The 72,089-nt window shown below is 36.1% G+C and overlaps 2 protein-coding genes across 3 annotated transcripts in view; one reads left to right on the plus strand and one right to left on the minus strand.

Annotated features, from left to right (window-relative positions):
• Positions 1–3,577: 3,577 nt before the first annotated feature.
• LOC140145261 (glycogen phosphorylase, brain form-like) lies at positions 3,578–58,011 on the plus strand. Its single transcript, XM_072167054.1, has 20 exons — positions 3,578–3,931; positions 17,507–17,608; positions 19,230–19,308; positions 35,909–36,012; positions 36,936–37,067; positions 37,814–37,925; positions 39,013–39,095; positions 40,081–40,224; positions 42,604–42,696; positions 44,101–44,247; positions 45,010–45,173; positions 47,137–47,251; positions 48,573–48,674; positions 50,039–50,186; positions 50,864–51,064; positions 51,857–51,936; positions 53,391–53,518; positions 54,069–54,203; positions 55,643–55,709; positions 56,365–58,011. Exons 1-20 carry the CDS (start codon positions 3,686–3,688, stop codon positions 56,545–56,547), a joined length of 2,565 nt encoding a protein of 854 aa, XP_072023155.1. The 5' UTR covers positions 3,578–3,685; the 3' UTR covers positions 56,548–58,011.
• Positions 58,012–64,638: 6,627 nt separating this feature from the next.
• LOC140145361 (hypoxia-inducible factor 1-alpha-like) overlaps positions 64,639–72,089 on the minus strand; it is a 78,613-nt gene continuing 71,162 nt past the window's right edge. For both annotated transcript variants that reach the window (XM_072167181.1, XM_072167129.1), the window contains one exon: positions 64,639–72,084. In XM_072167181.1, the coding sequence (XP_072023282.1) occupies positions 71,788–72,084 (297 nt within the window). In that variant the 3' untranslated portion in view covers positions 64,639–71,787. The remainder of the gene's footprint in view (positions 72,085–72,089) is intronic.

The raw sequence follows: 72,089 nt of genomic DNA on the forward strand, positions 1-72,089 counted from the left end.
TGTGTTGTAATTTTGTTCTGGTATACCAGAACGAAATTAAAATTTCACGATATCTCTGCTAAACGAATTAATCTGCAAGAAATTTTTTGTACATAAACATTATGTAGCCAGACGTTTCCAGTGATATAAAAATCTCAACTTTTTTTGAGAAAAATAGGGGGACGATGCTGTGGATCACAAAATGCCCTTTTAACTCATTAGTTTGGAGTTATTACTCATTGGAGTCATAGTGTTACACCCAAATTGTAAAGTGCGCACATTTTGTTGATTTGTAGCTTGAGATTACCAGCGCGCAAACATTTTGGAAGGTACATGCCTTCTTCTTGTACATTTTACCCCGGAATTTTACCCTCCAATTTTTTTGATCCCCCCTATTAAGCAGTGGGGTAACTAGCATAGGCGTAGATCCCGGGGGGATGGGGGGGATTTATCCCCCAATATTTTGCCAGGGGCGGATGGTCCATACAATCATCCCCCCAATGTTGACGCCTGATAATGGGTTTCTGACCAAATTAACCTCATATTTGCCCATTTTAGCCCCAAAAGTGCAAATTTTCGCGCGCTTCGCGCGCATTTAATCTACTTTTACACCATATTTCATCAGTTTTGCTTCAAAATAGCAAAAATTTTCGCGCGCTTCGCGCGCATTTCAATATCATAAACTAATTCTGTCGCCAAAGGGTGCTGGATTGACTATACTTCAAGATTTTTTCCAACTTCATCCCCCCCAATGTCAAAAAGAAATCTACGCCACTGGTAACTAGACATTTTCATTGGGGGGTGGGCAAGCGGGGCAAACATAATAAATGAGGGGGCAGGAATCCAGCACCTTTTGGCGAAAAAAAAAGTTTATGGTACAAATGCGCGCGAAGCGCGCGAAAATTTTTGGCATATTGAAGCTAAACTGATGACATATGGTAAAAAAGTGGAATAAATGCGCGTGAAGTCTACTTTAACTTTTTCATTTGGGGGGGCAAACAGGGGGCAAGGGTTCAAAATGGGGGGGCTCCAGCCCCCCCTGCCCCCCCGCTGGTTACGCCACTGCTATTAAGGACTGAATTTTTTTTATTCCCCCCTTTTTAGGACCCAAAATTTTTTTGATCCACCCCCAATATTTTCCACCCCCCACCAAAGTATTTATGAACACTCCCCAATGTAACTTTTCTCATTTTGATTTATTTTTGCCACAATTTGAGACCAGATATATGGATTAAAATTGGAGCATATTTCTATTGTAAACGAATGTGGATCCCAAAATTTGACCTTTGACCTTTTTTCCTATAACTCAAGAACTGTATGTCGGAGACTGGTCAAACTATACTTTTTCTGAATTACTATGATATGATGAGAGCAAAACATGGTTTTAAACAAGATTTGACCAACTTTGAAAATTCACCCCCTGTATAGCGGCCATTTTCAGTGGCGTGCGCAGCACATTGAAAGTGGGGGGGGGGGGCAGGTTGTTCAGTTCCCCCGAATGGAGTCTGATTAGGAGCAAATTTTGACGTCAAGTTTTAACGTTTTTCCCCCGAATCCCCCGAAAGACCAACAAAATTGCCCAAATTGCAATTGCCAATACGCGGAAATGAAAGTTAGGGTATGAAATATTTGATGCAAGGAATAAAACTCCCTGTTAGGGTGTGAAAATAGGCATGTGTTATTAGGGTATCGTTTTAGCCAAGGGTTAAATCCTTGTTTAGGGTGCTTACTTAAAAGTTGATTATCGCGGATGGTGTACAGGCCACAATGGGAGTAACCCCCGGGCCTTCCGCGCGCACTTGTTTCAAGAATTGTGGACTCTGAGACCCCGGAGGGAGGGGGTTCTCCCTGGTTGAAGGTATTCGGGATGTGCCACAGATGTGGGGTACCTTTTTCAGCAATTTTGGTATATCGATGGGTGGGTTTTCAGTGGAGACCAATTTGTTTACCCAGGTTGGTCCGTGAGGGACACATGCTAATCCATGGAAAACCATGGACCGTTCCAAGTTCATACAAATGCACAAGCCTGGATAGCCAGTGTAGGCTAATAAATATGCATGATGGCCTAGATAGCTTTGATAAACAAAGCACGAAATGGAAAAAAATAGCTAGGAAAAAGAGAAAAGAGAGAAGGCCACTCCCAAACACAATTCACAATTTTACTCAGCCCTTACTTCGTGAGAAAGGAAACTCGAATTCCAATCTCAAGCCCCGATGCAAAGGCTTTTAATTGGGCATATTGGGCGTATTTGGGCAAAAGTGCCCCTAAAAGCGCCCAATTACGGAAAATTTGGGTGTTTTGGGGGTATTTTTTTTCTTGTGGAAAATTGGTATACTGATGTGTGGTAAAATCAGCAAAAAGCACGTAAAGAGAAAGTCAGCATCCGAAAGTTTGCGTCCTGGGGTTTGCGTGGCACATCCTCGTATTTTTTTCAAAGACCCCCCCACCTCCCGCATAGGCCTACTGAGAAAACTAAAGGCACATTGACTTGACTGCGGGTAGGCCTACTGATGTAGCTTGATGTACCGGTACAAACCAATAGGGATTTCGCGAGGGTGTCCCGTTTGACAGACGTGAGAAGTGGGAAAGTGCAATAGATGGAATAACTGGGCCCGGGTAACCGGGGGAATAAACCCCGATCGAGAGAATGTCACCCGGGGAATGTCACATACTGCAGTTACTGTCCGTTTTCCTATACACAATACACAGTACTCTTTCCCATAGCTTCCCATTGACGCGTGACCTCTACAAATAGCCCTACGTTAAAAGTATGGGGATATGACTAGGTCGCTGTGTGAAAAATAACCGGCCAATATTAAAAGTACTCTTCTAAAGTTCTAGAAAATATAGTTTTTAACATGTCCTAAATTTTTAGCTAATTTAGATGTTTGGAAATATTCGTACTTTGGTGTTTTAGTTAATGTTATAGGTAATAGTACATTGCCTAGTTAACGTCGCTGTGTGAAAAATAACCGGCCAATATTAAAAGTACTCTTCTAAAATTCTAGACAATATAGTTTTGTAACATGTCCTAAATTTTTAGCTAATTTAGGTGTTTGGAGAGGGTCGCACTTTTGTGTTTTAGAAAGGATAATGTAAACGACAGATAACACCAAAAATATGAAGAAATTATTTCCAAACCGTGTTAAGTCAACAATCATTATGTTGCTCATTTTCAAGAATGCTGGTTTACAAAAGCACGCCATTGTCTCATTTCGTGAACAAAGGTACACATACCATTGTTTCCTTTCGTTTCCTTTATAATCGTTACCCAACTGAAGCTATAATACCAGCTTTATTGCGATATCGCACATGAAAACAGACACTTTGCACAACCAGAGAAGATCCGATTTAATCAGTTGAGCTGTTTCAATGAGTGTTATCTTGGTTTAATAGCTTTTAATGGGGTTTAAGTCCTGCAAAGGTCGAGATGAATTCTACTGTAGACATGACTGCATCATGAGTGGAAATCGGAACTTAAAAAAAAACTCATTGCACCTTGTGATTTAGTGTAATGCGCCCTTATGATACGAATACGCTTGCGTAATGACCCAAATCAGCTGTTTACATATTTTAGGTCAGGTCATAATTGATTGACGTCTCCGGTGACCTTTTCCGTCGAGGCTCCTGTTTCATTTGCTGCAGATCGTCCAGGCTCATTCTCTGCACTTCTAGGTGATTTGCAGCGGCAAAACATCATCAAAAATGGCCAGTGTTCCGAAAACAGACACAGAAAAGCGTAAACAAATTAGTGTTCGAGGGATTGCGCAGGTTGAAGATGTAAACGATATTAAAAAGAGCTTTAATCGTCACCTTCATTACTCGCTTGTCAAGGATCGTAATGTGGCGACTCAACGTGATTATTACATTGCCCTAGCGCACGTAGTACGGGATCATCTTGTTGGAAGATGGATCAGAACACAGCAGTACTATTATGAAACCGATCCAAAGGTATGTTCTGTTCAAATTAAATCTATTTTCCCCATATTTTAAACCCGGCTCGGGATGATGAGCATGCATCAAATCATGAAATGTACATCTACATGCAGTGCAGCGTGGCGCATGCTCCTTCCTTGCTCATGTGCTCCATGTAGACTACGTATGCCAGGTGAATTCAAATTTGCCATCAAACTGCATCATTTTATTTATCAAATTAAAGCCCTTGAGTAAAGAAAGCTAACACTGAAAACCTTTTTTTCATAGCACTTTCCGTAGCAAAGACCAAAGTTACATCTAGTCAAAGATTGACTTTCATCAAAAAGATTCTGCTAGCAAAATTCCCCAAAACAGCATTACGGGGGTGTTTCTAGATCTTAGTCTCATGACGATAGCAGCTTTTTTTTAATGGAACTGCTATCAAAATCTCTCTGAAATTCCATGTGCGAGTCTCTCATCTCAACACCAAAAAAATCATATATTTGGGAAGTGAAGTATAGACAACATATTTATGAAGGTTTCCTTGAGCAAGCGGTTCTTTTCAATTTCAATGTAAATTTGTATTGCCGGTTTAGGCCATTTTGACTGACTAGCAAATGTGTTAACCGAGGTTTCCCTGTCATACCTACTCCATGCATGGCTATACGAATGTGAGACGTCTCACCCCGAAACACATTCGCCCCAAAAAGGTTCGCCCAATACACAATACATACCACGACCAGTTACCCCAATTGACTCACTGTGTAACGTTGCCGTAGTGTGCGTCGACCAATGCCATCAATACGATCAATTATAACAGTTTCATCACGGAGAGGCGGGAGAGCATTGTAGGCTCAAATAGAATACGCAATTTCTCGCTGTGAAACTCGCTTTTTTAGTGCTTTTCGTGCTAATTTTCTACCACAGAAATCTAATGCTATGCCGGGAAACAGGCGCGGAGGGCGGAGGCCACTTCGTATACCTCTTCACTTCCGTTACACGACCATTCAATATACACACACGTGCAATTAGCCTACACTCCCGTGCACTTTATACCGCGGGTATTGGGGTAATGTGTTTCCTGATCAATTGCTTGAAGCCCGCCGTGTATTATTAAAGCAAATGGTATGCTGATTGCTGACGGGCTGAAGATTGGTACTCGTAACAAATCCATAATGCATGATGACATTGATGATAGGCCTACATCCGTAATGGTCACGTGTCATATGGTGGGACCCCAAAATAGTGGGAGGCGTTACATTTTTCTCTCCTCTTTCAGATTTCACTTGTTGGTACAGAGCTATTCTTTGTCCAATTGCATTAAGTTTGGGCTCATTATACAGCTTGATTATTCTACTTTTCAAATATGTTTCACAATTTGAAATTATCATTTGTTTAATTTGTGAAAAATATTAAAATGTTATCGAGGATAAACCTGGAGGATAAGCGGTGGAGGATAAGCGGTGGAGAAGTATGCAATCTCTATGAGAAATATTGTGGAAACATAATATCTTTTTGATTTTTAAATTTTATCATTGCCAAATTCTGTGAGACATGTAAATCATATCTCAAATCAAAGCTTGTTCATTCATTATTCATATTCAACTATTAGTTTGATCTATTTCATGTTTACAAGTACTCACTGAGAACCGCAAGTCACAAGACCCACAATTTTTCCCTATTCACTACACACAAATGTCAAGATTTTCAGTCACAACACACGTTTTGGCTTTAAATTGTTTATCTTGAGAATTATACATCCTAAGATAGGAAAAGTATACATTTTTGGAAAGCATCTTTTTACCCCAGGAATCTAAATATGCAGTTAAGATAAATGTAGGATACACTCTAAAGAAAATATTTTCAAAAATGTAATCACCATTTGGTGCGCAAAGTTACGTACATTTTCACACCCTGTATCACCACTTTAGTCAATCATAACATAGCAAAAGTATACATTTTATTAAAGCTCATAGTGTTGCCTACCACAAAATTAGATTACATTAGAGGTATTCCATCAGTAGCAAATGCAATAAATTATCAATTTACTAGTAAAATTAATTTTTTTCATGATATCACCCTATATATTTTCTTACACACCCTGTATACCAACATCAATTTTGCATTGATGGATTCCTTGAAACATATGGTCGCATGTCATGAATTGGTCATCTTTTGTGTAACATCTTGTTTTATGATAAAAATATCACCAATCTTGATTCACTTCAACACAACTTTTAATGAATACATTTTAGACCATTAAAAGTATACATTTCTGGAAAGCTTATATTACAAGGATGCCAAATCAACAAAGTATAATATCATAATACAGGGTGGGTAAGAAATATACAGGGTGGAACATCAACAAAATTAGCATCTTTAGTGTCATGGTAAACCCCATAGTTTCTTTTTCTGAAAGCTATGTAGCTCAAAATAAATATGGATTCAGAAAGACATTGCATGGGCCCTTCCAACAAATTAGGAAGAACGAGCTTGGTATCACTTGCGTTAAACATACAGGGTGGTCAAAAATTGAAAAAATAATTTTACAATTTGTATGGCATTATCAATCAAAACTTTTTTCCTCCATGTCTGGCACTAAAACTAATAGCATAATTGAATTCCTTTAAAATATGTGTACTTTTGAATAAGCAGAGTGACTCGGGCAAGAGATAGGCCATTTAGAAATGTCGGAGCATTACGTGCACACTTTGTACAGTAACATATAGGGAAAACTGTCTTAATTAGTATTTAATTAGGCAATTAATTAGTTACATCTTTTGTTACAGTTGATCTACTATGAGGTAGATTAACAATCCAGGATGATATATGTGCAATTTGGTGTCCATGCTAGTTGTACTTTTTAAGATACAAAGGTTTGAAGTTTGCCATATTTTCACAATTTTGTGTACAACCCTATGGGGCTCACCCGTCCCGGCTCACCCGCCCCAGCTCCTCCATTGACACAGTATCTTACATATTGAAGTATAAATCTCAAAGTAGTTGTCTAATTGACTTGGGGTTTTTTGCATTTGACAAAGAACATAATTATCTACAAAATGACACCAAACTTTCTAAAATAGGTATCATACTTTTAGAATAAACTAAACTTGAAGTGGGAAGAAAGCATTTTCATGTTACGGCTCCTCCATTTTTGGGTGACCTATTTGTGACATGCGACCATATGCTTTCCAAAAATGTATAGTTTTGTTGGTGTGAGATGTATAGTTTTAGACATGTATCAATTTAAGGGGGTAGGCCTACTACACCCATTGCATTTGTTTTGCATTTATTTGCATTTTGTGAAGAAATGAGAAAAAGAAATTGGACAAAGTGGTATGCAAAATGAAGGGGCAAATCTTCTCGTTCAATTGGTGGCATCAGTATCAATGAAGCGTACATGCTTCTAATGATATAAGCCAAAAGGTGGTACATCACTGATGTTTTAAATTCACTTCATTTTGGAAAGCTTACTATCAATGGATTTCGTTAAAATTTTGGATGTGTGTTGCTAACACATTAGGGAAATAATCAATTGATATGTAAAATGGGAATAAGCGGTCCCTGATTTCTTTTATGACTTCATGAACTTGGTGCTCCACAACTATCAAAAAAGGAACCGGTTAAAATGCTTCTATTTTCAATGTTGAGCTATATTTTGTATTTTGAACTTGCGACACTATTTCACTGAAACTTAATTAAGCCATAGGTAACAGGTTACCACAACCACACTACAGCAATGTTGAAAAAGATTGTATTTTTTGTCACCCAATCCACCATATTAGGTAGTTTTCCGTAAGCTTCATTTTTGTGATTTTGGTAACTATTTTATATTTATTTGCCCAATTCATCTCAACTAGGCAATCTAAATTGTACTCACCATTTACATCCAAATGTATTTTAGTATATCCACCTCACATATTTCCATTATATATCCAGTAACAGACAAAATATCAAAATTGATGCCTCATTATGACATGTATGATATCACAGACTACCACATGTTGATGCCTGAATTTGACCTGAACCAATTGACCTATAACCTGACCTTTGATGACCTTATAGCCTTTTTTAATCTCTTTTCCTAACACCACATTATAGAAGATAAATACATGGTGTAGTACTTATTAAATTGTCTATGAGGACGAGATTAGGCCTATTTAATTTATTCAGTGTTATAATCAGTGAGTACATTTCTATAGATGGTATAACAAAGGATTTAATGTACGGTATTCCATTCATGCCCCCTACTTGAACATGTTGAAAAGAATATATTATGGTTTGTTATGAAACACCATCTGAGTTACCAGGATACATGTAAACAAAAAATATATAGGGCTAAAATGACTTACTATACAATGGTTTAAGGGTAGACGAGGTATTGTTGGTCGAAGTAAACTAAAAATCGATTTTTATTATCTAGATCAATATATTATTGAAAATTAACACCTTGATGTTTTGCAAAAGTTCATTCTACAAATCGTATACTCTGCAAACTTGGTTAATTTATTGTTGTTAATTAGTTATGTATGTTTTACAAAAGTGTTGTTGTTTCAGCCCTCTTCACAACGTAACTCAAGAACCGCAGCACCTATAAAAGTATATCTGTGATATTTTAATTCTTCTACACGCTCGCTATGAATTGAGCAATGCAGTTTTTGCCAAAGCTCACTACCATTCGTAAGATGCTGTGAACTACTAAATCACAACAGTTTAAAATAATTAATAACCTTAAAAGCACCTTTTTTTATTATTATTTTATTTTTTTCTTTATTTCACATGATCCGTGCATATATCGCCTAGCTATAAATGAAAAAATATTTTTTTAGACCAATCAAACCAATACATGGGTGTAGTACGCCCTTAAGTGAAAATGAGGACAAATTATCAAAATCAGTGCTTGTAACGCAAATGTGCCCCACCATATGACACATGACCTATTGCAAAATAAATTTTTGATGTCACACTATATTAGCTTATATTTTCATTAACAATAATTAATTTAATACATGTGTATAGGCCTTGATTATGTATTTTTTATAAAATATTAAATCCTTTAACTTTATTTTAAATAATAGTTATGTTTTCACGAACAAAGGATTGATCTTATTTTACAACTTATGTTAACTTCATACTTTGTATATTATAATTAGTAGTGTTAAACATGTAAATTACTTATCGCCAGTATGTCTATGTAATAATTTACATAATATGGCAAAACAAAACATTATATAAAAAAAAGTAAACACAAAAAAACTCTTGCAAGTTTCGTGTATTTTTATTTTACCGACTCAAAAGTTTGAGAATTGAGATGTGCAGTGTGCACTGACTTTCGCTCCCTTGTGCTGTTGCACCGTGTGTTAGCGGCGGATATTTGCTGCCACTTCCACGAACACGCCGGGTTTGATGTGTTCAATCAACGGTACCCTGACACGCAAGCACGCAAAAACGGTGCCAGAACACACCGACAGCGTACCTTGCCTGACAATTCCCCGGGCCCGCGGCCGCGTGCCTTGCACACCGTGAAGTACGATCGATTGCTTGACAAGTCCCCGGGTCAACTTGCAGTCAAGTAGTATGCTCTCAATTCGATTAAGACCCCGAGAATTACTGGCCGTGTTTTGTGTTTGCGACCATGTTGCGACGGAGGCGTATGGGGAATTGGGGAGGCAGTACCGCGAAGAAAAATTGTTTGCAAAACTGGTTAAAGCCCTGTATTAATACGATTTCGGTCAAATTTTAATTTCGTTATTCTTTGCCAAATATTATTATAGTAACGTAACAACTGTCAGGAAAGTTTTCTGGTAATTCTAATTAAACTGTGATGTTCTAAGATAATCAAAGATATAAATCTTACAATTTTTAAATATTAGTCTCAGATATTATTCATCTTCAGCTTAAATAATATGCACGTTACAACTCTCTACAATATCTTATTATATATCTTTTTTAATTGAAATGCTATTATTTTAATTACATAATTTATATTTTATAATGTTTCAGATACATGTTTATGTATTCTTACATAATAAAAGAAAAAAAGTGCTTTTAAACAATTGTAGTAAGTCATTTTAGCCCTATATGGCTCAAAATAAGCTAAGGTGTCATAAAAGTGTAACACACAATTATTTTTCCAGCTCTTTTCTTTTGGTCTCCAACCAGGTTTAAATTATAGTATGCACATCGTTCATAATACACTAAAAGAAAGATAAGTTATAGGCCATTTACTTCACAAATTTAATTTTCTAGCCCTTATGTACGTTATATTTGACAGACACAATTTTGATGATTTTCTGCAATCAAATAAAATTTATAAAGTATTACATAAGGTATTTTGTGGTTATTTAGGTGTAGGACCTACAGCAACTGATTGTGGAAAAAAATGTGGCCAAATATTACAATAAGGAGGATAAATTGTTATAAATAAAATATGTGTGTCTGTCAAGCCATAACATACGCAAGATGTCTGTCAAATGTAACATACAGAATAATAATTTGGCAAAAACAGTAGTTCAAGATGGGAAATTGAATAAAGATCACATGCAGTTTATAAATCACATGTTTTAAAACACTTTTATAAACTCTAAACTATCATCATAATGTGAACATCAAGTGATTTTTAATTTTTTTAATCTTTTTTTTTATGTTACTTTTGACAGACACATACAAATCTAGCGTATGTTACTTAGCATACAAATGTTTGACAGACAACACTTAACAATGGATTGTGTCATCAAAAAGCTTCTCCTCACAAAGTGATAGTGCCACAAAGCTAGGTGGAGCTAAATGCTATGTCATGTAGCATAATTAGCTGTATCACCGTAGTTTAGCAGGAATTACAGCACCGTCTTGCGTATGTTACTATTTGACAGACATTTCAAGAAAAATTTTAAAATTGTTATATGTTCAAAAAAGATGGCAGCCACTTACAAATTGATTATAATATGGAGAAATGAAGTTATTTACAATAGATTTACCCTTTAGTTTATGCTTCAAGTCTTTGTTTATAAAAAAACTGAGGGACTTCAAAATCAATCAAAAGTTTGACAGACAATAGTAACATACATAAGGCAAACTTTAAAATCCTTTTTTGATCTGTTAACTTATAATTCATAATGCCTCTTTTTGTTTTTTTGATTGGTTTACTGCACCATTTTGGGAAACAGGTCACATGAATTTCTATAAGGATCCATAAAAAAATTAAAAGCTGTTGAAAAAAGGCGTCTCTTGGCATGTTACAAATAAAAGTGTAAAAATAGGCATTTTTACAGCTATTTTTTATTATTTTTATTATTTAGAGTGAAAGGATTTTACTTAAATTGTGTATGCTATGTCTTTACTACCTAAACTTGCCACTAAACTAGCAAATATTCCATTTCTATAATTATTATTTTTTTAAAAGATGTCAAAATATATGGCTATAATATGACACCTTAGCATATTTTGAGCCATATATATTTTGTTTACTGTATCCTAGTTACTCAGATGCGTGTTTCATAACAAACCATGATTTATTCTATTCAGCATGTTCAAGTAGGGTACATGAATAGAATACATTAAATCCTTTGTTATACTCTCTATAGAAAATCTAGTGGTGCATGCAAAATATATAAACACTTACACAATGGATGTATAGTCATTAGTCAATAATATTATAATGTGTTGTTAGGAGAAGAAAAGGCTATTAGGTCACCGTATGTCAGGTTATAGGTCAATTGGTTCAGGTCAAATTTAAGCATCAATTTTGAATACACATGTGAGAGTTTGTTATATCATAATGAGGAATCATTTTGATATTCTGTCTTTAACTGGATATATATCGAGAAGTGCAAGGTGGATATACTAATATACCTTGGGATGTAAATGGTGAGTACAATTTAGAATGCCTAGTTGCGATGGATTTCACAAATAAATATAAAATAGTTACCAAAATCACAAACGTTAAGCTTACGGAAAACTACCCAATATGGTGGTATAGGTGACAAGAAATACAATTTTTTCAACATTGCTGTAGTATGGTTGTGGTAACCTGTTACCTGTGGCTTAATTAAGTTTCAGTGAAATAATGTCGCAAGTTAAAAATACAAAATATAGCTCAACATTGAAAATAGAAGCATTTTAACCAGTTCCTTTTTGATAGTTGTGGAGCACCAAGTTCATGAAGTCATAAAAGAAATCAGGAACCACTTATTCCCATTTTACATATCAACTTTATTTCCCTAACGTGTTAGCAACACATATCCAAAATTTTAACGAAATCCGTTGATAGTAAGCTTTCCAAAATGAAGTTAATTTAAATCATCAGTGATGTACCACCTGTTGGCTTCTACTTTTAAAAGCATGTAAGCTACGTTGATACCGATGCCACCAATAAAACGAGAAGATTTGCCCCTTCATTTTGCATACCACTTTGTCCATTTTTTTTGTAATTTCTTCACAAAATGCAAAAAATGCAAAAAAAATCAATGGGTGTAGTACCCCTTAAAGGACCACTTCAGATGTGATTTGGAAGGCGGGTGCCAGTGTGCACTTCTTTAAGCATGTTAGGCCTATATAAACTGTAAAGGTACCCTCCGGGTGTAATAGTCATTATCAAATACATTTTAAAGTTATCATGTTTAGACTAAGTAATGTTATGCTGTATTAATGAAAATGCTATAACACACAACTAATTGGGAAATTTAACTTAATATGCACCGTAAAATGGGGTGACTTTGGACACTGGGGTGACTTTGGACACACATGGGAAAAACTATTATTTCATGTAGGCTGTTTTACCTTTTAATATTTCTAAGAATATTTTTGTATGTTCTTATGTGGTAATGTATGGACATTACAAATGACTAAAGTTTTCCAGTATAATGTGTTATCTTATATGTTTTTCAGAACTTTTTAGCGGGGTCCATAAAATACAGGATTTTTGTGGTGGTCAAACTTTCGGTACTCCATCGGAACATAAGAGTCGAAACTCAAGCCTGTTGGTTGGATAGTAAACACAGATGAATCAAGAACCTACCTGGATAGTCATGATATCTAGCCACTCTTAAGAATTTAAAAGCAGACTGTGTCCAATGTCACCCCAGGGTTTGGCTTCCTTTCGGGGGTGACTTTGGACATAACAAATGAATACAAAAAAATTTGACACTTTGTTAAAAATACACCACAGTGACCATGACCTGCCACAACAGTGTCCTCTGTGCTCCTACCCACCTCACAACTACTTCCACCCTCTCCATTGCTCTACTCTTCAGGTCGGAGTGACTTTGGACATGCACTTAATTACATGGTGTCTAAAGTCACTCCAAACCCAGGGGTGACTTTGGACAAACTTTGCCCCCCAAAAATTATCGTAAAATAAAATAAACTCGAGTTGACCGTATGGGCATGAACTGTCCTCTATTGGTACTTGCCAAACCCAACATGAAACTCAGAATTCTACTGATCATTATAAAAATATTTACGACAATACATCAAAATTGTCCAAAGCCACTCCATGTTACGGCATGTCTTTCCTAGATTTAGGCCTCCTTAACCCTAACCCAACTAGGTTTCACTAAAGCTCACTATTAAAACCACTCTGCGTGCATGCATTCCACGTGACTTGATGACGCAATCAGCCTAAGTCATAAATACCCAGGGAATTCCTGCCCGGGGCAGCCAAACCTTGGCAGCTACATGTCGGTGATCGTGTGCATGGCATGCGAGGGGTCCCGGGTTCGAATCCCGGGGTACCAATTGACTTCTTTCTTCACCTTCTCTCCTTTTTCGTTTCTTCTTTCCCTTCCGATAGCAAAAAACCACATAGGGTTAGGGTTAATATGCATGTTTTTCCTAGATTTAGGCCTCCTTAACCCTAACCCAACTAGGTCTCACTAAAGCTTACTATTAAAACCACTCTGCATGAATGCATTCCATGTGACTTGATGACGCAATCAGCCTAAGTCATAAATACCCAGGGAATTCCTGCCCGGGGCAGCCAAACCTTGGCAGCTACATGTCCCGGGTTCGAATCCCGGGGTACCAATTGACTTCTTTCTTCACCTTCTCTCCTTTTTCGTTTCTTCTTTCCCTTCCGATAGCAAAAAAACCAAGTGTAGGGTTAGGGTATGATCTTTCAGACCTAGAGAGTGAATCGTATGTAGAGAGTGATTCGACCACTCACCTATAACATCACTCTGCTTTAAAATCTAGATGGCAAGGCCTGCAATGGATGTTATTCTGAATATAAAATGTTGAAATTTGGATGAAGGTTATTCTGATGAGTCAATATTGGTTGGTATCTTTTGTAAATATTGCATATTTTGAACAGTCCAAAATTTTGGCAACCTTTTTGATGCGATCGCTTGTCACGATTGGTTGTTACTTCAGAACTTCCATTGCTTTCCACTTACAGTGTTGATGCTTCAACAAATCCAACTAGCCATTGACAGATTTTTCAAGCTTTCTGTTAACCTTTTACAGAAAAAAATCCTGACCGACCGATCCTACATGTACTTGGAAAGTCCGTCCGCCCATAGAATAGAGAATTTTTTTCATCACCTAAAATAAGTGGCTGTAAGTGTAAAACTGGTATCTGTTGCACTGAAGGCCAGTAAATATTATGAAAATGAAGAATAAAAGGTAAACCAGGATGTGTAGTTGAACTCATATCAAATGCCAACTCTAAAACAATGCAAAGTGCAACTAGATTTTGAATGCAATGGTCTCCAGCCTCGAATGTGAAGCTCATCGGTGAGCAAATTTGTGGCTCATGGGCTAGACTTCTTGAGCAAATTTTAATAGTTCATGCACGGGCCTCAATGCATGATTGTCCGTAGACTCTAAAGCCAGTGACTGTGTCCCTCGTTTTCAAAGCATTCTTCAGTCCATGTACATGTGGCCTTCTAACTTTTAGCTGATAGCAGGGGTGTAGGTATTAAAACCAAGGGTTCTGAAAAACCCTGAGCCCCCAAATATCCAAAATATGGGTGCACAAACCCACCATTTTTTTTCTTTCATTTTTGCAATCCTGTTTAAAGGCTTTTTGTCATGTTTATTTAGCCAGAACCCACCCCTTAACGAAAACGTAGTCCTAACCCTGACTCTAACTTTCCCCTCCTAAACTCCTATCATATGGTCATGTTTTTTGAGGTGGGACCCAATTGTGTCACATCTTGCAATTTGTCAAAAATCAACTCCTTTTTTGTATTTCTGATTATATTTCAAAAGTTTTCACCCAAACTAGTAAAAGTATACATTTTTAGAAAGCATATATTGTCATGATTGCAAATCTGTAAAGTTTGAATGGATATACAGGGTGTACCAAAAAATATACAGGGTGATTCCATTGAAAAATACCGAAAAAATTAAATTTCTTTACCGCCCCAATATTTCTACATAGTATATTAAATTGGAAAATGAACTTGATATTTGGAATGTACACAGTTAGTCCTTTCATTAAATGTATAGTTTGCACTATATTTGTAAAAGCCCATTGTGTTATACAGGGTGTGAAAAAAGTTGTAAATTAATTTTTTTAATTTATGTAAAATTTCCTAAGTGCCATTAAATTTGGAAGATATATTCAAAATAGTTTACAGAATTGCTATAATATCAAATTTAAATATCCAATTCCTATATAGGGTGTTCCAAAAATCAATATTCAGTGAATAATTAGTAACAAAGGTACATGTACAATACATGTACAATTAGCCTACATCAATAAACTATTTAACAATAACCAGAGATCAATATGTCATCAGATTAAATCCTTTGACTGTAATAATCTCCTTTTAGAAGATTTATTTCATATCAAAGATAAAACAATATTGAAATTTATTTCATATGCATGCATGCAAAATTACAGCCCATTGTATTGTATGACCCACATTCCACTGCATTAATTAAAAGGTTGTTAAATCCTTAATTACTAAGTTCATTAAGATTAACTAGGCAATTATAGTTATAGAAAGTTAAAAAATAAGATTAACATTATGCAAAATGCATTTTTACTTCTGGCCATGCGTTTTGAGTTGGGCCGGTAATGTGTTACATGTTTTCGCGAGATGAAAATTGCATGTTTTTCGTTTAGATATGAATATCTTTCACATATTATACCCAACATATATAAAAGTATACATTTTCTGGCTGCAAATGAACCAAGGAATCCAAAAATGCACTTTAAAATGACACAGGGTGTCACACTAAGGAGTTATGAAACTGAAAATACCAAATATTTTAAGGAAAAAATGTAAAATTTGACAAATTAAAAAAGAAGTTAGCTTCACCCCACATATTTAAAAGTTCCATATTTGAATTCCTCTCAGTCAGAGCTTTAAATACATATATAACATCATAGGGTTCAATAAAATTAAAATGATTTTGCGCCAGCCTTTTTCAAGGCATATTTTCCCATTGACTTCAATGTGTAACCCGAACGGAAAATAAAATATACAAAATTGCTTCTCAAAGCAAATTAAATTACCTGGAATATGATTGTATGGTGTTATAGTATGCAGTTTAAAGTGAATTGTAAAAATGTGAAAAAAGAAATGGACCTCTTGCATCATATGACCCCTTGGGGTCACTTTTATTAAATTTGCTCCTCCTGATCCTCCTCCTCCTGATCCTCCTCCACCCCGCACATTATGCTAATTAGATGCAAATTATTCAAATGTTAATAACTTTGTACAACTTTTTTAAGGTTTACTGTATTGGTCTCATCACAAGCATTAATTTGACACCAAATTTAACTACATAGGCTGCATATTAAGGGGGTACTACACCCCTGTCCAATTTTGCGCCTATTTTTGCAATTTTCTCAAAAATTATAGCACATTGGTGACAAGTAAGATATGTATATTATAGGGGCAAGGACTACAACTACTGTACTGAAAATACAGCAACACAAAGCAAGTAGTTATTGATTTATTGATCAAATATTGGTTTTCCCTCATTTTTTACTGTAACTCCACAACTGTTGGCTGTGCTGAAATAAAATTTCCAGTGCAGTAGTTGTAGTCCTTGCCCCTATAATATACATATCTTACTTGTCCCCAATGCGCCATAATTTTTGAGAAAAATGCAAAAATAGGCACAAAATTGGGCAGGGGTGTAGTACCCCCTTAACTGAGAAAATTAAAAGATGAACCCTAAAATGCCGCGCGCATGTAACATCTCCACCTATTTACTGGCCCAACTCAAAACGCATGGCCTTCTACTAGGCAACAAAGTGCATAAATTTTATTAATTTTATTAATGAACATCAACTTCGCATTGGAATTACACAGAGCTCCTCCGCTTCCGGCTCCTCCACTTCCGGCACCACCCCTGACTAATTAACTTAACTAAGCTGTTGTAATTAATTAATACATTTATTTAATTGTATTTGTTATTAATTCATTAGATTAATAATTTATCTTCAAAATAAGACCAAAACCATTTGTTCATGATGAATTTTAGCAAAAATATAGGAATAAGTAGACAAAATGATTTAGCAAAATGTGACAGCACCACCTTTTTTAGGGTCCCAGTATAAAAAACATGACCATATGCAAACTAAACCCTGACCCTAAAACTAAAATAATTTAAATGCTAAACTTGCAAAGCTTTTAATTCTTTATTATTATACAGAGGGTGTACTATCTGTCCTTGGAATACTACATTGGTCGCACACTGACCAATACCATGGTGAATCTTGGCATCCAGAGTCAGTGTGATGAAGCCTTGTATCAGGTAAGTACACAACCCTATATGCCATGGTCAACCAAAGTGCCAGTGCCGTACTATTACGCTGACTTTCATATTCGGCGAGGAGGATGATTTCGACCTCCTCGTTTGTTTACAAACAAAGAGGTAGACAAAGGGCCTGTCAAAACTGTTCTGCTTGTCCAAATACTCAAGTATCAAAAGGATGGTCCACTATAGAGTGATTCACGCAACATGAATAGGGGATTAAAAAACTGTGAAGTAGGACCATGTGCTTCTTTTGTCCTATTTGCCATCAAGATTTCGAATGAAAACAGTTCAGACCCAGAACAGGATCATGTCAGAAATTAATATTTTGTTCTGGGTCTGATTATTCGGACTACCAAAGTGCCATTTGTGTGGACATGTCCAAATAAATTTATTATGATGTGGACACATAGATGTGTCGACATAACCAATGTACTTATTCCTAATAATACATGTAGCCCGGGGGGGGTTCTTCCTGGTTGAAGGTATACGGGGATGTGCCACGGTTTTGGGGTACCTTTTCAGCAATTTTGGTATATCGATGGGTGGGTTATCAGCGGAGACCAATGCGCCTAATTAGGCGCATTTTGGAAAAATTGCATAAAAGCGCCCAATTATGGCAAATTTGGGTGCTTTTTGGGTCTTTTTCTTGAAAATTGGTATACTGATGGGTAGCAAAAACAGCAAAAAGTAGGTATAGAGAAAGTCAGCATCCGAAAGTCTGCGTGGCACACCCGCGCACAAAATTTTTCAAGACCCCCGGGACATGTAGTGTGTACTGTATCTTCTACATTCAACCATACATGATAACCTCAGTTTTCCTTGCAGGACCTAGATTTCGTCTTGGTTTGCAAGAATCAAAATCCATCATACATGTAGTCGCTGCACTTAACTGTATACAATGAGAGAAGTTGATTCTTGCAATCTTACAAGAATCATTACAAGAATCGATTCTGTGATTCTCATCAAAATCTAGGCCCTGCCTTGGAACCCCAGTTGTATGATATCACATGACCTAGGACAATTGTATTACTGGGACATCATTGCACCTGCCAATTTCGGCGCCCAGGAATTTTGAATATCGTGTGTTGAGAGTTTTTTGAGACACAGCTGTTTTTATGGTCAATATGAGTTTGTTTAAAATAAAACCATGGAATTGTGTTTGATAATTTTCCTAACATGGCATAATGTTGTGATTGCCAGAGACTTCCTTTTTTGCTTATAAATACACAAGCTGTGGTCTGTTATTCACATACAAGGAATGAGGCAGGAATAAAGTCTGATCAACAACCTCATACCCACTTTTTTCCATGAAAACAGATTTTGGCATCAGTGTAAAGCTGAAATTCTTCTCATTCGCCCATGAAATAATAGTGCTGAAATGTGTTTTGTTCGGATTTGTAGCTCTCTGGTATTGACATACTGGCATGAAACTGAGGGTCAAAGGTCCTTCAACCAAGCTGGAAAGAGCATGATATGAAATTGGACCATCCTTAAATTACCACTTTGCAAAATGTACATGTACCAGTTTCTTAATCAATGTTGATAAATTAGAGCCACTCTATTTAGCCCCAAAGAATTGTCAGTAAAGAGTTGACATAAAAATGTTCTTGTTGTGTAGATTGGTCTTGACATTGAAGAACTTGAAGAGATTGAAGATGATGCTGGATTGGGAAATGGTGGTCTTGGACGACTTGCAGGTAATTGATTGATTTTCCCTTATTTTAACCTAGACTCATTTTGTCAATTTTTTCATGGATTAAGGGGTGGGGTATGAACCTTTGGACAGTATCTATTGTGGGACATTAGAGCACATCAGACATATCGAATTGCATTCTGAATACGAAGAATGTCCTTCTGATATCAAATAATTTTGATTTTTTGAAACTCGCAATGTAATACACATTTTATGGCAAATCATTAAAAATTGATATTTTTGATATTTAACAGTACTCGAAGTAAACTTTATAAATCTGATAATATGTACTTAACGTGTATGTAGGTGGGATGAAATGCCGGCGATCAATTGAAAATTCTGACCTTTCGTATTGAAGATATGGATTTTTTTCCCCAAACACCAAAAAATTTAGGTCTTTTTGGGAAAAAAAATCCATATCTTCAATATGAAAGTTCAAAATTTTCAATTGATCGTCGGCTTTTCCTCCCAGCTACATACACTTTAAGAATATATCATTAGGTTTATAAAATTTACTTCGAGGACTGTTATATCAAAAATGTGAAAAATATCAATTTTAATAATTTGTCATAAAATTTGTATTATATCGTAAATTTCAAAAAATGAAAATTATTTGATATCAGAAAGACATTTTTTCGATTCAGATTGCAATTGATATGTCTGATGTGCTCTCATGTCCCACAAAAAATACTGTCGAAACGCTCAAAAGGCTCATTCCAGATCCCTTAAGCACAGTGGTAAACAGCCTTAAAGGGGAATATTGGAATGTCATCTTTCCCTGGGAAAGATCTGGCAGCAGACCAGCCCATGGCCATAGGGTAACATGAGTAGGCTTCTTTCACCTTAAAGGCAAGGATAATCTTGCAAATATGGGCTAACTTTCCCCTAGGCTATCCAATATGCCATGAATTAGTAGGACTACAACTGGTCAGTTTATACTCCTATTTCCACATCTGTTATTTTTATGTGTGCCTTTAAGAGGAAAAATAACCCCTGTAATCAAAATAGCCATTTTTTTGCCAAAGTGGATTGATTTGGACTGAAATTATTTGAAAAAAAGTTCTTCAAGCTTTCTGTTAACCTTTTCCTACATGTACTTGGAAAGTCCATCCACCCGTAGAATAGAGTTATTTTCATCACCTAAAATAAGTGACTGAAAGTCTAAAACAGGCATATGTTGCACTGAAGGCCGATAAATATTATGAAAATGAAGGATAAAAGGTAAACCAGGATGTGTGGTTGAACTCATATCAAATGCCAACTCTAAAACAATAGGAAGTGCCTCGGCAAAGATTGTGTGCTTTAATTTTTTTTTAAATTTACTCATAATACACAGTGGTGTTTATTAAAGATGTAGTGTTTACTAATGATGTGGTGTATGGCTTTTTTATAGAAATATATTTCACATCAAGAGAAACTTTTCATCTTATTTTTAGATGATGTAATAAATTACCAGTTAGCTTCAAAATTTACTACTGTCCAGCAACAGAAAAATGTGTAAAAAAAGTCTTATAGCCAGTGATGGTAAATGAAATGTTATGGTAAAATGACAAATGCAGGGGTGTGTCTACATGTATAGACCACTTGCCATCACTGTTTATCAACAAAGGCGAGGGACTCGTCTATCGATATGCTCGAACGAGCCACTACACTGATCAATGGCTTTCTTGTACTGTATGAAATGTGGCGGCGATTTAAAATGCACATGCCCTTAGCAGACTATGATGCGTCGCACACTGCAGGGCAAAGAACAATGTAAATTGTCATAATGCGCACGCATACTGCCGGGCAATGACGTCACATGCCAAGTGGTCTATAGTTGGGCTGGTTTAAGGTTGGTCTTAACCCTGGAATTATGGAAACTTCTGGGCCTCCTAACTGCTAAATTGTTAGTCTAAAGCATACAAAAGTATATCTACTATACTAAAATAATGAGCGAAGTGTGTCTGTGTGTCTGTCTGTCCGGCTATGCGTTTAGCGGCGCTTGACGCATCGATCCGATATTTTAGATATGGATAGGTATCGGGAAAAGCCTGTTGACCGGTGGTTTTTGATGGGCCCCTGGAGGTCAAAGGTCATCTAGGGGGGAAAATGTAAAAGATTCCCTCAATTGGATACCATGAAGCAAGGAAGCAGCCAAGTCAGTGCATAAAAGAAAAGTAGAAATATTTGGCCCACCTGTCTCAGCTATTAGACATTTCACAACAGTGAACACCGCAATGTCTTCCCAGCATTCATAGCTGAAAATGATTTCTAATGATGTATAAAATAAAGCTGAGGTCTTCCAGGGTCAAAGGTCATCAAACAGAGGTCATCTAGGGTCAAAGGTCATATAGAGGTCATCAGGGGTCAAACAGCATAGCTATCATGCTGCCGGTGCTCTCTCATGTTGCTCTCACAGCTACTTCAAACAGCTACGGGTGAACTAGTTTAGAATGACAAAGACTTGACAAATCCATTTGTTTTATCGTCAAATTTGGGCACAAATGCTTAGTTTTTGAGAAAATAAAAAAAAGGAAGATATAAATATCTTAAATTTTATAAACTTTTTTACATTTTTTTTACATCACCAAAAATGGTTTTAATTTTGGTGAAAATCAGGCTTTTTAATGATTATTTTGCAAATTTTAGCATTTTCAACCATTTTTGTTGAACATCTCACAAAGTTGGTAAAAAAAATGTTTCCCAGATATTTACTGTATAGTGTATATCTAGTTTTTAAAATAACATTTTACTGAAGAAATTGTTTGTTATGCTGCCCAAAACAATTAAGGTCAAAAAAATGTTTTTAGGGGATTCTCTCCAAAATAAAGTATTTTTGTCCAAATTTGACCTCACATGTACTTGTCAAGTATTTGCCATTCTAAATGTATTTAGGCCTATACTTTAAACCAACATTTTAACAGTAAATGAGGCCCAAAAGTTTCCATTAACATGGTTAAACTTAGTATGGACCTGTTACATGTACATGTTCAATGTGTAAGACCTGTCACCTTATATGTATGAGTGTCTATCCACATGTCTGCTTGCCTGTCTGACCCCCAGGTCTGACCATCTGTAAGTGACTACATGTACCTCCTCAGGATGGTCAGAATGTTTGTTCCCTGCATTGAATTGGCGGGAAACAATGTTTTGATTTTGCACAAGTATGCTGCATTTGTGTTGTTCAGAAACTTCATTCTATGTGTAGTATGGTACACATTTGAATTCAGCACAGACGGTGCTATGATATGTAGTAGGCCATTTAACCCTAACTTGACAGAGGGGAAGGAGAGAAGGTAGGGAACCCTAACCCCTCGAGTGCTAGACACACGGACGGCCATACCTTGCCACTGGGGATTACCTTTCTAAGCTTTCCGTGCCGGGATGTGATTTCGCATGATGACGCAATCGCATCACATGGAATACTTGTGGGTGTAGTGGATTACTGCTGTAGCTTTTTGTGGTTTTTGGTTTAGTTAGAGTTAAGGCTAAAAAAAAATATGTTTGGTTGCCCTCAACCGACCGACCCAAAAAATTGGAAATCTTGGGTCAGGGCTTTTTTTTTTCAATCACTTTTTTAGAAGAAACCTTAAATTAGGACAGAATCAAGGACTTTTATATTTGTTATTCACTCATTGTGTAACCCTTAAGGGTATCCGTAGGGAGAACCCTTTGTTTTACGGGCAGGTCTGGCCAGGTGCATGTTTGTCCGCAGTCTACAGGTGTAACTAGGTTGTTGTATATTCTATAATTTTCCTGGTGTGTTAACTGTGATTACATCTAGACACCAGTTTATTTTTTATTTGAACGGGACCCTAATTTAATGAGAAAAACGCCCGAAAAAGAGAGGCCCGGCAAAAGCCGATTTGCAGACAATTTTGTAGCTACAGACAGCTCAGTATTCCATATAACAACTACGAAACCAATCAGTGCCAGAAGTGTTGATTTATATTTCATCCACTTAGGTTTGGCTTAACCCACTAAAAGGTAAAACTTTAAGGCTGATCATTTTAATTATAAATGTAGTGTGTGTGTAAAAGTATATTTCTCAAAATTGAGGAGAGCGCCTATGACTATTGTCCGTTCTGTCTACGTGGTCTATGATAATTATTTTCTTACCGAAATATATTCACTTAACACAGACCACGGTTGCCAAACAAATGAGGGCAAACCGCTGGTCAAATCATTGAAAAATCGCCCAATATTTTTTTTTTATCAACCGTTGGTTTCTATGAGATAAAAAAAACTACCAGAAGTCGCGTAAGCCAATGTTGAGAAGTCATGCAATATTTTTCTTAACCATCAATTGGTGTCTATAGGACAGGAAATTGTCGCGAGGAAAATCTTCAAAACTCATCCTATTGACCTAGGCCTATTACATCGCGGGTTTGGCAACCCTGCAATATATACAGTTATATAACATCGCACCGCATTGTGAGGTGAACGAACTGAATGTTGACATTGTATTCAGGATTTAAAACAAGAACTGTCTTTAACCAGACAATGCGGTTGGTATAAAACATAGCGTGTGATATCATGATATCAACTTCAAAATCTAAAAACAAAAGTAAAGAAATAATTTAGCGCGAAATAAATAAACAGCGTACAGCAGGTGCTATCTTGTCAATAATGATAAGAGGAACATGAAAAAAACCAGCAGAGAGCATGCACCCCAGTAAAGAGTTAAATAAAGCAAGGAAAAATCATAATGTGCAGAAGGCCTACTTTTGGATGATATTCACAGAAACAAAAATAAAGAACTAAAGATCTAAAAACAAAAGTAAAAGAAAATGAGGGCTGAAATAAATACACTTCACCAAAAATTAAAAAAATACTTAACACGCGACATAAATAAACAGCCATCTATCAAGAATGACAAGAGGAACATGAAAAAAACCCACCTAATATATGAGAGCATGCACCTCAATAAAGAATTGCTTTAAGGTTGGTCTGAACCCTGGAATTATGGAAACTTTCGGGCCTCATAACTTCTAAATTGTTGGTCTAAAGTATATAAAAGTATACATATTTAGAATGGCAAAGACTTGATAAGTTCATCTGAGAGGTCAAATTTGGGCCAAAATGGACTTTTGGCCCAAAACCCTAAAATAATGGTTTTGGCCCACTTCTTTTTGTGCACCGTAACAAAAAAATTCTTGAGCCAAAATTGTTTTGAAACTAATTTTTAAAAACTAGATCAAAATATCTGGGACCCGTTTTTTTTTTTTTTTTTATTTCGACTAACTTTGAGAAATTTAAGCCAAAAATGGTCAAAAATGCTGATTTTTCAAAAAATCATAAAAAGCCCGATTTTGGCACAAATTTCAAATATTTTTGGTGAAATTGGTCAAAATTCAAAAAATGAAAAAGCGGGTCCTAGATATTTTGATCTAGTTTTTAAAAATTAGTTTCAAAAACTTTTGGCCCAAGAATTTTTTGTTACGGTGCACAAAAAAGAAGTGGGCCAAAACCGTATTTTTAGGATTTAAATAAAAGTGCCATTTTGGCCCAAATTTGACCTCACAGATGAACTTATCAAGTCTTTGCCATTCTAAATATGTATACTTTTATATACTTTTAGACCAACAATTTAGAAGTTATGAGGCCCGAAAGTTTCCATAATTCCAGGTTCAGACCAACCTTAAAATAAAACAATGAAAAATCATGACATGTGAAATGTATGTTGATACACTTATAAATAATACTCAAGGGTGAAATAAAAAACACCTTATCTACCGATATTTCCACAGTTAAACATACTCAGTGATCACTTGTACTAAAACAAAAATAAAGAAATACTTCACAAATGATAAGAGGAACACATAACAAATAAATAAGCGAGCATGTCCCAAAAAAATTAGTAAAAGATAAAATAATGATAAAAGCGTACAAGAAGGGGCAAAATATTTGTCGCAAAAACTTATTAAATGCTCATTTGCTCTAAGATATTTAATGTTTGCAATTTACTCCTAGTTTATCATTTATTTATTATTTATCTAGGCTTATATATCTTTTATTTATTTATCTATTAATTTATCTATTTATCAATTTATTTCAATATCATTATTATTAAGTGCCTATTTATAATGATATTTAAATCTATCAACATTATGCTTACGTCATCCAGGAGTTATTATCCCACTTGAAATCGCCATATAAACACAAATTAATAAAGAAATACCCAATGGGTGAAATAAAAAGCATGATCTATCTTTTCAAGAATGAAAAGAGGATATAAAAAATATAACAGAGCATGTCCTATAAACATGATAAAGAATTATTTAAAATCGTACAAATGTGAAACATGTAATATGACATATAGGCCTACTTAAGGGATCTGGAATGAGCGTTTTGAGCGTTTCGACAGTATTTTTTGTGGGAAATGAGAGCACATCAGACATATCGAATTGCATTCTGAATACGAAGAATGTCTTTCTCATATCAAATAATTTTCATTTTTTGAAATTCACGATATAATGCAAATTTTATGACAAATTATTAAAATTTGATATTTTTCAAATTTTTGACATATAACAGTCCTCGAAATACACTTCGACCAAAAATTAAAAAAATACTTAACACGCGACATAAATAAACAGCCATCTATCAAGAATGACAAGAGGAACATGAAAAAAAAACCACCTAATATACATACCTGCCAACTTTTGAAAACTAGAAATAGGGACACTTGCGAAGCGGAGCAAGCTCGCGACGCGGGCGTAGCGCTCGTGACTACAGCCAGGGGCTTGCTTAAGGGCCCCTGGTGGGGGTCAAGGGGGCGAAGCCCCCGGAAGCCAGAGTTTCTACACATTTTACACTACAGGAGACACCATTTCTGAGGGGAAATTACATTTAAATGGATTAAAAAATAAGGTTATTTTGAGAAAATAAACCTAGATAACAGCCTTGAAGAATATCTATTATACATGCAATCTTCTTCAAGGCTGTTATCTTGACTTATTTTCTCAAAATTATACCATAAAATATGCAAAGTAGGTACCTAAGCCCAGGCAATGTTAGCAGATTTAGCACCCCAAAAGACCACTTTTGACATAAAAACCTGTTTCAGACTTTTTTGAAAAAATGCTTCCTTCATCCTAAAAAAGTGGTTTCAAATGTTCAGTTTCCTATACTTTTGTACATGAGAGACATTCTTCAAAGTTCTTTTTTTGCCTAATAACATGGCCTCGTGGCTGAATTTTTATATATAATGCATAATATAAAAATGATGATTCATCAAATTTTTTTACTTCTCTCTTTTTTTCTTTTTTTTTTATTTATTTCCAAAAATATTTTTGGCCAAAAAAGCAAGTTATAGGCTCTAAATTACTTGCTATTCAAGGTTGGAAACCAGAGAAATACTGCTACTAAAAAATGTAAAAAAATGCCAATTTATTTTTACAAAGTTGGATAAAGTTGTACATTTTAATTACTTTTGCTTCTATTGAACAGCTAACAATGTACACTAATTCAATGTGTCCCTGACTGTTCAATAGAAGCCAAAGTAATCAAATGTACAACTTAATCCAACTTTGTAAAAAAATTTTGGCATTTAAAAAAAAAAAAGTAGCAGTATTTCTATGGTTTCCAACCTTCAATAACAAGTAATTTAGGGCCTTATAACTTATTTTTGGCCAAAAATATTTTTTTGAAAATTAAAATTTTTTTTTTTTTTTTTTTTTTTTAGAAAATCGGGACATCCCGATTTTATGACGTTTTCGGGTCTAAAATCGGGATGTCCCGCCAAAATCGGGACACTTGGCAGGTATGAATATATGAGAGCATGCACCTCAATAAAGAATTGCTTTAAAATAAAACAATGAAAAATCATGACATGTGAAATGTATGTTGATACACTTATAAATAATACTCAAGGGTGAAATAAAAAACACCTTATCTACCGATATTTCCACAGTTAAACATACTCAGTGATCACTTGTACTAAAACAAAAATAAAGAAATACTTCACAAATGATAAGAGGAACACATAACAAATAAATAAGCGAGCATGTCCCAAAAAAAATTAGTAAAAGATAAAATAATGATCAAACGTACAAGAAGGGGCAAAATATTTGTGTAAAAACTTATTAAATGCTCATTTGCTCTAAGATATTTAATGTTTGCAATTTACTCCTAGTTTATCATTTATTTATTATTTATCTAGGCTTATATATCTTTTATTTATTTATCTATTAATTTATCTATTTATCAATTTATTTCAATATCATTATTATTAAGTGCCTATTTATAATGATATTTAAATCTATCAACATTATAACTTACGTCATCCAGGAGTTATTATCCCACTTGAAATCGCCATATAAACACAAATTAATAAAGAAATACCCAATGGGTGAAATAAAAAGCATGATCTATCTTTTCAAGAATGAAAAGAGGATATAAAAATATAACAGAGCATGTCCTATAAACATGATAAAGAATTATTTAAAATCGTACAAATGTGAAACATGTAATATGACATATAGGCCTACTTAAGGGATCTGGAATGAGCGTTTTGAAGCGTTTGACAGTATTTTTTGGGAAATGAGAGCACATCAGACATATCGAATTGCATTCTGAATCTGAAGAATGTCTTTCTCATATCAAATAATTTTCATTTTTGAAATTCACGATATAATGCAAATTTTATGACAAATTATTAAAATTTGATATTTTTCAAATTTTGATATATAACAGTCCTCAAGTAAATTTTATAAATCTAATGACATATTCTTAAAGTGTATGTAGCTGGGAGGAAAAGCCGACGATCAATTGAAAATTTTGACCTTTCATATTGAAGATATGGATTTTATTTCCCAAAAGACCTATTTTTTTTGGGGGAAATACAAATTCAATACGAAAGGTCAAAATTTTCAATTGATCGTCGGCCTTTCCTCCCAGCTACATATACTTAAAGAATGTATCATTAAATTTATAAAATTTACTTCGAGGACTGTTATATATCAAAAATATCAATTTTTAATGATTTGTCATAAAATGTGTATTACATTGCGAATTTCAAAAAATCAAAATTATTTTATATCAGGACATTCTTAGTATTCAGAATGCAATTCGATATGTCTGATGTGCAATAATGTCCCACAATAAATACTGTCCAAACGTTCATACCCCAGCCCTTAACATAAAACAAAATAAAACGGTCATGATAATATGACATTAAGGGCGAACACCACTAATGAAGCGTCTTGGTTGAAATGCACGTGAAAATTAATGTCTTTCTTTGCTCAATTTGAGGCCTTTTTGGCTCTCATAGTTGCCTGATGTACCCGTTACATTTTATTAAGAAACAAGGTAGTATAGTTTCTCTCCATTGATTTTGCAATAGCGTCTCCAGGAGGGGGCTCAGAGGGGCTTTCAGATTTATGCGGTGGGGGGCTTAATGGCTAAAATCGCCAAAAACCGCCTGATTTTACATATCGCTCTAGCGTTGGTTGTCAGTAGATTGCAGTCACTCCTCATCAAGTGTTGACAAAGACAACAGTGGTTGTTGAAACGCATACACAGTAAGTGCATTTTCTTGGATCAGATACTACGAACTCTGATTTACTAGTTTACTCTACCGATCCTGATGAATTTGTTCAAGCCAGATTCATTTAAAGATGCATTACATCATGACCAATTTTAGTTAGGCCATAAATTGGCCTAACTCTCCATAGAATCCCGTGTTAAAAAGTTATCCATAATCCAAAGTCAGTAGTCCACTTGGGAAGCTAACAAACAGAGGCGTCGGTGACTGAAAAGATTAGATGTGAAAATCTATCAATTGTGCACAAATAATAATCAGAGTTTTAACCTTAAATGCAATAGCCAGAAGCACAATTGGCAAGTGGAGTACGGAGAAGTCTAGCTACACCCTGGAAGGGAAAAAACAGTATTTGAAACGAGGAAATGTGCAATATGACTTAATGTAATACATTAGAAAAGGCTTAAAAGGCAACTATTAGGCCCTGATTCATATTTAATCATCATTTAGGCCTGTAAATTAGATTGTCTGTGTAAATTTAGCAGGATCCGACTTTTTATGACGACTTTCAAAATGTGTTACATTTCAGAAACACCAAGCTGTTTGTGAGGTGGCGTTAGCTGTATGGGTTATAGGTTGAACTTTTTACAATATTTCTGGAAAAAAATCCTGAAATCCATATATTAATTTTACAATGGATGTCGTCATCTGACCTTCTGCTTGCAGAAAGGGAAGTTTTGAAGAACTGAGTTGTTTTCCGGCCCCTGTCTGTACAGAAAGTCAGTGGGGTTATTTACTGGTGTGCACCCTAAAAGGCCCTTGTCATAACCAATGGTGGCGGCATGATTTTTCCCGTGCATGAGGGTTTAGGGAAAATTAAATTATATGTCTAAACTTGAGGTTGCATGTGTAAAACATGGTCTTTTTTTAACGCATGTTTGGGGTATTGAAATGATATTTTTTGGCTTGCACAATCATGGTAAAGATCCATGTCATACATAAGAGATTATAGGACATACAATACTTGGTAGGCCTAATGATAATGCGTAAACTTTGTACCTGTTAGGGAACTGAAATCAGACTGAAAACACAAACGTCATTCGAGGCTCTGTCTCACCAGTTGCATTTACAAGGCCCTTGTTATAACCAGTGGTGGCGGATGATTTTTTTCTGGGGGAAGGGTCACACAAGGTTCTGAACAGAAACGTCACATACGGACCAACCCACACTACCGAGAACCACGAATGCCGAGAACCGCGAAAGCCGAGAACCGCTCTAGTTTTATTTATTAAATGCATATTTGATTGAAAACAAGAAGTATTTCCATTTAAATGCAGTCCAAAACACACAATTGTTTACCATAAAATGATCAAGCATTTGTCAATACTAGCCTTTTCAAAATGGAGGAAAAATCGAGAAAGAGAAAAAGGATCAACCTTCCGACCCTCCAAATTTTTGTCTTGGAAGGGCAACCAAACAATTGGATTTTTTTTGGCCTAATGGACATACAGAAGGAAACATTTCAAGCAAACAAAAACTTCAGTTTTATGAACAAAATGACTATCATTGATTTGTTAGTTGCAATTTATTGCTTCACTTGTATCAAGTGATCCTTCATAACAAAGTCAGGTGTCGGTCCGATAATATGCAACAAAAAAATTCAAACAGCCACAATTTGTACAGTACAATGGACATGTTAGTTTTGCCATAAAATAATCATTTTATTCTCTCACTGCACAGAGCAATCAATCTGTTTGGTTGATGTGGTTAGTGCTGATTTTTAAATTGAGTTATATATTGGCACTGGCGACATTCAAATTATCTCAACAAGTAGAAAACATGCTGATAACATCAATACATACGTAGGACTACCCCTTAAAACCATATGAAATGTACCACTTCCGTCAAATTTTAATTTTAAATAATGAAGGAAGCGGCCTATGCTTCACCCTAGCAGGGCATAAGACAATGCGAGACACAAATGAATTACCCAAAATGCTGAAATAGTATTTGTATTAGTATTAACTGTCAGGGAGGGTCCATTTTAAAAAGGTAAAGTGAAAGATTTAGGCTAAGGTGGGGTTCTATGGGGGACTTATTGTCGTAATACAACTTGATGTCAAAATTGCACGGTTGACTTACAAACACAGCAAATTTGGCTGATTCCATTTAGGTGTAAGTTGAGACATGTCCCGGGGACATGTGTAAACATTACAGCAAAAAATCAGGTTTGAAAAAAAGTTTGAACAGAACAAAAAGCGATTTGTATATTGTGTCTGAACCAGTTGCTTTCATGTCACAGACTAAATAAAAATGGGACACAGACAAAACACAGTACCTTTATAATAGCCTCGTAGATTCCCAAATTTTCCATGTTGAGGTGAGATATTATTAGCAGAGGAAACATACATTTGTAAGCCCAAGTCTGCATACACATTTAAAGGCCTTTCTGGGAAATCCACCTGATAAATTGAATATTGGCTAGCTATTTGACCTACATATATTTAGCACCTCTTGCATAATAAGGCCATCTTAATTAAATCCTATGTGTCAAAGCTGCCGTGCGCGTTAGTAAAATTGTGCACATAGTCCTCTTTGAAAATCAAGAAATTCATTTTTTTTTTAAATCTCTTTTTATTTTCAAAAAGGCGAAAATAAAACTCAAAATTCGTATTTGATTTCAAGTTTTCGCAAACTTTGGACACAAAAATTGTAAAAGAGAATAATAATAATTTGTGGGAGTGACTTTTTTGTCTGCTATTCCAACATTTGCAACATTTGTTGACTTTCCGTATTTGTAAGTTTGTAACTTCAACCAAAGATACTCAATGTATTGAGTATCTTTACTTCAACCTGTAAGTTTTCAGTAGCTTGAAATTTGGTTTAAGAAAATGCAATTAATAAATCACATTTAAATAATTCTGAGTTCATTTGTTTGCATCCTCCGGTAGCAACAACCCAAGTAGTTGAGCCAAAAAATGAAAGAAAAAACAAAAAAACGTTTTTGGAACAAAGTGTCTAGATCACAAAAAACAAACAAAAAAAACCACACACACACAAAAGCCAAATTTTGGATTGTACCTTTTTCTATAGTGTGTTTACAAAAATTTAAGGCAAAACACATGTTTTTTTTGGTGATTTTCCCCAAATTTAATGTTTTTACAATTAGTCAATTCCTTGACTAATTTCCTTTTAAAGATGTATAAAATAATAAAAGAATTTACTCACTTTTAAATTGCATTTCTGAGAGTGATCATTCCCCTTAGGCACTGTACTCTGAAATGTTCATGAATATTTCTGCAAAAAATGTATGGGACAGTTCAGTTACTTGCTGCAAATTTGGTTAGTATGTGCATAGGATCGACTCATGTGTCCTGAAGGAAAAGCAAATAATAACTCCTACTACACAGCAGCTACACGGATTCCATATTGAATGAAATTTCTTCAAAATTTCTTCAGACAATCTGATATTTCAGTGTGCACTGTGTTTAATTGTGCATTTGAAGTACTTGGAACAAGCTGAAATAAAAATGTGTCCAATTATACGTCTGTGAATGGAGCATATTTTGTTAGTTGTAGACCAGAGAGATGTGCCTTGAATTTTATCAGACATAATTTGTAAAAGTAAAGGTCACAGAATTTTCAGGAAGTCAAAGCATTGTAACCAGTGTATTGTACAATGTACATTTGTACAGTGAAATTGAATGAATGAAGAAAAATAATGCATACAGTATGTTCACAGTGTTTTTGTTCCCCTTGAAATTATGATTTAAAAAGGTCACCATCATGCAAATCTAAACAAAACTGTTAATAATAATGTTTCTTGGAACTGAAAATGTTGCATTTCAGTATTAAAACTTAACAAAGATACAGTCAGTCATTTGGTGAGAGAGAGGGAAGAACTGGCATGGAGGGGCCTCTTCCATTTGCTAGAAATTTGGGTTATTTGACTACAGCATCTACAGCTAAAAAGATATTCTACATGTAAAATATCCTGCAATGATGGTTTGTTGGTTTCCCCAAATTAAGATTTTTCTAGAGAAGTGCGCTGTCAATATTAATTAAATTATAGCCCTTGACCTATAAACTACAAAAATCTTGACATTGATATGTAATGTGTATTTACTGCATACATTTGTATATATACATAGGCTGTAGGTGTAATAGACACAGGGAGTAATAAGGGATGAATATTATGTTATTTTTGCAAAATGATTATTTTTAGCTAAACCTTTTGAGTGAAATACATGTAATTGATAACAATAATCCAACAGACCATTTCGCTGTCATTTCTACACCCCTCAAATTTGCACGTGCCTCACGCTGAATTGCAATGGCTGGGAATTGCAAAAGCCAGGCTGTGTGGGAGGAGCTGAAAATATAAGCTATACTGTGTTCAGTTCATTGCTGTCTATATACATGTGACTAGGTGTGATGGGTATCTGTAATGTGTTCACTCTAATGTTATTATATCTAGGCAAGTCTTGGGTACAGGACATGTAAAGCAAGTCTGATTTTTTTTCACCTACACTTACAAGCATTTATGCTTGCTGCCAGTATGAATACCTGCAAATATAAAATATCTTTGCTTGTACAGGTCTCAATGTTATTTTAATGGTTCAAGCTTTAGAATTCTTACATTGTATCTGCCCATGGTTTTATTAGGGATAGGAAATAGGTTCTAAGGGGAAATGTTTGAGTTGATATAAAAAAAAAATTTTTAGTGACTGCCCGACAGAATTATAACAATTGTTTTTGGTTAGGGTGGGGTGTATCTGAAGACGAAATAATTGTAATCCTAAACTGGAAGGTTTAATGTTTAGAAGGTAATTTTATCCAGATGGAATTAAGTTATAGGACTACATGTGCATCAAAAATGGGACGCTTGAACTGTTGCAACAAAATTATGTAGGGGCAGTTATTAGGGTAGGGGTGCTATACATGTTGGTCGAATACAGCAAATATAGGTCTGAAGTTAAAGTTGAGTACATTTATTAATTGAATTTGAGAATAAGGGCATGAATGAAGCACGACTGGGTGTTATTTTCCACGCTGATGTTACTAAGTAGGGCAACACGTATGTCTGATATTACACATCTTTCAGTCGCATGCGATATGATTCCAAATAAAAGGTCAACATTGCATAGTATTATAGCACAGATCAGCCATGAGCCTGGCGCTGAGCTTATAGTCTATTGCTTGTCACTTGACCTTAGTTTTAATTCAGTAATATGACATGTCTGAATGAGCAGTCTACACTAGGATCCACAACATGCTCATCTATCAGGGGCACAGTTCTTAAACCCCAATACATTCGTACATTCATTGAATGACCTTTGAAAATTTGGGTACAAAAACTCATACTCTGCAACTTGAGGTCAAATTTTGTACTACGATTAAGTTATTGAGGTTATTGGACTATGCCATTGGGAAGAGGCTATTGTGGTCCATAGTGCTAGTAGAATATAGTAGTGAATACGGTTTGTAAATTAGTTTAAGCTTTGGTTACCTAGGATGTTGTTAGAATCACACGTAGACTCCTCTGGGAAGTGGGCATCCGGTACATGCAGATATTGTTATAAATTGATAACTTGATTTAATTAAGATTGGTGGACCGATTTAGCTACATGTACGTTGTGTTAAAAATAAAAACTTTTTAAATAATTTGTAGATATTTTCTTAAGCCAGAGAATCGAAATCGCGATTTAAATTGCATGATTTTTTTTCAAAAAAATCACTGATTTAAATTGACTTTTTCATTTTTTACCATTTTTGATAAATGCAAGTTAATTTCTTCCTAATGCTTACTGCAACTTTTCGATACAATTAAAATACCTCTATTATGCCATTTTATATGTATTACTGAAAATTCATCTTCAAGTTGCAGATTTTTTACCCAGTTTTACCCATAATTTTACAAAAATTTTTCATTGAAATTTTCACATGTGTGAAGACACATTTTGATTTTTTGTAAATACCTTAGGATTGGGTATTAATACAGTACAATGTACGAATGTCCAGTCTTTTGACTTTATCATGGGTGTAGCAGTTCTTGGAATTAAAAAAATCAATTTAATTTTTTTTTAAATCCGATTTAAATATTTTAAAAAAATCAGATCTTTAAAAAAAAAAAATTTAAAATTAAGAAAAAAAAATCAGATTAAATTTTTTTAAATTAAACAAGTCTTCAGCACTGAGGGACAAAATTAGTATTTTGCTATGGGTGAATGTGGGAATTTTTACAGACAATAAATTTGGCATTCCCTTTGCCTTCACTCAAAATTTTGATTCCCCCAATTTTTTTAAGTTTCTCTATTCAAAATTGTGTATTCCCCTGTTGACTTCATGAAGATGTTTTCTCTTTTTTCTGGGGGAAAACTTCCCCATAAGTCCGCGGCCACCATATACATTCTCTTAGCTTATCAAATTGGTCAATTTCAAGTGCACTGAAATTTTTATGCTGAGATAAATCTTATTGAGATTTATCTTAAAAAATGTAACATATGTAAAAGTAAAATTGAAATGAAATTAAAGGTTTATTGTGAAAACAATTAACACTCTTGAATATGATATACTCTGACATACCTTTGATGCCAATAGCAGATGATTTTTTTTTTGGGGTTTGGGGAAGATGCAACTGGATGGTATGTTGTTATATGTAAGTCAGTCAGTGATTGCAGGTGTAAGAATGTATATGCTCTCGTCTTATTTGACTTGTAACCAGCCTTACACATGCTTGCATGTGCGTGCACACATGTACAATCAATTGGCAAATTATCCCTAACCCAGCCAATTCCAACACAAATCAACACAGAGGCTGCAAACCCTTGAGCAACTGTGTGGATATCACATGTAAGGTACAATGTACCTCCACCAGAACCTCCTTTTTTCGCATTCATATGCTATCGTCAAAACACAGAAACCAATTTTCTGTGATAATCATGAACTTATTCTATAGGTAAAAGCCTCATCCAACTTGGATTTTATTTATAGGTTTTGTACTATGTGTTAAGTGCTGCTGCTGACAATCAGGTGTAGATGAGTGCCTGGCCATGTAGTAATAAATTATTCTTATTGAGGTGATGTTGATAGTGTTGTAGAGATTAATATGTGACTGATTTCTTTTATCTTTGTGCAGCATGTTTCCTTGATTCTATGGCAACTCTGGGCCTGGCTGCCTATGGATACGGCATCCGATATGACTATGGTATCTTCACCCAGAAAATCAGAAATAATGTTCAGGTAAGATTTCAAAAAAGGAAACAGATTTTGTATCCTACCAAGTACTGTGTCACTTATTTCATCATACAGTCCAGCCTCTTTTATCTGAGACCAAGCATAATAATTGAATTATGTGTAATTGTGCTTTGAATGTCTAAAGAGCTCAAATTGGGACAGCACAAGATTCTCAATATGGGGTAAATATCCAAATGTAAAGAGCTCAGATTGGAACAGCACAAGATTCTCAATATGGGGTAAATGGAGTAGAGTGGAGTATTGGAGTGCAGTATGCAACATAGATACAATGTACGTCCTATATGATACAGATCATGAAATATAGTCCTACATGTATATGATACAGATCATGAAATTATGGTGTCAAAGCATGTTTTCACACAGCCAGATAACAGAGATTGTGGTATAAAACAAGTCTGGATAAAAGAGGTCAGACTATGCTACAATGAAGTTGTCTCAAGAAAGAGTGTGTCACATAGCTGGTATACATAGTATATTTGGACTTAACCCTCCCTTACATACATATACCTCCAAAATCAATTGCAAGCTGTAGTTAGGTTCCTGGAAATTGAAACAAAGAATTTATTTTGGTTTTGTGTACTTTCCAGGGTGCTGAACAAGAATATTTTGAATCCAACCTCGGAGAAATATGGGGAACTCTCGCAAGAGGGTTATTGTTGAAATAACGGCCTTAATCCCATGAAGCGTTGCAGTGCTCTAAGTGAGCCTCTAGTTGGCTGAATTGACATAATGGTTTATTTGAAAAATCTTTTTTTTTATGTTGTGTTCCATGACATATATAATTGGATAAGTGAAGTGCTGATGGTCTGATTGAGTCATTATCTGATGTTACCAGAAGCAAGTATGTATTTTGTGTGGAGTACCTACTACCTATTCTTATGGAATATTTTCACTTGATTGGTTTTCAGGTGGAGGAGCCAGATGATTGGTTGCGCTATGGTAATCCATGGGAGAAAGCCAGACCAGAGTATATGATACCCATCAACTTCTATGGAAGGACAGAGCACAAAGACGGCAAAACTAGATGGGTTGATACGCAGGTAAGGAGTGTGTGGGTGTGGGTTGGTCTATAAAACTGCATGATCAAGAGATTTTCATCCATACAACTTGGGACACCTGATGATGAATGGAGACATCTCCAGTTATCAAGCATTCAATTAGGGATTCAATCATGTTTCACCGTTGTTCATCACCGATTAACAACGATGCGTCCGCGTCGTCTGCGTGGTTTACGCGCCGGACGCGAGTTGTTAATCGGTGATGAACAATGGTGAAACATGATTGAATCCCTTTCAACAACGAAAAGAAGCTAAAGATCATATAATTCACGATTATTTTACGAGGAATGTCTGTCAATCATTGCCACTCAGCCTTACAAAAACTTTGATGATTTCTCTGTTGATATCAGCAATAAAACTACAGAATAAAACGACAATGTTTAACCGCTACCTGAAAAATACTGAATTCAAATTATTGTAAGCTTGCATACGCACAAAGGTTCCAGGCATGACGAATTTTATACGCTACAGTAAAAGTGTGGAGTCATCATGATCATGGATTAACAATGGTTGGCTCCTGTACAAAGGTATAGGAAGAGTTGTTGAAACAGCAGTATTCTGGTTGACCCTGTTAAGAAAAATTGTGAACAACTTTGAAATGTTATAATGAAGAACATGATCATGAAACCAATCCGATTGATTGATTGTATGATTGATTGTTTGATTTGACTTGATTGATTGATTGATTCCCTGATTCACTGCCTGATTAACTATTGTTTGTCTTGCAGATAGTGTATGCTATGCCATATGACAGCCCAGTACCCGGATATAGAAACAACACTGTCAATACCATGCGTCTGTGGTCAGCCAAGTCACCTAATACCTTTGATCTCAAATTCTGTAAGTAATAATGTCAACTCATGTCAAATATTGAAACTTCAAAGATACTGGTAATCAAGTCATGCTCATCACTATTGGCACACTTTTCTCTTTGTATATATGTACACGAATATAAATTTCCAGAAAATTTCAGGAATTTTGGAATTTTCAGGAGGGAAAAATGTAAAAGAAAACATTTATTAGTATTGTATGTAGATTGGTGTAGGAAAGCTTAGAATAGAAAAGTTGAAAACAAGTGAAACCATTCAAAATTGGCTATGTACAAAAATGTGCACTTTTGCAGCAATCATGTCTTCGGAACTAGTAATCTCAATTTGGATGATGTTTTATTGTATTATGCATTGATCATGATGTCAATTGGACAAGAATGAGAAAATAAAAAAATAAAAGAACATTTCTTTTTATGTGACAAGCAACCCATTTGCTTAGTGGCATGAAAGTTCATTGTGTTGGTGGACATCATCATTTACTATTTTAAACTTCCCGGTCTTCCCAGTCTCCCGATGAAGGTCAAAGATATGACTGAAAAATTGAGGTACATCTAATCTTGTCTAAAGATCAAATGTTTAAAATAGTAAACTCATTTGCTTGATTGTGTCACATATTTCTTGCCTGTTCTATAAGACCAAAAATGCTACAGATGCATTGCTTGCTTAAGTCGAGTGTTGTCCTCGAACTGTGATGGCCCTCCATATCTTCCTGTCTTGCATTGCTGTTACCATGTCAGTAGATTCAAGTCCTGTGTCTTGTCTTAGGATGTCGACAAATGTTAGGGCGGGTCTTCCTTGTTTTCTTTTCCCATACTTTGGAATCCAGTGCACCAATTTAGATACAGGTTCCGTCTTGCTTCTGTAGCAGACTAGCAGTGGCCAGCAAACTGTGTCCTTCTTTCCCTGATCTTGTCTGATAACTTTGGGAGGTCACAGCTTTTTGTTTGTCATATGCTGCTTCCAGTGGACATTACGCATTGCCCTCAACAGTCTGGTGTAACAGCCATCCAGCTCCTTTGCCAGTTTGGAAGTGACTGTCCATGCCTCACACCCATAGATGCATTACCTGATTTCATAATTTACTGTTGTTATTTCAGTCAATGATGGTGAGTATGTGCAAGCTGTGCTGGACAGGAATGTAGCCGAAAACATCTCAAGAGTTCTCTACCCAAATGATAATGTAAGTCACACTGCTTATACTTTCACTGAATTTGTACTGTGGTCATACGTAATAATGATATTAAGAGAAAAAGTTTGCACGGTTGTTATTGAGAACCAAGCGCTGCAAGAAGTGCACAAGAGAAAATTTCCATCCAATGTTTTCCAAAGTTACATAAATTATACAGGAGCATGCAATGCCATGCTTGATTTGTTATAACAAGTGCCAATATACAAGAACATTTGCATCATACAAATATTTGTATATTGCACATGTGCTTGTTATCTGCAGGCTTCTAAATAAGTCAAAGTTTGGCATGTCTTTCTTATGAAGTTAGTATGCATGTTGTGCACAAAAAGTTGAGGGCGCTGTAAGAAATCCAAGGGCCCTCACATATTTTTAGGGCATTTGACCCAAGGGCACACCTTATTTTGTCATCATCATCATCATCATATTCATTTATTTCCATCAAAATAAGTTAAAACGGCTAAATAGAATTTAAAAAAAAGATGCAGGAGATGCAGCAAAAGGCAAATGCCTGAATTAAATGTTCTATACTAGAATTAAGATTTGCACATTATTATTAAATTATGCAGGAAGATAAATCACAAATATCACTTGAACATTAAGTTCAGATTTACGGATGTGATCAAAGAAATTTAAACAAATCCTAACCAATTAAATCAAATACTGGTACAGAATTTACAACAACATTATAATTAATTTTTCTCCATGATAAAAGCTACGCTCTTTAAGGTCTGTTATCTGGTTCTTATTAATCTGTGACTGTAGTACACGCCCCTCTTATCAAGCAATTAAGCTCTTTTTTTTAATATTCCAGCTGCTAGCAACAAGCAATAAAGTAAATTTTATATTCCAGGTGCGAGCAATTGAATTAAGCTTGATAAAAGACAACCTAGCTCAAATTTCAAGTCTACTTATGGAAAAAAATGTTTAAAAAACAACAACTTGAAATAATGAAAAGCTATGTGTGTTTTTTGTATAGGTTGTAGAAGGCAAAGAGTTGCGTTTGAAGCAGGAGTACTTCATGGTAGCTGCCACTCTACAGGACATCATCAGACGCTTCAAATCCTCCAAGTTTGGCTGCCGAGATCCAGTCAGGACATCCTTTGACGCCATGCCAGAAAAGGTATCCTATTGTTTGTTTCTAGCCTTAACTTGGCATTGTTAGCACTAATATTGGGCTCGGTTGCTTTAGTATACTGTGTAGAGAAGTTACGTCAGCCTCGAGCTTCACGCTCGGTCACTAAGTCTGTGATGGCCACTGACTGAGGCTAGGCATTGTCAGTGACTTGAGTGTGAATTTGATTGGGCACAATTTAAAATTGAGCATTCGCTTTAAGCACTTGTGTCTACACACTTGTATTTTTGGACACCTCACAGATAAACAGGCAAATCAGCTGCTTCAGTAAAACATTACTAACCCCACTAGGCCCCAAACAAAATCAGCATAAGAATAGCTTGCCGTGTATGATGTAGCATGGCATTGTTGTTGAGTACTTTGAGGAAAACCAAAATAAAAGTATAGAATTATAGTTTGATCAGCTCGTAATTGGCGGGCTTTATAACATCGCGGATTGATATAGATATATTTTATTTCAAGAATTGTCTTGTGACATCTCCCCAGAAGCATCATGAATTATTCATTCAAGTCCTATACTTTTGTCTACATTCTTTAAATGCACAATTTAGACCAGACGGGTGAACTATAGCACTCTTAACGTGGGTCTATTTTTCGGCGTAGTAGTAAAAGACTAATAATTCCCACAGATTATGATCTGATCAAACTATAGGGTTAGGATTAAGGTTAGGATTAGGCTTAGGGTTAGGATTAGCGTACACAAAATAATTACATGAAAGATCAACCGAATATTTACTGCAACAGCAGATTGCTTTAAAATTACATTGCTGGTAGAGCAAAATGTTGCAGGGTCTTATTCATGCCACACCCTGTGATTCTTGTTTCCACTGAGGCCCAAGCACCAAAACACCAGACTCCAGTACCTCACCCATTGGGCTGTTCCTGTTGAAACCCATACACCCCTCATGGAAGACATGGCCTTAATCTCCCACATAGGGAGTGTGAATTTCAAATGGGGTTACCTGGATGGGTGACTCCATTTGAAATCTACACTCCCTGTGTGAGAGATTAAGGTCATGTCTTCCATGAGTGTATGGATTTCAACTGTAATAGCCCATTGAGTTAACTGTACTGCTATTGAGTTGCACGCTTCAGCAGGTGATCAGATTTCTGAATAGGAGGTATAAGTCTGTGTGTCAGCTTGATAGTCTGCGCATACTGTCATTTGAGCATCTCTCCTTACAGCTTGCACATTCTCAGCATGGGAGGCAACCAGCAGTCTTGTTTGAAAGGAGGGGATTTGCGTAGATTGTTTTATGTTGTAATTGCCAACATTGTTCACACATTGACCTATCTCCTAATAGTAAGACTATATCTACAAATTGAAAACGAACACATAAACATAAATGTTGTAAGGAGATACTTATTACACCTACATATAGTTTGGATCACCCAGAGTAATTGCTAACATACGTAGCATGTGGTATGTGCCTACTGGATCTGTCTACATCAGTTTAAAGGTGTACTGTGTAACACTTTGTTTTGCAGCATAATATTTTCATAGCTTTGCAGTACATAGTATTATAAGGACTCACGTGGGAGGGTAAATACAGAAATATGTTACTGATAGTGGTGCTACATTCACTCTTTGCAAAGTACAGGAGAGATAAACTTTTTAAAAAAGTTGCAAACATTTTGCAGTGCACAGAAAGATCACTGCAATGCTCAATTTACAGAGTGGTATTTTGATGCGTCCACACTATTTCATAGAATGGGGGTTTTAATCAATTTTAATACACAGAAAGAGGAACCCTGCAAAATACAATAGAGGGTAATGTAAAAACTATCATCTAAATAAGATAATGTACATACCGTACTGATGCGAGTATAGTCCCACCTTCGAGTAAAGTCCCACCCCCAAATGCTAGGATCATTCATGGTTGATTTAAAAAAAAAAATTGTAGGCCTATGTGTTTTGAATAAATTTGTACTCATGTCATACTCGATTTCAAAATGCATTCAAATTCAATGCATTCAACTTTTTCTTTTTTTTTTTTGAAATTGAGTTTAGTCCCACCCCCAATTTTGAAAAATGTTCAACCAAAACGGGTGGGACTATACTCGCATCAGTATGGTATATGTATGTGCGTGGATGTAATGAACTAGCAATAGCATACCAATATGCAGTTGCCAATTTTGATTTCAAGGAATAATCAAGATAATCAGTTTTTGTTTTCTTTTTTTTCATATAAAATGAAACTTTGTGTGTGTTTTTGATGACATTGTAGTGAAATAAAATGAAGTAAAAAGAAGTGGTATGATGCTAAAATGTTTACTTTTAATTAAAGTAGATTGGCTGTTTAAAAAATGTATACTAATGCAGACATTGTCTTGTTCATATCGTATTTCTGTCTTGATGTAACACAGGTTGCAATTCAGTTGAATGACACTCACCCTGCCATGGCTATCCCAGAGCTGATGCGTATCTTGGTGGACATTGAGAATGTACCATGGGATCAGGTAAGCCCCAGCTGAGAAAGGGATACAGGGCTAATGGAAGAAAAGGGACAGGTCCATATTTATGCTGGTGAGGGTAATAGCGGAATTTGGGGGGTGGGGGGACAAAGGCATTTTCCCAGGAAAAAGTGGGAAACCTGTTTATTGTTTTTCCAGAAAAACACTTGAAAACATAAAGACATAACATTGAGTGGAAAAATTTTGTTATTGTAAAAAAACGAAAAATATCCCCATCCCTTGTAATAATTCCTACTGAATATTGTAACTGAGCAAAATATGACGACCAAGGTAAAAGGAAGGGACAGAAAATATCAAATCAATAAAAACTCTATTTTGGGGTAATTACAAAATATTAAACATCTGGTGAGCGATAATTATATTAATGCAGAAATGCATTGTAACATGACACCCCCTTTATATACCTCGGCCAAACCTCAATTTGGCATATAATCCCAGTAAACTTTTAGGTCCATATGCACACAAGTTAGACCTGGTCTAAGCGGAATTTAGTCTCAGGAGAAAGGATGTTTTCCTTTACATTTGCTTAAGTTATTTTGTATTATAACTTTGCATTAAAATCTTTATAATTTGCTACCTATTATTGCAAGGAAATAATAGTAAAGGAACATTCCTGATGGAACTAAATTCCACTTAGATCAGGTCTAACTTTAGACCCGGTCTAACTCTTTTGTGCATACGGACCTTAGGCCTCAGATGTGTTGGGAACAAAAATGACAACCTCATCTCTGCGCCCATGGTGGTGTACAACCCAACAGTATGTACTGTTCTATGGGCCATTGTGATACATGTTTGCTTCTGATATCCAAATCACTGGATCAATTTGACCCAAAACACAACCTGGTTGTTTTTGTGATGGGAACACCCACCTAATAGCTTCTTCTAAAGCCACAATTTCTCCGTGTTACAAAATTTAAAATCCGTGTTATAAATTGGACGATTTCGGTGATTTTCCGTTTTCCATTATAAAACACTGAAAAGTTAAAACAAACATGTTTTAAAAGTGTATTTTGTCTTACCTTTTACTGTAGTATGGCCAGAATCTTTCATCGTAGGCCTAGAATTAATGCTATAGAGTGGATTGTTTAAAGTTTAATTACTGCTAAATAATCATTTTTCTTTGTTTTATTTTGCAAATCAACACAAAAGTTAGACATTTTACACAGTTTTTCACTATTTTGTGGCATTTTCAACTTTCCGTGAGCAAACCCCGAATTCCTTGAATTTTTCTGTTTTTCCGTATCACGGAGAAATCTGAATCTAAGATTGTTTTTTTTGTTGTAAATATTGTATTGAGGTGAGAGCTTTTTAACTTTTAGTCACTGCAGAGTTTTGCTGTTAGTGTACATAGCATAATTAATTAAAAATGTCTTCATTTATGCAATTCAGGCATGGGAAATTGTTAAGAGGACTTGCGCCTATACCAACCACACCCTGCTACCAGAGGCTTTGGAGCGTTGGCCAGTCAGTATGGTGCAAAACGTCTTGCCACGTCATCTGGAAATCATCTATGAGATCAATGCTAGACATCTTGATGTAAGTTACATTTTGAAGGACCTTAATAATTTTGATAATAACTGATCATTTATGGAGTGCACAAAGTCTGTAGCTAAATTTAATTCTTGGATACAATATGTACAATTTGAAAGCAAAGTGTGCATCCACAAGCATCATTCATTATGACGCGGTATAATACGCACAGATCAAAAAAACAAATAAACCAATCAAACCAAAGTCCTTGTGGATTGTATGCTGTAAATTCTCGCATATTCATAACTAACAATCACGCCAGCAATAGAGCATTGCATGTCTTCACGTTTACGCGAAAGACCGTAAAAATATGTGGTATGTGCATAGCAGTTTCATCTGTCGCACTTCATGGAACGATCTGCCCTCATTGTTGGGTGATGCTGAACTTTATCCATTTGGAGTTCGTCTGTATCTCATAAGTCCATGGATATGCCCTTAAGGCCTCGTATCCATAGGCTGTTCCCTTGTGGCTTGTGCCCTTGTTCCGTGTTTACTTTTTCCCATGTGACCTGCCACACAGACAACGAACCTTTGTTTTGCTTAGTGGCCGCTACGGTTCGTTGTCTGTGTGGCAGGTCACATGGGAAAAAGTAAACACGGAACAAGGGCACAAGCCACAAGGGAACAGCCTATGGATACGAGGCCTTAGTCAGCATCATCTTTGGATCTTTTGGGTCTCTCATAGCTTACACATACTATATTAATGTTAACATTCAAAATATGCAGTGAATATTTTATCTGTTGCTGCATTTGTCTTCTTCTCTGCAGGCCGTACTGAAGAAGTGGCCACATGATACGGATCGTATGCGTCGCATGTCCTTGGTGGAGGAAGAAGGCGGGAAGCGTGTCAACATGGCATACCTGGCAATCGTAGGCTCTCATGCAGTCAATGGTGTCGCTGCCATCCACTCACATCTTCTCACTATCACTCTGTAAGTTTTCATTAAACAAGTTCAGGGCTGTAGCCAGAGGCTGCAAGGGGAGTGTTCTCCCCCCCCCCCATGAAATGACTCCCAAAATATAAGTCTGTCTTAGGATAAATTGATATGGAAAATTGCCTTTTCCTAGCTTAAAATTGCCTAAAACTGCAGAGCGAAGCCCCCCTGGACCCCACCGGGCCTGCACCACACCTGTTGATGCTTGTGCTTTGTGCTTGAAAAGTCTGCCTTTTAAAAATCCGCACCCCCTAGGTATATTAGGTAATTTTTCACCAAGAAGAAATACTTAGTTCCGCGGTAAACACACACATGCAAAACACAGTCTTGGGTGCGTACGCGCTTGTACGCTAAATGGACGCAAAAGGTACGATGGAGCTTGGCCAAGAACTACCTAATTCTCCTGTAGCAGTTGATGTGACTGCAGCACACTTTTGCTGTAGTCTGTTGTGTGACGATAGGGAATGGAGTCCTTGAAGCCATGTTTACTCTCATGGAAAAAGCAAATGGCTCTCTGTGCTGATCAGGACTGCAAAAGTTATTTTACTTGCAGGCTAGTAAAGGGTACTGCACCTGTTTAAAGTTGTGGCCCTGGTGATGCTCAATGGTGAATCTTGAGCCTCTGTGATCAACAACTTTGTGTAACTTGTATGGTGAAAATGTATGTTAATGTCAGCTGCTTGCTTAGCTGGAAGAACCCAAAGACAGTTCTTGCAATTCTAGGGCCTCCTTGGAAATCAGTGCTTTGTCATTGAAGGGGCTACCCTGCCTGAAGAAAATTTAAATAAATAAATAAATTAAAAAGCCAGTGTACATTAATTTGATATCAAGAGAGGAAGGTAGAGTATAGGAGAATAAAAGATTTTGAGTAGTGGATGTCGGCACATACGATAAAAATATTGGCCAGCCCATCCATTAGTGACACGATATTGTAGGGCTGCTAAGAATACGTGATTAGCGTTATTTGCGCCCATAATTTAATATTTTGGCTCCAATTTCGTTTTTGACATTTTGGAAAAATCAAAAAAAAAAAAAAAAAAAAAAATGCTTTTTTTTTTTCAGATTTGGAGAGTCCCTGGACCTAACATCAAGTGCTACCATCATATAAAAAAATTTAAAAAACCAAAAAACTTGTAACTTGTGTTCACTTCAAAACCAATGCATTTTTATATCTTCAATAGACCATGCAGTGAACACAAGTTACAAATCGGTCCCATTTGGATACAAACTTGTAATTTTTTTGTAACTTTTTTCCAAATTTTTTTTTTTTTAATGATTGCAGTACTTCACTCTAGGTCAAGGGACTCTCTAAATCCATAAAATATTTTTCAAAAAACACAATTTTTATTTTATTTTATTTTTTTTTTTTCAAATTTTTTTTTAATGATGATTGCACTTGATGTTAGATCCAGGGACTCTCCAAATCCATGCGAAAAAAATAATTAAAAATCACCCCAAGATTTTGTGTTTTTGGCGGGAAATCGTGGATTTTTGCGTTTTTTGGGAAATCAGGGTGCGTTTTTTGTTTTTTTTAATCGCGTATTCCTAGCAGGCCTACGATATTGGATAGGCAAAAGACAAAATCCTATCTTTTATTCTCATTCTTATTCAGTTTAAGAACAATTTTTCCAAGAAAAAGTGTATTTTTCTAGAAAAAAATAAGTTACATTTGTGAGGACATCCCTTTTGTTTTAAATGAACGAAATCGTCACAAACATCTTGGCCGCCGAACCGCATTCTTAGTTTGCGCATGTGTATTAGGCGAACGTGTTGCGTGGAGGCGCGCGCGCTGTCTTATACGACTATTCACTATCGTGTATAGCTGAAAACCAATCAAATTGTGTGTATTCTTGACAAGACGCACCAACTGAATAAGAATTACTCTTAAAAGTAGTCAGCTTGTTTCATACCAATTATGTATATCCTGACTCAATCTTGCTCTCTGTATTTCGTGTTGTAGGTTCAAGGATTTCTTTGAAATGTATCCAGAGAGGTTTCAAAATAAAACCAATGGAATCACACCAAGGAGGTGGCTGTTGCTATGCAATCCAGGACTCTCTGATGTCATTGCAGATGTGAGTACTCCTCTTAGTTGCAAAATATGTAAAGGCTCATTTTGATTAGAATGAAAGTTCATCTGTGTTGGTAGTAAACATAATTTAGAGGTTTAAACCTTTGATCACAACACAAAAATTTGCGTACCTGGAATTTTCAGTCGACACTTCGACTTTCATCAGCAGACTGGCAACCCAATTCAGAGGTCAGCGACCTTTCGGACACTTGACCCCAAAATCGGGTCGTACACTCTAGGTAGCTTTTATCGGCCCCGTCTCTGTTCAGCGATGGCTGGTTCACTCTGATATAGATTCACTCGGTCGGACATCCGGGAACATTGTCCCCTTCGTCCCCTTTGTACAAGCGCGCCCATAGCAACCAGCTCGAGAAAGGGGAACTGCACATGCGCACACTGGTTTTACAAGGCTATTTCCCCTTTGTGACGTCAGCCCGACCAAGAGAATGGCCTCCTTCACACCACGCTCAAAATATCTGGGTTCCTTGTCCAGAATTTGAACTTTGTCCAAGTCTATATGATGGCTCATTTTGATATTAGGCCTAAAAAAATAGTTTGTTTGGTGTAACATAAAATTTTTTTTAGGGCAGTTAGGTCAGTCATCAATCATTTCCGGGGTACTTACTAAAATTAAATTATGAAACGAAGGTCAGGAAGACAGTCGTCACTCAAGAAATTCTGTAGGGGGCGCTTACACTTATAAGGGAGGGATGCTAATTAGGGCAAATATGGTACTTTGTATAGATGTAATTAGGTAGGAGCATATTTCACAATGTGTAAATATGTGACCTGATCTGATACACTCAGGCCAAAGTCAGAAATGTTGAAAAATGAGTTACTACTATACCTAACTTGCTCAGTACCTACACATACTGATGTTGAATCCCAAGGTCTCTTGAACACTTAGTTGCAAAGTATGAATCTTTTTTATCTGTCCATTTTCTAATGTTTTTTATTGCTTTTTTTCTCATCACTTTTTGCTTATATCTCAGTTTCATTATTGCAGACTTTAGCCTGATCACATATTGACTTAAAATAAAAAATCAATTTCTTACCTATTATGCTGAAAACTTAATGAAAATTGGACTTGTGTTTCATAAGATGTATTTTTTTGCAGACAGTAATGAACAGCTTCTCTACTGTATCAAAAATCAATCTAGCATCAAATTACTTATCAAACTGAATTGCGTCACATCTGGGTTACTCTTATATGGCAGATGAATTTGTATCATATTAAATCAAAATCATAGGAGTTGTTTCCAGATATACAATATTGCATTAAAGGATGTGGTTCTAAAATGTTTTTTCATTTTGTTTTTCAACAGAAAATTGGTGAGAAGTGGACTGTGGACTTGGGAGAGCTGAAGAAGCTGGTCCCACTCTCCAAGGACAACCAATTCTTGAAAGCCATCCAAAGTGTCAAAATGGTAAGAGATTCTATCCATGAATGTAATGGTCAAAATTGCTCAAGAAAAGTGGCCTATTGCATGACTGGCAAGCTCAAGATTGGATCATTACTTTTTGTAACATGTCACTGAAAAGGTTGAAAGGTTATGAAATTTTAGTAATGAAATGTTCGTATTTTGTCACTGAAAAAGAAATCATTTCCATCATGTGACATTGATAACGATAAAATGATGTTTCAAGGGGGGCGGGGCGGGGAGGAAATTGGTGTCTTTTTAAACTGTTAAGTTAAGGTTCCAAAGTATATGACAGTATACTTTGAAGGTAAAATTGATCGATTGATGGTGTCGGACATGTTTTTTTAGCTTGTCCGATACGGAGTACTAAAACCTCAAATTTTACACTTTGGCTGCTGAAATTGATATCATCGTCACATCCAGATATCAAAGCTTCTCACCAGACAACATCATGAGTGGAGATAAAGCTGTGGAAACAAGGCAAATGAAGAAAAAGTCAGCTTCAAAACCATCATTGACTGACCAAGATGGCGCCCATGGTACCGAACCCGATGCGGTGGCAGCCACTCCACAAGCTAAGCTAGCCAGCCAACTTAAGTTAATATTAACATCAGACCCTGAACTTCTTCAAAATCTTGCGGACACGATAGCAGCCTGCATTATTGGGTCACCGCCACTACTAAAAACGGTCTCAGAAAAGCTAAAAGAGAGTCAAACATGCTTAACAATGCATCATGCATTACAAAATCAATCGTGTCATCAGCACACTACTTTGTGTTTGTGCAGACTGAACTCGTGCCATTTGCTTTGTAGCAGCCATGTGCCCCTTTCCCCTTAAAATGCCATGAAACATGTGAAATGTGGAAGAAAATATGGGTCGCCAGAAATCACTCTTTACCAGCTTGAACATGCTTAAATAGACTAATTAGTCTATTTCTCCTGATTTATAAGCCATGAAAATGTATTTTCTCTTAATGTTAAATGAACCATGACTATACTTTGATCAGCTCGTAAATGGCGGGCCTTATAACATCGCAGATTAATATCAATATATTTTATTTTGAGAATTGTCTTGTGCCATCTCGCCAGAAGCATCACAAATTATTTATCAAGTCTTATGCTTTGTTTACTTTCTGAACACACAAAATATTGACCAGACAGGTTGACTAATACCACTCTTATAACGTGGGTCTACTTTTCGGCGTAGAGGTAAAAGCCTAACATTTCCTGCCGATTACGAGCTGATCAAGCTTTAAAAGACAACTTTCCTGGATCTACCACCTGGTGACTCTGAATTGAGCTACTGGTTTGTGGGATAAACATATTGCCAAGTTACGCTCATTTTTGCCACTGGTTTGCATCTATTTCAGGAAAACAAGATGAAATTGGCAGCGTTTCTGAAGAAGACTCACAATGTGAATATCAACACCCAATCAATGTTCGACATTCAGGTCAAACGGATCCATGAGTACAAACGACAACTGATGAACGCGCTGCACGTAGTCACACTCTACAACAGTAAGTTAAGACAGTTATCAAAACCCGTCATTTGGACATACTCAAAATGATTTATGTATTACTTTTGAGAAGTGGAATAAATTTCTCTCATGAAGATAGCCAAGGTATATAATAATTTAAGTGATTTAACACGTGATTCAAGAGCAGAGTGCATAAAGCATCTTATCAGAGCTCGAAAGAATGTTAATTTCCTGGGAAGCAGGCTAAATTTCCCACAATTTATGACATGCTTTTATATACAAGAAAGACACAATTTCCCTCCAAATACCAGACACAATTCCCCGCCAAATACCAGAATTTCCCTCTAAACACAAACATTTCCTGGGAATGAGCTTCCCAAATTCCCCACTTTTTCGAGCCATGCATCTTATTAATCATGTCTGATGCTTTACTGTTCTCCTTCACTCTTGTTGTTCCTTAACTCCTGTGAACCACTGATTGGCCCAAGTGGTTGTCTTTTATAGTGCCCATGTTCCTATATAAGTTCTTAACCTGTGTCACCCCTCATGGGCTATTGTTCACTCTAGCATTTTATAATTTAAAAAAAAGAAGAGAAAAATAATGAGTATGAATAAGTATCTAGAAGCAGAATTAATGTCCCTACGGATGAGAAACTTACTTTTTAATTCCATTTACATGAAAAATTGTGCATAACATATGTATCTTTTTTTCCCCAGAAATCAAGAAGAACCCTAGCGCTCCATTTGTTCCACGTACAGTGATGATTGGTGGTAAAGCAGCACCAGGGTATCACATGGCTAAGTCCATTATCTATCTCATCAACTGCATCGGAAATGTCGTCAATAATGACCCCATTGTAGGAGACAGGTTAAAGGTCGTGTACTTGGAGAACTACAGGGTGTCATTTGCAGAGAAAGGTATGTTTGCAAATATTTTGGCCAATCATTTGATAATTTAATTAAAGAATTTGGAATTTCTAATAAAGAAAATTGAATTCAAATGTATTTGTGAGCAGGTACATGTAGAACCAAATGAATGAACAGTCGGTCACAGAATGAATGAGGGTCAGAGAGCAGAACCCACTATAATTTGTTCCGCGCGACTTACAATTTAGAATGATGTAGGCAAAGTTGGGCATGTCACCTACGCAATGTGTGCCTTGCGTATCGCTTTTTAACATTGAGCGTAAGTTGGGGGCTTTATTGATGCACGCAGTAACAAAAAACAAATAATTTATTTTTGTCCCTTATGAGTTGAACAAAGTATTGGAGGGTTAGGGTGCAAAGCCTCCTGAAGCAGTGACAAATAGTAAAGAAGCATAATGGGCTATTCCAGTTGAAATCCATACACCCCCTAAGGAAGACATGACTTTAATCTTCTACACAGGGAATGCAAATTTCAAATGGGGTTACCTGAATATGTGACTCCATTTGAAATCTCTACCCCCTGTGTGGGAGATTAAGGTCATATCTTCCATAGGGTGCATGTATTTTAACTGGAATAGCCCAATATTGTATTAATAGAAACCCCTTGTGCTTCAATAGGGGGGCGCAACATCTAAAGATCAGAATAGGATTATCCTGATAGTAGACAGGACTTCATCACATTACCACCATCTGCTGTCTTGCAAGCACATTCCAAATTGTGTACGTAACGTTGCAGTGAAATAATCTGTGTATGATTTGTTGATTTCTTCCTTTTTTTTGTAGTTATTCCTGCTGCTGATCTGTCAGAGCAGATCTCATTGGCTGGAACTGAAGCATCAGGAACAGGCAACATGAAATTCATGGTAAGTAATTGAGTTTTAATGCCTCCACCGGAGGTATTATGTTTCCTGGTTGTCCGTCCGTCCGTCCGAGCTTGCGAGTGCAATTTCTCGGAACTGGTAAGGCGTATTGTGATGCAATTTAGTGGAGGGGTGGCAATTGGTGGTCTCCAAATTTTAACAGGTTTTCGTCGCAAAATATGGTAATTAAGTACCTAATTTGCATAATTGATGCATATCAAGCAAAATAACCCTTTGCACAGATTATCTGGAGATCTGTACGAGTTAGTGATGAAACTTGGTGGAGAGTAGCACAGCCAGAGGTTCTTGACCTGATTTGCTTTTCAGCGCAAAATTTGCGTAATCGCAAGGTCATTTGGGGTCATCCGGGTCAAATCGCCATATATTGTTGCAGGTTCATGAAATTTGGTGGGAAGGACTACTGTAGGAAGAAAAAAAAATGTCAAGGTCATTTTGGGGTCATCCAAGGTCATCTGAGGTCAAATCGTCATAGATTGTTGCAGGTTCATGAAATTTTGTGGGAACGACCACTGAAACAAGGCAAAAATGTCAAGGTAATTTTGGGGTCATTCAAGGTCATCTGGGGTCAAATCGCCATAGACTGCTGCAGGTTCATGAAATTTGGTGGGAACGGCCACCTTAGTGAGGTAAATAATGTTAAGGTCATTTTGGGGTCAAGTGAAATTGCACCTGTTAAAATGATGGGCATCAAGGTGGAGGCATTGCGGCCGACGCTTTGCGTCGAGAATCAATATATATTTGGTATCGTTTCTTAGGAAATGTTAATTTGTTGGTCTTTTCCGGCTGTAAACAAATTATCTGAAATTGTATGTTATTGTGGCATTTGTTTCCATGTCCATTCTTGAAATTACCAGAAAGAACACCCTCATGAAAAGAACATGGTATATAAATAGGCAGGCCTCATAATTGAATATTGAACACTAACAGGTTGGCATGTTTAAGCCCTTGTTTTTGATTCAAATATAGAGGGTTCTGTCATGACATGCACCTTTTACAGACATGACAATATAAAAATAGTCTTGAAGGATATACAGATACTCTGAAAATGTCACAATAAGCAGCACCTTGTGGAAGACATCGTAGCATTCCATCTACAAGCATATTTGCATATAAATGAGTGTTCTTTTGACGAAAGAGACGAAAGGCAGACACCCTGCAAAACATCATTTGGAGTTTGAGCAACTATATTACTGATACAGGCAGCTGTACAAACATTTATTATTGTGGAAGGTGTCTACCTTTTGTTAATTAGAGGCATATGCTTGTTGATGACAATGACAGGAGTTAGACAATAGCAACTAAATCATGCTATTTTGAGTATAAACATCCAAGATATTTGATAGAATTGATATTATTGACGATTGTGCATCTACCATACATGTATTTAATAATGGTCTGATGTTAGTGATTTTCATTTTTTTTTGTGTGTGTCCTAGTTGAATGGTGCCCTGACCATTGGCACTCTAGATGGAGCCAATGTAGAGATGAAGGAGGAGGTCGGAGATGACAACATCTTCATCTTTGGTATGACAGTAGACCAGGTCAATGAAGTCCATGCTAAGGGGTAAGATTCTCTCATACCCACGTCCGTTTCATTTATATGGTGTGTTTTTTAGATATAAGCAAGGCCCCCAAAAGGTTTGTCTTAGAGACCTGCATGCATATAAGTATGTGAAAATGGATTTGCAGCATAGCCCTATGTGATCGCCTTTTTTATGCCTCCACTGGAGGTATTTTGTTTCCTGGTTTTCCGTCCGTCCATCTGTCCATCTGTGTGTCCGTCCCTCATTCCATCCGAGCTTGCAAGTGCAAATTCTCGGAACTACTAAGATGTATCGTGATGGGATTTGGTGGAGGGGTGGCAATTTAGTGGTTTTCAAATTCTAGTAGGTTTTCATCACAAAATATGCTAATTGTGTAGCTAATTTGCATAAATTTTCTCCATCAGCTTAGACTAATTGCACAAATTAGCTACTCACAAGTAATTTGGGAAATAAATAAAGATTAAAATTCATTCAATTCAGGAAATAAGATGGTAACCAACCAGCTGGCCTGTTTCAGCATTTCTTCATTCAAAGTTTTAACTCTGCAGGATTTTGTTGTCCTATTTTCAGATACAATCCCCATTCCTTCTACGAGAAGAGTCCACAACTCAAGCAAGCCATTGATCAGATTCGGGATGGTTTCTTCTCACCGAATGACCCTGATGCTTTCAAAGGTCTCACTGAAGATCTTCTACATCATGACAGGTGAGTCCAGGTGTCATTCTGGCAACTAATGTTTCCATCTTTACAATTAATGTGTACATATGATGTTATGTGATGGAGGTACTGTATCACACCATGTAAGTAACAAGATCTTTGGTGCACAGTGCCTTAAGGTGGTACGAAAGGCAAAATCAAGTTGCTCTGATTGAGATTAAAATAGACTTGTTGCAGAGAGATATGCAAAATAATCTTAATTCCAAAATTTGAGCCAAATCGGAAAAACGGTTTTTGAGATATTGCTGTTGAAAGATTCTTTGTATTCTATTGTTTTTGCCAATATATTGATGAAGTTAATGAGGAAAATTGGCAAAATGTGCTCATTAATATTAATTTTTGCCAATATTTTCCCAATATTTTATGAATAACCTTCATACTACTTTTACCTTTAAAATTTTGACCTGAAACTTTGCTAATGTGTCTCTATGACCTAAACCTTTAACATGTGATTTTCCATACATCTAATTTGCATATTTGCATAATTGATTAGCTTTAAGTATAATGCTAATTAATTATGAAAATATGCAAATTAGATGGGCGGGAAAATCACATGTTAATGTTTTAGGCCATAGAAACACATTGGCAAAGTTTCATGTCAAAATCATATAAAATAAAAGTAGTATGAAGGTTTATTCATAAGATATTGGTATCATATTGGCAAACATGAATATTCATGAGCACATTATGCCAATTTTCCTCATTAACTTCATCAATATATTGGCAAAACAATAGAATACAAAGAAACTAAAAACATGTATATCTTGACAACCGTATGTCCGATTTCCTTCAAACAAAAACTATTTTGCTCAGTGTATTTAGCTTAACTTATTCAATCTATTCAAATGGTTCTAAATTCAGTTTCTGTTTTCCAGAAACATCGTTTCGAACCCCCTTAAATTGATTAGTAATTGTATTAATCTAGTATTTCATAGAGTATTCTTAAACAGTTGTCGTTTTCCCTTCAATTTCACCGGTTCTTGCCCATGTTATAAGAGACAATATATAGTACAGCTTGGTTCATATTGAACTTTGAGTTTGCGTATACGTATCATTTGCGTTTCGCATTACATGATATGAGCGCTGTGATCTCACGCTTTGGCACTGTGCAATATTCATAGACACACAATCTGATTGAACAATTGCGTGATTTTGGGTGTCGTCTATCAAGCCGTAGACGACGCTACGTCATTATTATTATTATTATTATCTTTGATTTTACTATCCTCTACTGTGTGATAAACGACAGGCAGGTCCAATATTTTTATTATCGTAAGTGTAGACCTGCCTGACGTCTAGCTCATGGTAGAGGAGAGTAAAAACAAAAATTCCTATCGTTTATTCTTGAATTCAGGAACAAATATCGATTCGACAAAATGTGCTATATTTCACTCATTTTGAACTATAATCCACTTCATATATTTCAGGTTTATGTTGAATGCAGACTTTGAGGACTATGTCAAATGCCAGGAAAAAGTCAGCAAATGCTTCGCTGTAAGTACTATACATTTGTTTCTCCATTACTGTAGACTGCAATAAAATTTCTAGTTTGTTGTTAATCAATCTTTTGCACTTGCTAAATGAATCCGAAATAAATCTTCACTAAATGGGGAACTTTGTGATCCACATCCTCATCTCCCGACTTATTCCAAAAAAGCGGATTTATACCATCAGAAACCTAGGGCTACAGAATGTTTGTGTGCATGAACTTTTTTGAAGAATTCAAATTTTCTGTCTATTGACAGACAAAAATTACAACGCAGTGGCCTAAGGGGAACTGTAACACATGTAATTCACCAATTCTTTGTCTGAATAACTGACATTTTGGAAAGAAGTTTTTTTGTGGATATTAAAGTAAACATACCATAAAAATAGGATGCTAGAATCACAAAAGGACTCTTTAAGATGGCCAGTTTGAAAGTCATGTGCAAAGAAAGCTGCTAAGCTATCATTGGGTGTTTTGAATTGGGCTGGTTTACTGCCAAAATAAAAAAAAGCATCCTGACAAAAATTGATATAAGTGCAGCTTATACTCATGTGTGAAATGTTTTTATTCAATGAATAAATAGATTGATTAGCCCAGCCGTAAATGTGTCATAGGATCTACACTTGCCTAATGAACATTCTTTTACTTTGTTTTTCCACACAGAACCCTCCTGAATGGCTTCAGAAGTGTGCTATGAACATCGCCTCATCCGGCAAGTTCTCCAGTGATAGAACCATATCCGAGTACGCCAGGGAAATTTGGGGAGTTGAGCCCTCCACCATCAAGCTTCCCCCTCCTCATGTTGTACCAGAGAGGGATGCCAGTACCCCAGCACAGAAGAAATAGATAATAATAGCTATATTTCACCACAGCAACTGTTAATAGAGTTACTAATATGATATGCACCTTTACAGAAGATGCAATAGTACATAGTACTCCTAAAGGCTTTAATTATTGACAGTACAATCCAACCTCCCTTATCCGGACCGGTTTTCTACGGATCTCTTCTGTTATCAGGATGTATGATTGTTTTTTTGACACCTTCATGCGCTGAAGCATATAGGATTACATATGTTATATGCATCACTCAAATACCATCTTTCAGTGTTATTACCAATGTCTGAGCAATCTTTTGTTGTCCCAATTGTAGCACTTCAGATATTCAATGTAGAATTTTACATTTATGCAGGCCCATGCTTGGTCACACCATGCCAGGATAAAAGAGGTTGGACTGTGTTTATTAACAGAAAATGGTGTCGGAAGTACCTCCCCCATATTGTCAAGCACAAACAAGTTAACACACCCATGCAATGGCCAGTTTCATTAGAGTTCAATATGTTTCTAGTAGTGAGATAAATCATTGCAAGTCAAAATTTTGGTTTTGGCACTGCATCAATATTCATTTGTCAAAGTATCTACAAAATTTAGGACAAATTAATGAAATATTTAAATTTATTACTATATAAAAAACAGCTCAGTAAAAATACAAAAACAAGTTAACTCACTGAAAGTGTGAAAACTGACATGTGTGCAATATTTCCACTTTGCAGGTTTTGACAAGTTTCTTGAAACAGTGATAGGTTATTGTGACCATAGAATAAGGTCCTATGTATATGTTGGTAGCATGAATTGTTAAAAAGCATATAAATAAAAGATTTTGGTCACTCAGTAATATCATAAATTGTCCACCTTGAGAAATGGGCTTTAAGAAGTTTGAATGTGATATATAATATACAATATGTATAATAAGAGAGATTATACAGTATTAATATTACCTTTTGTTCAGGTTCTTTCATACAAGCATTTAGTTTATATGGCTAACTAATATATCATATGCAACCATTACTGCCAGTGTGTTATGTACCCTACTTTGAGTTTTTCCCCAATCACTGTATGATAAGATGCATAGCATATCAAATGTAGCATAAATCATGGTAGTAAAATGTCTCAATGTAGTAAGAAACGACTGGATACTTCAGAATATTTTATACCTTTGGATGTTGCTGTGATACTTAAGAGCAGATTGAAAAGTAGAGGCACATTGAAAATATTCAAAAAACACAAAATTGCACAAGGAGTTGGTATTAAAGACTTTCAGTTTCAACTGAAAGTTTGCTTAAATTTACAAAGGTTTGTCAGTTGAACCACGCATCAACAATAGTTGATTGGTGTCTGAAGTAATGCTAGAGGTGTATAGAAGAGTCCTTCATTGGGGTGGGGTCTGATGTGGTCTTAGTCTTACTATGTTAGGATAAGAAATACTCTCTATGAGTCCAAAACTGGCTGTCTGATCTCCAGTTAAACATCTGGATGTGTGTTTGTAAACTCTTTTGATCGTAAATCCTTTTTACTATTTTTAGTTATTAACCTATTTCCATGGTAGGTCCATGAACCCAGTAAGTCTGTATCTAGGATTTGGGAAATTGTAGACAATTTGTGGTCAAGACAGGTAGAGTAATGTTTACATCAATTTTAGAATGTCAACCTATATGTCAAACAGGTTTAAGGCTAGGTTATAGTTGGATGTCTTGCGTGTGAATTTCCATTGCGACCGATACAGCAGCTAATTTGCTGCCAGCGTCTTCCGCAGCAGCTTACATGTTATGCTGCAGAAAATGCAGAGTAGGAGGGCAAAGCTCAGTATAAAGCTTATATCTTGTTTTATATGTATTCTTTTGCAAGCATTTTGAGAAATAAGATACTTCGCAACCAAATATTGTAAGCAAAAACAGACTATAGCCTAGCCGGGGGTTATGAGAGGGCTCACTAGATACCTGAAGTCGATGGATAAAGGTGGAGAAGCAACTCATATTTTCTCAGTGTGCTATTCCAGTTGAAATCCATACACCCTATGGAAGACATGACCTTAATATCCCACACAGGGAGTATGAATTACAAATAGGGTTGCCTGAATGGGCGACTCCATCAGAAATCTACACCCCCTGCGTGTGAGGTAAAGGTCATGTCTGTGGTGTGTGTATGGATATCAACTGGAGTAGCCCAACATTGGGCTATTCCATTTAAAATCCACACTACCCCTGTGGAAAATTTTGGAAATATGTTCCACAGAGGGAGTATGAATTTGGAATTGGCATATTAAGCAGCTCCATTTGATTTTCATACACCCTCTGAAAAAGATTCAACTTGAATCTTCTGCAGAGGGAGGGTGAGTTTCAAATGGAGCTGCCTAATGTGTTAATTCCATTTGAAATTCATACTCATAGTGTGGATTTTAAATGGAATAGCCCATTGAAGGGGAAAAAAGACATTTTGTGCCATATGTGGTCAAAAAGGTAATTAGTTATGTCTGGTTATCCAATAGACGTACTGTCTTGATTTGATACACAGATCTTGAATATATGTTTGTCTGATTGGGTCAAATTAAACTCATGCCAGTTTAATTGGTTATATTGGAGTAGTAACATCTGTACGAAAAAAATTACTCAAGTCTTTGCAAGTTATATAGCTCAAATGACAAATTATCAAACAGCTGAAATATTTATTACGTCAAAAACTAAAGTACGGTATTCACAAAGCAAGCTGATCAGATTTTTGCCAAAATGTTGTTAAAATAATTAAGTGCAAGAATTTTGCACATTAAGGTTTTTAATTTTTTGAGAACAAAATATAAAAATGGGAGTTAGAAATGCCACTATGTATCCTTATAATACAAACCCAAATACTGGTAGAAGTTAAGTATTTACACAGAAATAAACTATAGTGATTAATTCAAGGTACCTTGAAAATGTTTTAATAATATGAAATATTTTAAAACTACTTTGAATTTCTTAAGTAACCAAACTAGCTATAGGTTAAAATCTATTTATTTTCTGATATTTGAAGGAAAAAAAAATCGTGTGACTGATAAATTGTAAGAGTTTGATTGAAATTACATTAAATGTAACCTTTTAATTGCCAATGATTGCGTATGTCTTGATTATTTTTTAGGGCTCATATTGAAATTCCCTTACACAGGAAGGTGTGCGCCATCCTGCAGCTTTCCTGTGCTAGCCTTCTTTTGTTAAAATCCTGGGCAGGGTGTTTCACTGATGCATATAATCCATCCGTTTTATGACCGAGCTTTCCTGAGGCGCGCGCTTAGCGAGGGGAATCCTGCCTTCTTTCTGTGTGAAAACGTGTTTGTAAATATACTTTTGTTTATTAAGTCTTTTGAGTTGGACACCATGACTTTACTATTTCATTGTACGAGAAAAATAAATACTGTATTCTCTATTAACGCCTTCCATGCCCAATAAAGGAGGGTGGGGTGACACAATTACAATTTACAAGACATCACTACTACTCGCCAATGTCCTTTTGATATAAAATAATTTTGATTTTTTGAAATTCTTTATATTATACAAATTTTATGGCAAATGATTAAAAATGGATAGTTCTGACATTTAACAGTCCTCGAAGTAAAATTTATAAATTTAGCTGGGAGGAAAAGCTGATGAGTATTTGAAAATTTCAGATTAAAGATATAAAAAAATTCCAAAAGATATAAAAAATGTAGGTCTTTTGGGGAAAACATGTATATATCTTCAATACGAAAGGTCAAAATTTTCAAATGATCATCGGCTTTCTTCCCAGCTACATACACTCTAAGTACATATCATTAGATTTATAGATTTCACTTCGAGGACTATTAAATATAAAAAATATATAAATTTTTAATAATTGGCCATAAAATGTGTATTATATCGCCAATTTTAAAAAGTCAAAATTATTTGATACCAGAAGGACATGTCTGATGTCCTCTCATGTCCCACAAAAATACTGTGCAAACGTTATCCGATCCCATAATCCAGGTGGAGAAAAGTAAATTTTTGAACAAAGTTGTCACAACTTGTGTTGGTGCCCTGTGACCAGCATCCACTGGTCTTCCATGCAGACTGATGTTGGGTTTGGTGTAAGGGTGGGATGGGGTGGTCATGAGCATAGATATTTGTGTTTGCTCAAACACAGCTGTGCCATCTAGTTAAGTATCTTATTTCTCAAAATGCTTGCAAAAGAATACATAAAAAACAAGTTTCTCATTTGGTTCAAATGTTTAAAAAATACATTTAAAGGAAGAAGATATTGAAAGCAGATATTGAAAGCAGTTCTTGCTTTTGATACATATTACACAATAATATAGTGATACGTATTGGCGACATTGGCGCTGGTAGTAAATTCCAATTTTCTTTGCTTTGCCTTAGTTGTTAGGCTCAAAATTAAAAAGGGATATATCTGACAGTAAGAGCAAACATTATATGGCAAAGAAATGCTAATCTATTTTGTATGAAAATGATATAATATGGCTTTAATGGTCGAAGTTGGCCAAAACTCTTCCTTGATAAAGCAGATTAAAATTGAAAAAAAAATGTAGGTACTATATCGGCCATTATTTTGGGGAAGGACTGGCTCTGATAGAGTAGGCCGAAAGCATAACATCAAATTGGCTCAATCTGTGAGGCCTTGAGACTCTAGTGCATTCGTGTGTGGCGATGCCAGTTCAAGCTCTGGTGCGGTTCCTTGTTCTTTCACGTGAAATAATTACATTACCTTGAAGTTCCCTTGGGCAAGGAACTAACTGCATTTTGTTTTAGTTACATATATGATAACTCAGGAAGCTGATCTTGGCTGTAATTTATTGTCAGTGAATTCCTGTAAAGTGTACTGAGGCTTGTGGGTTTCGCTGCACTGTTTTATCCATCATCTTTCTTGCACATTCATGGCAGCTAATTTGAGTGCTCAGTGATACATCCTCATCTCCATTTTGAGACAAATTAATTTTTCAGATTTCTGGTCTCCTGGGTCTTTGAATATATGGTCGTTTCACTGTACATACATTTTCTGTTGTTATAATCACTGGTCTGTGACTTTATTAGAATTGGAAATGGATGTCTTCATTGTCACTGGAAATTTTCTGAAAATTCTGGTACAAAAATCTCATTTTCGCCCCAAGTTAAGATGACATAGTGTTGAGCCGAGTCCTCGAATTGTTCCATCACAAATGCCCAACTTACGCTTGTCAAGTGCCCCAGGTTACATGATACGATGTTGTATTCGCCATTCCAGAAAAATATAGCACTAATTTTTTTTTTGGGTATTAAAAAAATATCAAGTTCTGCCAAATGAAACAGCTCAATCCTAATTATTCATTTAGTACTAACTGGAGATAAAAGAAAAAGTTCATTATTTTTACTAATTACTTGAAAAAAGAGCCAAAAACATGCATTTTTCTGACCATCGAGTCACAAAAATCCAAGTCTTTGAACAAGTCTAAACATTCAAGATACTTGATACTTGATACTTGATAGGTGACTTCCATAAAAGCATTATCTGCTGTCCCGGAAGCTGGCAACAATGTGCATGTGGTCCAAAGTGCAGAAAATTAAATGCTGAAGAAACTTAAGGTGCGGTGTGGTTAAAAACTAGATGAGTTGCTGTCTACCAACTCTTGCCGGAGGCTGCTGGCTGCAACTGCCTGATGAAGGGCATCGCAGCTAAGTTGAAAGCCTCTGGTGATGTTGCAAGCACAGCCTGGGTTGGGAGCAAATTCCACAATGGTATGACTCGTGGGTAGAAAGAATATCTATTAGCTACTTGCAGGTTCGCCATTATGCACTATGTGGGGGAGAGCCTCGAACTGGCAGCATACATGAAAGGAAGAATTATGTAACCTTACACAGAACGTTATGACTAGTTCAATTCCCATTCATGTATGCTGCCAGTTCGAGGCTCTCCCGCACATAGTGCATAATGGCGGAACCGCAAGTAGCTTAATAAATATCAAGGTTGGTCTGCAGATCTTGAGTATACTCCAAATTTTGCTCTAATTTTCACTTTTTTTTTTTTTTTTTATTAAATGGTTGGTTATATTATAACAGAATGAAACATGTCTTTTCCAAAAATTAGAATGCATAAATTAAAATTTCAACTTACAGCATTTGAAAAACACCCTAAAATGCACATTTTTTGGGCCATATATTCATAAATTTGGCCAAGTAGTGAAATTAGAACTAACTAAATGATTAGGATTTAGCTATGTTTCATTTGGCAAAACAGGACAATATTTTTTAAATCTCAAAAAATTAGTGCTGTATTTTTCTGGAATACAATGGACTCAAAGTAAACAAACACAAACTCAGCATGTACCAGATCAATCATGATTTATTTGATTTATTACCTCCCTCTTATAATAACACAAGTTTTTGTCTTTTCAACTTTTAGTTGATCTAGGTTTACATCTAATACAAGATACTATGTATATAAAGTGGCAAGTTTTCTGTTTTACGGACAATGGGAAAATCACAAAATTGGAGTAGAAAACTGAACAAACAGAAAATTCAATTTTACAAATTTAAGCTTACTGCCACCTGACAATTGGCAATTTTGAATGTACACATTCAGAATAAGGCCCAAACAAACCCCATCTTTTTCTGATATTTTCTTTATTTAGTGGTCATAATTATGCCGTTTTATTCCCTGCTCAGTACCACAATCTCCTAATAGTAATGACATTGGCAATTGTACGACTGTATCCAGATGGAGTTTCCAGAACCTACAAATAATGGTCAGATTTCCCTAGAATCTCCACCAAGTTTTAGAAAACAGAAAAAATATAGAATTTGATTTTTAGAAAACGGAAAACTTGCCACTCGGATAGAATTTCATCATTATTTTTAATATATTTTAATACATTATCCCATATGTAACGATTCATAATTTATATCCCTTCATTATCATACCTAATGCTGGTTTCATACTTTCTTGCTTCATCATGCCGAGCACCATTAGCGCTAATCTGGCTTGAAATGTTGGGAGGGGGGATATTCAACCTAAATTGTCAAAAAGTGGTTCATAATTTATATCCCTTTATTATCATACCTAATGCTGGTTTCATACTTTCTTGCTTCATCATGCCGAGCACCATTAGCGCTAATCTGGCTTGAAATGTTGGGAGGGGGGATATTCAACCTAAATTGTCAAAAAGTGGTTCATAATTTATATCCCTTTATTATCATACCTAATGCTGGTTTCATACTTTCTTGCTTCATCATGCCGAGCACCATTAGCGCTAATCTGGCTTGAAATGTTGGGAGGGGGGATATTCAACCTAAATTGTCAAAAAGTGGCTGAAAAGAACAAAAAATGGGTCATTTTGCCAAAAGGTGGGGGATTGACGCCCATGCTGCGCACTTGTCTGCAGGCGGAGCATAACATCGCTGAGTGGCAGCAGCTTAACTCTGAAAACCACTGTTGCCGCCGCAGCACCGCTCTAAAATTGTATTTTGTTCTCAGAGCGGCACCGCTCAGAGTTGACTTGAATTCAACTCCCAGCGATGCTGCCGCCGCTTGGGCAAAGCAGCCAAGTGATTGATATATCGGCTTGACGCTGGTCACCGCTAATGTTTCTGGTGCGACTGCGCAGTGAAGTAAAATCATCTTCAGAGCGGCAAGCGGCAGGAAAGTATGAAACCAGCATAATTGTTCAAGGATATAATTACCCAGTCTTAAATTGAGTTTCAACAAGCCCTTGGCCACACTTTAAAATTTATCAGTTTCACCATATAACCAGCCATATATCAGGAAAATTATGCTCTGTGATCACATATCAAGGAAATATTGGTCTTGGGGTTAGTCTCAGGAATGAGGCATGTCTGCAGGAAATATGACTGGGTATTCTGTCCTTGATTTGATCACCAAGTGTGCCATCATACTGCATTAAGGGAGGGACCATATTTTGACCTTAATATTCGAGGGGGGCATGTAATTATATACAAGGAATGGAGAATTCAAGGTGGGGGGACATGAAATTTTCCCTTCGATATGAGGGGGATGCGAAATTTTTGTGCGCAAATATATGAAAATCCTCCGTTCCCCCCGGTGTAAATAATGATCCCTCCCTAACTCTGACCAAATAATCACACTATGACAAGACAACTCTGCTGCTTGTGTCATAAATTCCCATATTTTTTTTTATATAAAAATCACACTCAATACACTCAATAAAGTACTGAGACCTTAAGCTACACTGCTTTCTTATTTTTTATCTTCACGCTACTGTTCCTATATCAAATTCTTGGATGGAACATGTACATAAGCAACTATTTTGTCCCTATAGTAAATTATTACTATCATATATAAAAAATTAAATCATGCTATCTAACATTGTTACAAAGCAGATGGTCGAAGCTTTTGCAAAGTACGCAGTGACATGACGCCAGCTTTGCACTTTTGTCCGAGAATTAAATATAGGAACAGTAGCTCCAACATATGGATTATTTTAAGCCCAGTGGATAATCCAAGTGATTTTCTGCATCAATTATCATCTATCAAATACAAGGTTTTATACCTATTCTTGCTTTTTACATTGCATTTTAACCTCAGATATCGACGACAAAGATAGGAAATACACCAAATGTGCAGTCTGGCTGCACAACTACAATTTTATTTTATGGCTCATAAAGCGCAACATAAATGTTTAAAACAAAATCCTGTGATATTGATTGATTAAAATAATCTATATAGTGGACTCATGATGTCACTTAGAAATGGTGTTATATGGATGACAATCACACATTGATCTGCAGACAGAAATGGTTCACACCCTCATCGTCGGTCCACGGTTAACCTAAATTAGCCCAAACAAGTTTGGCTAATATTGAGAACAAAATTTCCTACCAAGTGACATCGGTTAAAATTGCTCATATGATGATACTTTCACAACCTTTTACTTAAGAATGGAAAATATTAAGTGTGAAAGTCAAGCAGGGTCATATTGGAACTGTTGGATAATACCAGTTGAAATCCACCTTGATCAAATGATTCTAATCATGAGAAAGCACTTAAATATCCACTAGGCTATACAAAGTGTCTCAGCACAACACAGGCACAACAGGGTACATTGGTTAGTTAGTTGGAAAACTTGTGCGAATGTACTTTTTTCCCCTTAAGTAAATATTACTTTGTGCGATTACTATCATCTCAAACATAATCCACAATGTGAACTATTTTCTTGCAATGGCAAGTCATTTAATTGTGGCAAAAATTGTTATTTTATCTCAATATTTTACATAACAGAAGTATTTTATACTGAATTTTGAACAGCTTGAATGATTTTACATGTGAATTATTCACAATGTAGATTTTGCCTTTACTACACTACAGTCTCTGGCAGAGAAGAACGGCACTTGTTCACATTTTGAGAGTGTGCGCAGCATAATGACGGAAGTGGGGTTCTGATTGGCTGATTCAATCATCTGACAATCATAACAATAAACTGATTGGCTGATTACGCGTCAAAGCGTTGGTCGGCACAGAACGGCGCTCTTGAAGAGAACACAAAGCTCTGCGTATGTCACTCATTAACAGGGCACTTGCGTGAATCAGAGCAAGACTGCCGTACTTCTCTGGAAGCTAGCTGTAGTCAAACTTCTTTTACTGACCATGACATTGATATTGCTATACAGCTAGCATTATGAAAATATATACCAATAAAGTACAATGAGATACATGTACAAAAGTTGCCATACGCATGCTAAATATGTACGACTAGGTGCAGTGTTAAATATTTAAGAGGGCCTATAATTAATGCTAAACCCTGGTAGAGCTTACAAAACTTCATCCACTGACCTCTTCTTTTGCTCTTCAGGGGTGTGAGAGGCCACAGACCAAAAAATGGGATACTTGCTAAAAAAGCTGACAAACAGCGTAAAGTTAGGGTAAAAATGCCAAATACATGTCAAAAACATGGAAATCAAATGAAAAGAGGAACTCTCACACCCCTGGTTCTTTGCCTGTATTCTTAAATATTAATTATCATTTATACGTCTACTTAGACACTCATGCGAGATATAAGCATTACCTGCAATGTATAATTCTCTGACGTTAACCATGGAGTTAGTAAAATGGCAAGTGGTTAAATCTCTCGATCAGTAGTCTAGCATGCCCGGATCGATTCCCACTGGTTTTGAATTTTTCTTTTCCTCACTTAGTATATTATGCCAGTCCATCCGAATTTGTTTATCTGTGATTTGTCAAAGTAACACATAGTATAGACCAATTAGCCTGGTATACTGTGTCCTTCAACAAATCACCTGTGGAATTTATTGGCTGAAATACAGCCCAAGGTGGCTACTTCCAAAGTTTTTGGCACTTTCAGTGACATAAACTTGGCCAACTTTGAGACCTATAAACGGTCAGCTCATAGCCTTTTATGCAAATTTATTTTAATATGATATATTTTCATTTTCATCTCAAAGCAAACAAATGATTACATTGCCAAATCATTTATAAGAAGCCAAAATACAAGTAGGATACTTTGCATCATTACTCCATTTGAAACCCACACATCTACTTTGATTTAGAAAAATGTTGCAATTCCAAGCCAAATTTCACCAAAGAGGTCAAATTGTGTAAAATCCCACTGGATTTCAACATTTTTTAGGTGTATTTAAAAAATAATTCCACCTGATAAAAAAGTTTCAGGGGACGAACCTGTGTCCACAGGCCGGAGTGCCCATCGCCCTTTTTCAAAGCGATTGGGCTAGACTCCTCCAAATATGTTGCTGCAGAAGGATCGCTACACTTCCTCCATAGCAAATCTGTTAGCATCCTTACTTTGAATAAAGCTGGTACCTATTTGTCCACCTGGGCGAGCGAGGCAATAGTGGTGAACAGCCTTGCTTTAGACCATGTGCCATCGTGCCCATTAGATTAACCATATACTATGTAATTCAACTGGAATGGATATAGCACTGTCATCTGCCACAATAGGTGTGTATTTCAACTGGAATCAGCTATACAAATTGAAATCCACATCCGCTATAGAAGCTATGATCTTAATCGCCCACACAGGGGTGTAGATTTCAAACAGAGGCACCTATTTAGGTACCCCATTTGAAATGCACACTCCCTGTGTGGGAGATTAAGGTCATGTATTCATAGGGTGTATGGATTTCAACTGAATAGCCCAATAGCTCAAAGGATAATGTAACCAGTCTTTTAAATGACGATTATTTATAGACATAAGTGGATCATTCATTAGAACATCCCTTATGAAGTTTTGTGCGTACACACATACATTGCAGTAACATACATAACATAGATGCTCGTAGTACAAAAAATAAAACCTACTTTATTCCCTATGCACCGTTTCTAAAATATTTTACAATGCGTAGCTTTGCATTTACACTGCATTATTTTTTTTTTTTTTAAACATTATACGATACACAACACAAAAGGAAAAACACAAATGTACCTGTGCATGTGATGTTTAGTTCCCATTTTTAATCAACCATGATAAAATTTGTACACCATGGATGGATAATTCTGATTGTTTCATCACAATAGTGTGTACACATATCTACATAGAATGTGCATCATGAAAATTTACATTTGATGAAATAGGTTTGACAGTAGTCAATTGAGTAAACATGAGAATTTTAAAAACATCCCCTCCCAAATTAGCAGATATAGCTCCTGTATTTCTCTACCGGAAGTCGCCGAGTACTGAAATTCCTTCCCACAAGTATTGCATAACAATATTTCTTTGTATCCATCTCCTTAGTTATACAACACACATATTGCATTGTGGGAAGGAATCTTGGTACAAAGACATGGCTTTGAAACATATTCAACAAATATGTTACACCCACAATCTTTTGACTGTTTGGATTTATCCTACTGCATATTTGGTGTAGGTTTACAGCTCAAACTGTGATCCATGGACTAAACAGATACAAACTCCAAACAGTCTCACCAGTTAATGAGGACCGATTGTTCCATGAAATGCGACAGGCAAAACTGCTATGCATGTACGGTGTATTTTATGGTCTCTCTGCATAGGCACGCAACGCTCTATCAAGTAGACACGGCACGATCGAAAAATCAGCCCTCGTGAATTTGCGAGAATTCACAGCATGCAATGCACAGAGACTTTGACTGTTGGAAAACAATGAGGCCACGCCAAGCTGGTTACAAGATGTACTACTCTGTGCAGTGAAGGGGTCAACCAACTATACTCTGATCAGCTCATAAAAAGCGCGACTTACAACATTGTGGATTTATATAGAATGGGGTACAAAAACCCAGTAGCAAAAACCCAAGTAATTCTCGCCTATTACGAGCTGACCATAGTATATGTCTGATACACCTAAACATGTGTGTGTCTTACACAAGAACCACTGTACTTTCAAGATTCAATACCACATTCCTACAATAAATCACTATACAAATGTGAAGATGTGTGATTCAAAGGGCTTCAAGAACCACTACCCCAAGTAATACTGGGGATGAAGCTAGCTGTACTGCAACAATATCACTTGTAACTAAAACTACGACATGGTAACAATTCATGTGGCAAGATATGAACAATAAACAATATGAAAACTTCATTACATGTACAATCATTTCAGATTTTTTTTCATATTTTTGGGGTAGTTAAAAAATCAAAAACAGCCTTCCTGGCTGATTATACTTTTTCAAACCTGGCAGTGATCAGTAGAATTTTTGGAACAAGTGGATGAGAAGAAAAAATTTCTAAGATATAACTTAAGTAACTGGTCTGAAAATGTAAGTTGAGTTGTTTCTGTTGTGTATAAATTTGCTTACAAATTCAGGTTACATCAAGATGTAGTAGATTTGTCAAAGTTCGCAGTCATATTGTTCAAGTACTATACAACCTTCAATATTAACATTATACCAGCACATTACTACAGAGAAAGAAAGTAATTTAGTACTAAAGAAATTGACAAAACATACGACAGGAATATTGGCAAAAAATTGATTTATATTTCAGTTGCAGGTCTAAATTCAGTTGCAAACAAAAAAACAAAAGTTAATTTGTCAAATGCATACAGATCAGATACATATTTTTATGTCTGGTTCCAAATCCTTCAGCTTATGCTATGTATGTGGTACATGTGAAGTAGCAAACAACATGTCAACTTCACAAAGCTTTTATCGTCAAATTACGAGTAATTTTTACTCATCATACTTTACCATTGGTTCCTTTTGTAAACCCCAATCATACCATTTCTCATCTTGGCGAGACAGTGACCTCAGTGCGCATATCATTGGCCACACCTGCTTAAATTGCTGGTGTAAAGATGCGAATAGATTTGTCGGCTGAAACAGCTGCCTCAACACGCTGATGACATCGCCACCTCGTCAAGAAGAAAAATGGTATAGTAATGATGTCTTTCATATATCTCTTTTGTAAACTGCACTGAAAATGGATATATGCACAACTGAAAAACTGCCCAGTTGTTGTTGTTTACATCTCATGGGCTCTACTATAAGATGCCTCATACTGCAATAGTAGCTAAAGGATTTGGACACAGTTACAGCATTTCAGTTTCATAATACTGATCATTAATAATAACAAAAGCAAAAAAACATTTTACCTTTTGTGGTAACAAGTCAACTACTGGCATGCCGGGGGTGGGATGCTTTCTCAACAATTTAATCAAGTTTGTTTGTAAGTTGTGAAATCCAGTCAGCCAAGACGGATTCTCACAACTGACAGACAACACACACTAGCATCCCAGCAGTTTATTGAATGAAAACAATTATTAGATCATTATTAGATCAGCCTTTCAAGGAGTACATATAAAAGCAAGTACATTTTGCTGATCAGTATTACGCTAACACTTGAGTTAGGGCAAATCAGTCAAATCTTAATTTATTTTGACCAAGTCAGTCTGATAAAAATAATAATAATAATATTGAATGGCTTCATTTGGTATCATAAAAATATTGCACTTGTCTTCGACTTGTGCAATATTATTTACATCTCATGCAATATATTTCTTCTCGTATCGCACTCAAAGCCATTCAATATTAATTATACGACTATAATAGTAAAAATAGTGATAATCAATCAATATATAGGGCTATTCCAGTTAAAATCCATACATCCCCTCTGGAAGACATGACCTAAATCTCCCACACAGGGGTGTAGATTTCAAATGAAGTCACCCATCAGGTAACCCCATTTGAAATTCACACTCCCGTATGTCTTAGGAGTGTATGGATTTCAACTGGAATAGCCTAAATAGCCTATTCACTTTCCAGCAGCATTTCACAAAGTCTTAACTTCAAAAACACCTGTGCCTTCCTGCTGATATCATCGTGTTGCAAGTTGTGACAGCAAGAATGACCCCGTTAGCTGAAGATTGAATCATCTTCCACCTTCCATTTTCGAATTTCCTCAAAAAGCTAACCAGCCACTAAAATTCATAAAATTATTTACAAATTTGATATTTATCTATATATACATCCTACAAATCATAGTACACCAACTTTTTCATAAATTGTATTTCCTCATTCACAGAATGTAGTACCAGTCTTTTAACAACAACGTTTTGTTTGTTTGTAGTTTTCACTATTTCAAAAAAATAAAATAAATAAAAAAATCTCAATGAGAAGTTTTCTGCATGTCACCACAAGGGATTGTAGATGGCTGCAAGTCTGCATAAACAAATCAACATCGTACAAATATTTAACACATTACGTGGATAAAATAGATATGTACAGGTTTTCTCTTATGTACAAGTTAGTCTCTCGATTGCCTTCACTTTGTAAATTCTTATTTGATTGTTACATCCAAATATTTGGATTACACCTTCTCAAATTTAATTGCATCATCTTCTGTCAATGCTATTCGTTAGTCAAACATATTGATATACAATAGATATAACAGGTGCAACTTATCCAATGTCTTTGTGTCAAAGAGGTTTGTAATTTAGTCAAACCATCCAAATACAGAATAGAGACCAAGTGCAATTTTATAAAACCTCGAATTACATGAGAGAAGATGATGCGCCCACAGCACTTAAAATACAATGTAAAAGGTTACGAGCTACATATACACACACACGGATGTCATGGTCATCAAACACCATGAAGAAGTTCATTCATGTTTCACATCCCATTCAAGAGCATCAAAGTTCTCTTACTTTGCGCGTTCAACAATAAAAACATGAAGAAAAATGCCTCCACCAGTATGATACAAGTGCGCAGGCGGACACATCCACCTCCGACATATATACTTGGTGTTTGAGCCGAGTCACAGGTACCACAATGATATCATTGTCATTGTTGGTACTTTTGAAGGTCCTCCTGTGACGGAACTCTGTTCATAGTCTGATCTTCTAACGCACGTAATAACGCATCCCCTTGGAGCAGACCTCCAAAAGACATCACGGGGGCATTGACTTCAGCATCCTGACAGTCAATCAGTGGTAATGAATCTCTTCGCTGAATTCCATCTGGTGGTTTGCTGGGTTTCTTCACTGTTTTCAACTCTTGCGCAGAGATCTGTTGTATGAGCGAGGCGCCGAGGCCAGGTGCAGACTTTCCATTTCCATCAAGCCCATTTTGATTTGAGACCTGTT

The sequence above is a fragment of the Amphiura filiformis genome, chromosome 1, assembly GCF_039555335.1.
Source record: "Amphiura filiformis chromosome 1, Afil_fr2py, whole genome shotgun sequence".
Classification (NCBI taxonomy): domain Eukaryota; kingdom Metazoa; phylum Echinodermata; class Ophiuroidea; order Amphilepidida; family Amphiuridae; genus Amphiura; species Amphiura filiformis.

Coding starts and splice junctions, on each gene's coding strand:
- LOC140145261 (XM_072167054.1), top strand. CDS start 3,686: ATGGCCAGTGTTCCGAAAACAGACACAGAAAAGCGTAAACAAATTAGT. Junction 37,926..39,012: donor TACCTTTGATCTCAAATTCT/GTAAGTAATAAT, acceptor TTGTTATTTCAG/TCAATGATGGTGAGTATGTG. Junction 54,204..55,642: donor GATCTTCTACATCATGACAG/GTGAGTCCAGGT, acceptor CATATATTTCAG/GTTTATGTTGAATGCAGACT.